The 71,690-nt window shown below is 43.6% G+C and overlaps 2 protein-coding genes and 1 non-coding gene across 3 annotated transcripts; all 3 read right to left on the reverse strand.

Moving 5' to 3' along the window:
• Positions 1-7,483: 7,483 nt before the first annotated feature.
• Positions 7,484-22,923, reverse strand: CFAP107 (cilia and flagella associated protein 107). The gene is made up of 4 exons (XM_005544756.4): positions 22,655-22,923; positions 13,180-13,293; positions 9,163-9,340; positions 7,484-7,886 (listed from the first exon to the last, which is right to left on the reverse strand). Exons 1-4 carry the CDS (start codon positions 22,763-22,765, stop codon positions 7,705-7,707), a joined length of 585 nt encoding a protein of 194 aa, XP_005544813.2. The 5' UTR covers positions 22,766-22,923; the 3' UTR covers positions 7,484-7,704.
• Positions 22,924-28,378: 5,455 nt separating this feature from the next.
• Positions 28,379-28,482, reverse strand: LOC123571186 (small nucleolar RNA U13). Its single transcript, XR_006695364.1, has one exon. It is a non-coding gene; the product is annotated as a small nucleolar RNA U13 (small nucleolar RNA).
• Positions 28,483-34,634: 6,152 nt separating this feature from the next.
• AADACL3 (arylacetamide deacetylase like 3) lies at positions 34,635-47,545 on the reverse strand. The gene is made up of 4 exons (XM_005544757.4): positions 47,316-47,545; positions 44,027-44,243; positions 42,778-42,841; positions 34,635-38,143 (listed from the first exon to the last, which is right to left on the reverse strand). The coding sequence occupies exons 1-4, from the start codon at positions 47,481-47,483 to the stop codon at positions 37,369-37,371; spliced, it is 1,224 nt and encodes a 407-aa protein (XP_005544814.3). The 5' UTR covers positions 47,484-47,545; the 3' UTR covers positions 34,635-37,368.
• Between the last annotated feature and the right edge of the window lie 24,145 nt (positions 47,546-71,690).

Genomic DNA, 71,690 nt, shown 5'->3' on the forward strand with positions numbered 1-71,690 from the left:
GCCTGGGGTTGGGGACCCAGCTGGAGGCAAACGCATGGAGCCTTGTCAAAGGCAGGGCTGTGGGAAGGAAAGGATGCAGGAGTCCCTGAAGCTCCAGGACCAGAGGAACGTGAGAGTAGGGGAGGCATCACAGGGAGAAAGGTCCAGGGCTCCTTCCATGCCCTGAGGTCCCAGCGGGTTTTCCTCTCTCCCACCTTCTCCCTGGGCTCTTGTATCTGGGAGGCAGGGCTGGCTCAGCAGGAGCCCTGTGGGGAGTAGGAAGGATGTAGGGCCTCAGGATCTTGAGTTCAACTTTTCACATCAACCTCAAATGAGGGATTTTATCAAGTGCCCTCCTGTCCACAGATCCCATGTCTTCTTGCTGAACTCCTGGGAGATGTGTCCTGCCAGGGATATGGGACGTTTTACTTTTCTCTGCTATGAGGACAGCTCATCCTGGAGAGCTGTGACTTTCCAGGTGGTCACACACAAATGCACACATACATACCATGAGGTCATTGCAGCAATGCCTACTGGGCCTGGGGTTCTCCCATAGCTCCCAGCTGATAAAAGCCTCTTTTCCACTCATCTGGGACCTGGGGCCATTGGCCCCCTTCTGTCTCATTTCACCCAGAATTTGTCCTAGTCCCTGCCAAAGTGCTGCTCATTTTAATGCTTTGTAATAAAGTTCCACAGTGAGAGGCTTGTGCAAGAGCTGGGGTCCAGAGCATCAGGTCTAATGTTTACTATGTTTATTTTCACTGCACAATCTGTTATTCCAAATAAATTTTACAAATAAAATAGAAATACATGAACTGCCAGCATTACTCTAATACCAAAACCAGACAAGGGCACAACCAAAAAAGAAAATTACAGGCCAATATCCCTGATCAACACACATGCGAATATCCTCTAAAAATACTAGCTATCCGAAATCAGTAACACATTAAAAAGATCATTTACACTCATCAAGTAAGACTCATCTCAGTGGTGCAAGGATGGTTCAACATACGAAAATAAATAAATGTGATTTATCATGTTAGCAGAACCAAGAACTGAATTTATATGATCATTTCAATAGATGCTGAAAAATCATTCAATAAAATCCAACAATTCTTTAAGATAAAAACTTTCCACAAAGTGGGTATAGAGGAACACAATTCAAAATCATGAATGGCGTTTTTCACAGACCCACAACCAACATCATACTGAATGAGGAGAAATTGAAAGCCTTTCTTCTGAAATCTGGAACAAGACCAGGATGTTCACTTTCACCACTGTTTTTCAACATAATACCGGAAGTCCTGGGCAGAGCAATAAGCCAAGAGAAAGAAATAAAGGGCATCCAAGTTAGAAAGGAAGAAGTCAAATTAACCTTGTACGCAGATGATATGATCTTATATTTATAAAAACCTAAAGACTTTAACAAAAAGTGTGTTTCAGTAAAATTGTAGGATACAAAGTCAACGTACAAAAATTAATAGCATTCATATATGCCAACAGCAAACAATCTTAAAGATTGTTAAAGAAATCAAGAAATCACTTCCATTATCAACAGCGACAAAGAATATAAAATACCTAGGAATTCATTTAACCACAGATGTGAAAGATTAATACAAGGAAAACTATAAAACACTGGTGAAAGAAATTTAAGAGGATATGAGAAAAAACGGAAGGATAGTTTATGCTCATAGATAGGAAGAATTCATGTCATTAAAAATGAAAATGCTACCCAAAGCAACTTACAGATTCAGTGCAATTCCTATCAAAATACTAATGGCATTCTTCACAGAAATAGCAAAAATAATTCTACAATTTTTATGTGGAACCTCAGCAGACCATGAATAGCCAAAGCCATCCTGACCAAAAAGAACAAAACTAGAGGCATCACACTACCTGACTTCCAAATATAATGCAAACCTATAGTAACCCAATCAGCATGGTACTGGCATAAAAATAGACATATAAACCAATGGAACAGAATAGCAGATTCAGATATAAATTCACACATTTGCAGCCAACTCATTTTTGACAAAGGCAGTAAGCCTGTATACAACTGGGAAATGACAGTCTCATCCATCAGTGGTGCTGGAAAATCTGGATAGCCATGTGCAGAATGGAAGTCGATCCCTATCTTTCACTGTATACAAAAATCAAGTCAAAGTGGTTTAAAGTCTTGAGCCAGCGCAGTGGCTCACTACCTGTAATGCCACCACTTCGGGAGGCTGAGGTGGACAGATCATGAGGTCAGAAGATCGAGACCATCCTGGCCAACATAGTGAAACCCTGTCTCTACTAAAAATACAAAAATTAGCTGGGCATGGTAGCACGTGCTCGTAGTCCTAGCTACTCGAGAGGCTGAGGCAGGAGAACTGCTTGAACCCGGGAGGTGGAGATTGCAGTGAGCCAAGATCGCGCCACTGCACTCCAGCCTGGTGACAGAGCGAGATTCCATCTAAAAAATAAAAAAAAAAAAGCAAAGTGGTTTAAAGTCTTAAATCTAAGACCTGAAATTATGAAGCCAGAAGAAAAACCTGAAAAATTACTCCAAAACATTGATGGGGCAAAGATATTCTGTGTAAGACTAAGACCTGAAATTATGAAACCAGGAGAAAAACTTGAAAAAATGCTCCAGAACATTGGTTTGGGGCAGATATTTTGTGTAAGGCCTCAAAAGCGTAGGCAATCAAAGCAAAAATAGACAAATGAGATTACATCAAGGCAAACAGCTTCTTCTGCACAGCAAGGGAAACAATCAAAGTGAAGAGATGACCCACAGAATGGGAGAACATTCTTACAAGCTACCCAACTGGCAAGAGACTAATCACTAGAATATGCAAGAAGCTCAAACAAGTCAATGGGAAAAAAATCAAATGATCCCATTTTTGAATGGGCAAAAGTTCTGAATAGACAGTTTTCAAAAGATAGCACACAAATGGCCAACAGATATATGAAAAAATGCTCAATATCACTAATCATCAGAGAAAGGCAAATCAAAACCACAATGACATATCACCTTATCCCAGTTAGAATGGCTTTTATCAAAATGACAAGAAATAACAGATGCCCGTGAGTATATGGAGAAAGGAGAACTCTTGTACAATGTTGATGGGAATGTAAATTAATTAGTATAGCCCCTACAGAAACTGCATGGAGGTTCTCCAAAAAACTAAAACTACCATATGATCCAGCAATCCCATCACTGAGCATATATCCAAGAGAAAGAAAATCAGTATATCAAACAGATGTCCTCACGACCACGTTTACTGCAGTACTATTTACAATATCCAAAACATGAAATCAACGTAAGTGTCCATGAATGGATGAATGGATACAGAAAATGTGGTACATATATCTATACAATGAAATATCATTCAACCATTAAAAGTGAAATTTTGTCATTTTCAGCAATATGGATGGAACTGGAGGTCATTATGTTCAAATAATCATTATGTAAAACAATGTCATTATGTAAAATAATCCAAGCACAGAAAGACAAATAACGCATGTTCTCACTTATACGTGGGAGCTTAAAAAGTGGATATCATGATGATAGAGAATAGAGTGGTGGTTACCAGAGGCGGGAAAGAGCTGGGTGCGAGGGGTGGGTGAATAGAGGTTGGTTAATGGGTACAAATATATACTTAGAAGTAAGAACTGGAGTTTGATAGATCAGTAGGGATAGTATAGTTAACATTAAGTGTGCATTTCAAAATAGCTAGAAGAGAATAATTGGAATATTCCCACCGTAAAGAAAAGAAATATTTAAGGTGGCAGATATCCAAATTATTTTGATTTGATTATATAAATGTATCAGATGGTCACATGTATCTCAAAAGTATGTACAACTATTATGTATCAACAAAAATAAATTAATTAAAAAACAAAAAAGAATTAGACTAGCTCAGCCTAGTGCCGTGGTTGCCAAAGTTCAGTCCCCAGGCCAGCAGCACTGGCTTCCCCTGGGAACTCATTAGAAACCCAGCTTCTCAGCCCCACCTGAAACTCAGGGGGTGGGCCTAGCATCTGTGTTTCAACAAGCCCCCAGGTGAAGCTGATGTGGCTCACGTTTGAGAACCCCTGGTTGGGTTGAAGCAGGGCTGTAGGAAATAGACTCCCACTGGCTTGATCTTCCTTTGGGAACAGCTGGGGAGAACCTCCGCCCTGGTCAACTGGAGCCTTGGTTGTTGGTTGTGCACCCCATCTTGTTGATCTGGTTGCACTGTTGACCTTGAACACAATACTCCGGCTCAATTGAGTTTCTGGTCACTCTCACATTCACAGTGACTTTTTAATGCGTGTGGGTGGAAAGTGAAGCAGTGCTGACCAGGTGAGGGCAGCCACAGTCGGTGGCCCTCATAGGATTCCACCTGCCCCTGTCCCTTGACCATCCCAGCTGCCTGGAAAGGACCAGACACATTGTGGGTAGGAGGGGAGTAAGTGACTGAGCAGGTGTCAAGTGCACAGAACTTTTCTCTCCTCATCCCTCCTAGAATGTCCATATCCTCATCCTGGAACCTGTGAATATGTTAGTTTACATTCAGAAGGAATTTTATAGGTGTGATTAAATTAAGGATCTTGAGATGGAGGTTATCTTGGGTTATCCAGGGAACCCAGTGTAGTCACAGGGATTCTTGTAAGGGGAGAGAGAGGAAGGAAGAGGCTGCACTGCGGGCTCTCGACAGGCTGATGGCGGCACCAGATGGGGAGCAGTGATGTGCCCTAGAAGCTGGAAAAGACAAGGAAACAATTTGCCCCAGACCCTCTAGAAGGAACGCAGCCCTGAGTACCCACTGTAGACTCTTACCCGTAAGAGAACTGCAAGAGGATAAATGTGTGTTGTTTTAAAGCACTGAGCTTACGATATTTTGAACAAATGTGCATTTATTCACATTTATTGTTTGTTGTTTTTTTTTTTTTTTTTTTTTTTTGAGACGGAGTCTCGCTGTGTCTCCCAGGCTGGAGTGCAGTGGCGTGATCTCGGCTCACTGCAAGCTCCGCCTCCCGGGTTCATGCCATTCTCCCGCCTCAGCCTCCCAAGTAGCTGAGACTACAGGCGCCCGCCACCACGCCCGGCTAGTTTTTTGTATTTTTAGTAGAGACGGGGTTTCACCATGTTAGCCAGGATAGTCTCGATCTCCTAACTCGTGATCCACCCGCCTCGGCCTCCCAAAGTGCTGGGATTACAGGCTTGAGCCACCGCGCCCGGCCTATTCACATTTATAATAAAAAACGGTCAAATAAACATGTGTTGCTTAAGGGCACTGAGTTTGTGGTATTTTGTTCCAGCAGCAACAGGAGACCAACGCACGGTCTTTCTGGACTTTTAAGGAACCTGCTTAGTTTCTTCCCAAGTCAGAGGCTTCACACGTGCTGCCCCCATGGCCCAAGCCACCCTCTCTTCCCTCCCCACCTGTCCCTTCAGCTGGGTAATCTCCCTCAGCTCTCTGGCCTTGACCTACCTGATTCTCCTTGGCCCTACCTAGACAGGCCAGGTCTTCATTCATCACCTGTCAACCCCTGCCCGTTGACATCCTTTACCTTCGCACAAGCTTGTCCAACCCTCCGCCTGCAGGCTGAATGTGGCCCAGCATAAATTTGTAAACTTACTTAAAACATTATGGTATTTTTTGCTATATATTTTTAGCTCATCAGCTATCGTTAGTGTAAGTTTATTGTTGTTGTTGTTGTTGTTGTTGGGATGGAGTCTCACTCTGGCGCCCAGGCTGGAGTGCAGTGGCACCATCCCAGCTCACTGCAACCTCCGCCTCCTGGGTTCAAGCGATTCTGCGGCCTCAGCCTCCCGAGTATCTGGAATTACAGGCATGAATCACTGTGCCCAGCTCATCTTTGTATTTTTAATAGAGGCAGTATTTCACTGCGTTGGACAGGCTAGTTGCAAACTCCTGACCTCAGGAGATCCACCCATATTGGCCTCCCAAAGTGCTGGAATTACAGGCATGAGCCACTGCGTCTGGCCAGTGTTCGTTTTTTCTATGTGTGTCCCAAGACAATTCTTCCAATGTAACCCGGGGAATCCAAAAGATTGGACACCCTTGCTTAGCATATCCTGGGTCTCCCTCACTCCCCGCAATCCCTCACTGTCCCCCAGGGCCTCCAGCTGCCGCAGCTCTCTGTCCTGCAGCCATTTACCTCATGCTCCTCCCTGACTGCTGGGCTGAGGCTCTGTGAGGTCAGGGCCAGGCCCAGATATGGCTCAACGGACGCTCAATAGAATGGCTGGATGTTGGAGGTGTGAGGACAGCCAGCTCCACTTTAACCCACAGCTGTCTCCTGAGGCAGCCTTTCTGTACCCCCTGGCTCCTCCTCCTGTCATTCATTCATTCAACTCATTCGTTCAACTCCTGTCATTCACTCATCCAACAAACATTTATAGAGCACCTAACCTGTGCAGGCTCTGACTTTCAGTCAGGATGGAAGACAGCGTCCTTATATGGACACTTGGATGACTAAGGAAGGAACTTAGTAGGTGCCAATGTGACCCTAAGGTAGGTGGCCTGAGGCCAGCAGGTGTCCTGTGAAAACAATGGCAAAGACTCAGGTTCCCAAACTGGGAGTCATATTACTGGTCTGCAGTACAAAATCACTGACAAAACACACCTGTGCCCATGAGCCAAGCATGCAGAGGGCCCAAGGTGTCTGCTGGCATTTCTTCAAAGAGGAAGTTTTGTGTGAGCACTGAGCATGCGCACTTGTGGACCCCTGTCCTAGGCGAGGACCATGCCTGAGTTCTTCTGCTAGGAGATCTACTCCCTCTCCCAAATCACTCACCAGAGGCTCTGCCCTCTGTCCAGGCTCATAAAGATTTGAGAGCTCAGCCAGGTACAGTGGCTCAGGCCTGTAATCCCAGAACTTTGGGAGGCTGAGGCAGGGGGATCACGAGGTCAGGAGTTCGAGACAAGCATGACCAATATGGTGAAACCTCGTCTCTACTAAAAATACAAAAATTAGCCGGGCACAGTAGTGCGCACCTGTAGTCCCAGCTACTCAGGAGGCTGAGGCAGAAGAATCACTTGAACCCGGGAGGTGAAGGTTGCAGTGAGCCGAGATCATGCCACAGCACTCCAGCCTGGGCAACAGAGCAAGACTCCATCTCAAAAAAAAGCAAACAAACAAACAAACAAAAAAAAGATTTGCGAGCTCAGAGACAGAGGAAATGCCATGTGTCTTCCCCTTCCAAGTCCCATGGGGCCAGAGCACGCCTTCCTCTGCCTTGGCAATGACAGACAAGCTGGGGTCCTTCCCCATCACCAGCTCTGCAGCACTGCCCTCCTGGGAACCACATTCGGTCATTCTGTGGAGTTTTCACGATGGGTTTCATCATCAGATTCGTTTCCTCCATGGGACTAGACTCTTCAGCAAGTATCATTACCTCTCCGGACCTCAGCTTCCCCTCCTGTGAAACAACAGGGTGGAACTTAAGGGCCCTTCCTGTTTTCTCTGACAGTCTGAATCTGTCTTGTGCACGTACATAGCCCAGCAATAGTGTCAAAGAGCTTTAATTGTGGGATGGAAAGAAAGGAACCTGTGGGATTTGAGGAGGGGACAGGTACCGCCAAATGCAAATGGTTATTCTGAGGGCATCCTTGACAGGCCGGATATTGTACTCTTGAGTTTATCTGCAGCCGCTTGTTGTCTGGCAAGTCCAGGGATGCTGTGGGTCTCCAGTTGGTTCTATCTGAGCTGCTACTGGGGTGGCAGCTCTCAGAAGTGTGGGACAGGATGCAGGCGATGGGGAGGGACCGGAATCGCATATTCCCTGCAGGACAGAGCGCACGACGGTGGTCTGGGGTAGGATGAAGTGTATGTGCTCTGCTTCAGGCCAGCCTTGGGTGCGAGCCATCTCTGCTTAAGTTGTTCATAGAGTCCATAGTTTGTAGGGGGAGCTGCAAGAGAAACCAGGGTCCTGTTGAATGGGGCTTAGAGAAGGAGTCTTGCTCTAAATGGCCACGAGACTGGGCAGCAGGGGCGCTGGAGATTTTCCCAGGCTGCTCTGTCAGGCACCAAGGCCAGCAGAGCCCCAGAGGGAAGAAGCCTTGCAGAGAGCATTGGTTCAGTCAGCCCCTGGCGGTCTCAAGGTGCACCTGCATCCCAAGTGCTCAGGGGAGACCAGGCTCTGCCACGGGGGCCTTGGAGAAGTCAGCCCCCATGGTGAGGTTGTGCGTGGCCTCGCTAGTCCTGAGTAATTGTCCCACCCCTGTCGGGAAGGAAGCTGTGTGCATGGAGAGTGATGTTGAGAAGAATCCCATGCAAAAGTAATGCAGAGTGACCAGCAGCTCATCCTCTGACCTATGTCCCTTTGCATCAAAAGGTAGGACCACAAAGAGATGGCACTGCTCTGTGTCCTCATTAGGGTGGACGTGGCTTGAAATGTAAATCAGATCAAGGCACTCTCCTACAAAAATGCATTCCAGGTCTTGGGATTGTGGGTAGGACAAATTTCATTCCCTTCACTGTGCCCTGTGAGCCCCTACATGGCCCTCCTCCATTCCTGCCATAGACCTTTTTCACTTTCTGTTCCTTCCTCTGGAATGCCCTCCCCATCGATCCCTGTATGGTTCCCTTCTTCCCAACTCAACTATCTCCTCAACAAAGACCATCCCTCACTTTTCCAAGGAGGAACGTGTGAACCAAAGGAGGCTCACAAATTCACCACCTCACTTTCTATCCATTACCTGTTTTCTCTCCATAGCACACATTCCGGTCTAAAATTATCTATGTTATCTTAAGTGTTCTTACTTTTTAGTGGTGTCTTACCTGTTTCCCCACTGGAATGTCAACTCCCCGAGGCCAGAAATTCCTCAGTGTTTGTTACCATTGCAGCAAGGAGCACTACCTGGGAAATATTGTCACTATTCATGTAGTAAATACGACTGGGAGGAAGGATGCGTGGATGCGCTCCCTGCCACCTGTGCTCTAAGCATGCCATCATGGGGCACAGGTGATGGCTTCATTACACAGCCAAGATTATCCTGTATCAAGGGGAGAGCACAGGAGGCAGCCCTGAGGGGACAACAGGACTCAGCCCCGACTGTGTCATCCACTGCTCTCCTGGAGCCAGGGCCACCTGTGTGGCTCCTTCTGCATAAGGCAGGTATAGCTGCATTGGTCTGTGCACCTTTACAGACCAATTCAGAGGAAAACCCTGAATTATAAAAATACCAAGAAGGGGGAAGTCAGACTTCTCTGGCAGCCACAGCAACTTCTGTCCATTCCAGGTGCGGAGCGGAGGCAGCCCCAGGTTGTAATCATGCCGGTTGTAATGGTCGTCATAGGTGCTGATCAGGTAGCGATGTGGGGGTTCCTGGTGGTGGGTGATCAGGTGTTTGTAGGGGAGCCCCTGGAAGGACAGACACAGTGGGCTCATTACTGATAGGAGCAAGGCATCCGCCTGGCCATGGTGGAGACAGGAGCTGCCACATGTAGGGGTCTTTGGCGCTAATGGAGAGAGTGGGCATCCATGGGCTGGCAAAAGGTCTTCAGAAACACACTTGTTTATCCCACTCTGAGGCATCCCACTTTCAAACACATCCCAGCTAGCTGCAGTCAGTTCTCTGTATGGCCGGTCCCATGCCAAGTCAATTCATTCCTAGAATGAGCTACGTTGGCACATTAAAATTAAAGCCAGGACATCCTGCTGAATGGGAAGAGTCAGTACCACCTCACTTGTGATCTGAAATTGCAGCCTATTTGTCTCAAGTCTCATGCATCCAAGCCTGTTCCTAAGGGCAAGGAAAAGATGGTGAAAGCCAGCCTGACGTGTGTGCCTTATATTTCAGTCTGTTACTGTGGGAAGAATCAGACAACACCCTATAAATTATCTTCTCCTGCACACGATTTACTGCTCGCTCAGTTGGAAACTAGGGGAGTGATTTCTTTGGTGAGGAGTAATTTACAGGGAGAAGAAAGCCATGTTCTCCTTTCTCTGGGATGTCTGCCTGATTCAGTGCTTTTCCTAAGAAAATCCTCTTGGGCCCAGAAGGGAATCCTGGGGAACTGCACTGATTTACAAGGGGGGATAATGTTGATTTCCATGCTTGTCCTCTTGTCTGGAGCAGACAGGGAGGCCTGTGTCTGCTATGGTCTGGAAATGCCAGCTGCACCCAATATTTCAAGTGGTGGTCCCATAAATAAGTCAGATCACAATGCCAGAGGAAGACAAGGGGGGTGGGCACAGACATTAAGCAGGATTCCCAAGATCCACATCGCCAGGTACCCCGTAGTGTATTTCCAGTGCCGAAGTGACTTGGAGGGTTTCCCATCAACAGCGGGAAGTGCAGAAGCAGCCTCGTGGCTTGGGAGGGAGAGACGCCAGGAGGAATTTTCTCGCAGTTTCTCTTGATTTGGGGTGTGGTCCTGCTGTCTTTATTGGGTGCCTAGGATTTTTCCTTATTTGGGAAAGTGACAGACACAGAGACAACTACCTTTGAAAGAAGAGCTTGTTACTTACAGTTCTCAAGAGGAAGAGTACGCCATGCCCTGCAGGGCCACATAAGGAAGCACCAGTGTTGGTCGGGAGGCGGAAGGAACGAGCGGGGAGCAGGGCCCAGAGCCTTTACTGTGGTTTCCATGGGAACCATTGGGTGAGGCAAGTTTAGGGTGGACAAGTTTAGGACTGGATGTGTGAATAGTTTGTGGGCTCTGGGCCCTAGAGGTGGTCTCTACTGTCCACTACTTAGCCCTGGGGTGATTTAAGGCAGAGGAAACATTGGCTTGGTGTGTGAGAATCAGATAAAGGAGGCAGTTGGGGATATGAGCTTTGGAATCGTTTTCGCCTAAGAAGGAAGAGCAAGTGGGAGTGGAGAGTGGGAGATGGAGAAGGAAGCTGTCCTAGGAGAAGAAGGGCATCATGAAGGAAACAGAAGAGCTGACAGAGTTGAAGCAGCCGTGTGGTAGCAGGGTTATGTTCAGAGCCCCATCCCACAAGCAGGCAATTTGAACAGAAACATTAGACATAAATATTCAGGACTGGGCACAGTGGCTCACGCCTGTAATCCCAGCACTTTGGGAGGCCAAAGTGGGCAGATCACTTGAGAACAGGAGTTCAGGACCAGCCTGACCAACATAGCAAAACCCTGTCTCTACTAAAAATACAAAAAAAAATTAGCTGGGTGTGATGGCACACACCTGTAATCCCAGCTACTCGGGAGGCTGAGGCAGGAGAATTGTTCCAACCCAGGAGGCCGAGGTTGCAGTGAGCCAAGATCGCACCACTGCACTCTAGCCTGGGTGACAGAGCGAGACTCTGTCTCAAAATAAAGAAAAGAAAAGGAGAGGAGAGGAGAGGAGAGGAGAGAAGAGAAGAGAAGAAAGGAAAAGAAAAGAAGAAATGAATATTCAATTGTCTGTTCTTTTGGAGAGGACAGTGCGGGGTGTGGGTGGGGTGGGGGCGGGGGTTCTTAATTTTAACTAGATTGTATGTTAAACTCTTGGTCAGAGCTTGTAATGGGTCCAAAGGTCTTTCAGAAGAGCTCTCTAAATGCTCTACAATGTACTGAGAACTGGGGTCAATACCCCACACACATGGATGGTTGGAGACCGAGAGCCCCCGATCCTGGCTTCTTTTTTTTTTTTTTTTTTTTTTTTGAGACGGAGTCTCGCTCTGCCGCCCAGGCTGGAGTACAGTGGCTGGATCTCAGCTCACTGCAAGCTCCGCCTCCGGGGTTCACGCCATTCTCCTGCCTCAGCCTCCCGAGTAGCTGGGACTACAGGCGCCCGCCACCTCGCCCGGCTAGTTTTTTGTATTTTTTAGTAGAGACGGGGTTTCACCGTGTTAGCCAGGATGGTCTCGATCTCCTGACCTCGTGATCCGCCCGTCTCGGCCTCCCAAAGTGCTGGGATTACAGGCTTGAGCCACCGTGCCCGGCCCGATCCTGGCTTCTAACTTTGACTTGTTTATGTTAAAATTCACTTGTGTCTTTGGTGCCCACTACCGGTGAAGCTCAGCAGCCCCAGAGCATCAACTTGCTTGGGGATGTCAGCGTGGTCTGAGGATGAGGGAGTGGTCTGGGGTTGCCAGCACAGAGCTGAAAATCTGTTGCTGCTTATCCTAACGTGGATCCCTAAATGCAGTATGCAAATAGGCGACTCTGGCAGATGACGAATGGAATCTGAGGACATTCTTTGCCTGAGTTACAGAGCAGCAATCTGCTTCATCCCTTACCAATAAGCCACACAGCTTTGAAAAAGACACTTGACACCTCCGGCCGCTGAGCTGAATGATCTCTTGGGTCCCTCCAAACACTAAAATGCCCCAATTCCAAAAGATGTCCACGACCTTATTCCGTGCCTCTCTGCTGCCACCCTGAGTTGAAGCAGGTGTAGTAGGGTCAGGTGCGGTGGGAGCGGGGAGACAGAAATCACTTATGAGAACAGCAGGCTGGCAAAAGAAACAAGTCAAGGGAACTCCCAGAGTGTGGTGGGGACAGAGCACAGCTGCGCACCCAGTGGGTGAGCACCTACAAGCTCGCTCTCCCCAGGCTGTGCCGGCTGGGAGCTGCCCACAGGGGTTACTGTAGGAGACCGCTTTCCCTGCTGTTCCTGGAAGCGCCAGGATCTCTGAGCCTCTGGCACACCAAGTTAATAATTGTCTCCTAGATACTCACCAGGGGGATTGCTAAAGGTAATAATAGTCTCAAATGCCCCTCCTTGGGTGTGGGGGGCATGTTCTGAGGTTGCAATGCCCTGCTTTCTGCTTCCAACCCCTGGAACACCATGATTCCCACAGACAAGTGCCCAGTCAATACAACGTGTGAATGGTGCTTGACTTTTCATACAAAAGAACAGGAAGCTGCAGCACGGATAATACACAACACTGTTTGTCCAAATACATCACTGCTAGCTGCTTTTGCAGTGCCTTATGTGATTCCCGACTATATGCATCATTTACCTTTTTGTTGCTGTTTCTCACATTCTTTGCCCATATTCTGTTGGAAGAGTGTGATCCAGGTGCTGGGATATAGGTTGGAGGGAATGCTACCAGTTTGAGATTAAACAGATCATCAGCCCACACAGGTAATTATGGGTTAGTGCTATCTGCAGCCCCTGGGCTGGGAGGGTATTAATGAGACTACTCCTGTTTTCCCCAAGAGGATAATACACCTATAAGAACCTGGCTGGTGTCCCCTGAGCTGTGGGTGGGGTCCAGGCCTGAGTGTCCCAGCCACCACTCCCTCTTACCTCAACTTTCCTTTTCCCGTACCACCTGGAGATCTGGTCCCGTCTGTGGTCTGGGAAAGCGATGTATTCTTTTCCGTAAATGGATTGGGGTGTCTTGTCAGTGTCTCTGGTGAACTGGAAAAGACCAAATATTCAGGAAAGCCTCTGAGATGCCACTTCTCAAACTTCTGCTGGGTCCCCTTACCTCCTGGGCCATCAGAAGATGGGTCGGGAAAAGGTAAATACAAACCCCAGGACATCCTGCCCAACACAGGAAAAGAGCTTGCTTGGGGACAGGGAGCCTGCCATGCGTCACCCCTGGGAAGAGCTGTCATTGTCTCCCCTGGCCACCTTCTAATCATCCGCACCTGTGTCCTTTCTCATCTTCTCTCTCCCTGCTCTTGTCTCCTTTTTGCCTCCTCCTTTTTTTTTTTTTCTTTTTGGACACGGAGTCTCGCTCTGTCACCAGGCTGGAGTGCACTGGAGCGATCTCGGCTCACTGCAACCTCCGCCTCCCGGGTTCAAGCGATTCTCCTCTCTCAGCCTTGGAGTAGCTGGGATTACAGGCACGCGCCGCTGTGTCCAGCTAATTTTTGTATTTTCAGCAGAGACAGGGTTTTGCCATGTTGGCCAGGACGGTCTTGATCTCTCAACCTTGTGATCCACCCGCCTCGGCCTCCCAAAGTGCTGGGATTACAGGTATGAGCCACTGTGCCCAGTCCTCCCTTTCTTTCTCTTCTTCGTTCCTCATTCTTTCCAACTCTCTCACTTTTTAAATTACATTTTGTTCTCTAATTAGTTTTCTTAACGTTTAATATGGTAAAATATATTCAACATAAAATTCATTTACCATTTTAGCCATTTTCAACTCTACAGTTCAGTGACATTCACACTGTTGTGCAATCATCACCACCATCCATCTCTAGAACTCTACTTACCTTGCAAAACTGAAACTCTGTGACCATTAAGCACCAACTCTCCATTCTCCTCTCCCTGCAGCCCTTGGCAACCATCATTCTACTTTCTCTGCATGACCTTGCCTGTTACAGGCACCCTATGTAAGTAGAATCATACAATATTTGTCCTTTTGTGTCTTAGCTCACTTAGTATAATGTCTTCAAAATTCATCCATTTGATAGCATGTGTCAGAATCTTCTTCCTTTTTAAGGTTTGATTATATTCCATAGTATACTTACACATTTTGTTTATCCTTTCATCCATCAATGGGCACTTGGGTTGCATCCACCTTTTGACTACTGTGAATGGTTACTATTATTGTGAATGTACAATATCTTGTTGAGTCCCTGCGTTTGATTCTTTTGGGCATACAACCAGAAGCATAATTGCTGGATCATATGGTAATTCTATGTCTAATTTTTTGGGGGAACTGCCATATTGTTTTCCACAGTGGCAGTATCATTTAGGGTCCAAGGGTTCCCATTTCTTCATATCCTCACCAACACTTGTTATTTTCTGTTTTTTGATACTAGCCGTACTAAAGGGTGAAGTGGTATCTCATTGTAGTTTTGATTTGGACTTCCCTAATAATCAGTGAGGCTGACTATGTTTATGTGTTTATTGGCCATTTGTACATCTTCTTTGGAGAAATATCTATTCAGCTCCTTTGTCATTTTTTAATCAGGTTGCTTGTCTTTGGTTATTGTTGAGTTATAGAAGTCCTTTACATATTCCGGATATTAGCCCCTTATCAGATTTGTGATTTGCAAATATTCTCTCCCACTCCACTGGTTATCATTTACTCTGTTGATAGTGTCCTTTGAGGCACAAAGTCTTTTGTTTTGATGACGTCCAACTTATTATTTTTTTCTTGTGTTGCTTGTGCTTTTGGTGTCATATCAAGAAATTCTTGCTAAAGCCAATGTCATGAGACTTTTCCCCTGTGTTTTCTTCTTTTTTATTTAATTTCAAAAAGAGAGAGATGGGCTCTTGCTACGTTGCCCAGGCTGGTCTTGAACTCCTTGCCTCAAGTAGTCCTCCCGCCTCAGCCTCTCAAAGTGCTGGGATTACAGGCATGAGTCATCACACCCAACCCCCTGTGTTTTCTTCTAAGAGTTTTGTAGTTTTAGGTCTTATCCAGGTCTTTGATCCACTTCGAGTTCAGTTTTGTATATGGAATGAGGGAAGGACCTAACTTTATATTTTTACACACAGATATCCACTTTACCGAACACCATTTGTTGAAGAAATTGTCCTTTCCCCCACTGAACAGTTTTAGCATCCTCGTCAAGAGTCGTTTGATCGTATATACAAATGTTTGTTTGTAGGCTCTTTTGTTCTATAGGTCTATGTATCTGTCTGTATGCCGGTATCACACTGTCTTCATTACTGTGGCTTTTAGTAAGTTTTGAAACCAAGAAATGTGAGTCTTCCAATTTTGTTCTTTTTTTCAAGACCGTTTTGGCTATTTGGAGTCTCTTGAGATTTTATATGAATTTTAGGATCGATTTTATGTCTGCAGAAACTTTACTGAGGTTTCGATAGCGATTGCATTGAATCTGTAGATAGCTTTGTGTAGTATTGGTATCTTAACAATATGAAGTCTTCCATCCATGAACACAGGGTGTCATTCCATTAATTTATGTCCTCTATCTTTTTCAGCAGTGTTTTATAGTGTTCAATGTATATAAGCCTTTCATCTCCTTGGTTAAGCCTACTCTTAAGTATTGTATTTTTTGATGTTACTGTAAATAGAATTGTTTTCTTAATTTCCTTTTCAGAGTTCACTGTTAGTGTTTACAAACACAATCAACTTTTGCATACTTTGCTTAACTCGTTTATTAGTTCTAACAGTTTGTGTGTGGGTGCATGTGTGTTTCCGACATATAAAATCATTAGGGGTTTCCTATATATAAAATCACGCCATCTGCAAAAAGAGAGATAATTTTACTTTTTCCTTTCCAATTTGGAAGCTGTTCTTTTACTTTCCTAATTTTTCTGGCTAGAACTTCCAGTACGATGTTGAATAAAAGTGGCAAAAGCTGGCATCTTTGTCTTATTCCTAATCTTAAAGGAAAAGCTTTCAATCTTTCACCATCGAGTATTATGTTAGCTGTGGGTTTTTGTTATTATGCTGAGGCAGTTTCCTTCTATGTGTAGTTTGTAGAATGCTTTTTTTTTTTTTAATAAAAAGAAGTTTAATTTTGCCCAATGCCTTTTCTACATTGTGATGATCAGGTAGTTTTTTTTCCTTCGTTCTAGTATACTGATTAATTTTTATATATTAAACCTTTTTTTTTTTTTTTTTTTTTTATTAAGACAGAATTGGCCAGGCTGAAGTGCAGTGGTGAGATCTTGGCTCACTGAGACCTCCACCTCCCAGGTTCAAGCCATTTTCAAGCTGGGACTACAGGCATGTGCCACCATACCCACATAATTTTTGTATTTTTTGTAGAGACGAGGTTTCATCATGTTGGCCTGGCTGGTCTCGAACTCATGACCTCAACTGATGTGCCTGCCTCGGCTTCCCAAAGTGCTGGGACTATAGGCATGAGCCACTATGCCCAGCCCTGAACCATTCTTGCATTCCAGGAATGAATCTCACTTGATCATGGTGTATATAACCCTTTTAATATAATATTGAATTGGGGTTTCTACTATTTACTTGAGGATTTTTGCATCAATATTCATAAAGAATACTGGTTTGTAGTTTTCTTTTCTTGTGATGTCTTCGTCTTTAGTATCAGGGTCATGCTGGCCTCATAAAGTTAGTTAGAATTTATTTCCTCCTCTTCAATATTTTGGAAGCATTTGAGAAGGACTGATGTTAATTCTTTTTAAAATATTTGTTATAATTCACCACTGAAGTCATTTGGTCTTAGGCTTTCCTTTGTTGGGAGATTTTTGATTACTAATTCAATCTCTTCACTAGTTATAGATCTATTCAGATTTTCTATTTCTTTATAATTCAGTCTTGATAGATTGTGTATTTCTTGGAATTTCTCCATTTCATGGAGAACTATGTAAGTTATCCAATTGTTAGCATAAATTGTTCACAGTACTCTCTTATTATCTTTTTACGTCAGAAAAAAGTTGGTAATTATTTCACACTTTCATTTCTAATTTTAGTTACTTGCATCTCCTCTTTTCTTCCCTTAGTCAATATAGATAAACATTTGTAAATTTTATTGAGCTTTTCAAAAAACCAAGTTGGTTTTCTGTTTGTTTGCTTGCTTGTTTGTTTAGAGATGGAGTCTCGGTCTGTCACCCAGGCTGGAGTGCAGTGGTACAATCTCAGCTCACTGAAACCTCTGCCTCCCAGGTTCAAGCAATTCTCCTGCCTCAGCCTCCCTAGTAGCTGGAATTACAGGCATGCACCACAGCACCCAGCTAATTTCTGTATTTTTGGTAGAGATGGGGTTTCACCATGTTGGCCAGGCTGGTCTCGAACTCCTGACCTCAGATGATCCACCCATCTCGGCCTCCCAAAGTGCTGGGATTACAGGCATGAGCCACTGCACCCGGTCCCAGCTTGGTTTTATTGATTTTTTTCTGTTGTTTTTCTATTTTCTATTTTACTTACCTCTTCTCTAAATCTTTAATTTCCTTCCTTCTGCTAGCTTTGCATTTAGTTTGTTCTTTGTTTTTCTGTTTTCTTAAAGTGTAAAGTTAGGTTAATTTGAGATATTTATTCTTTTTTAATGTGTCTACAGCTGTTAATTTCCCTCTTAACAGTACTTTCACTGAATCCCATAAGTTTTGGTATGTTGTATTTTCATTATTATTTTCTAATTTTTCTGTGATTTTTTTCTTTACTGATTTTTTTTAAAACAGTGTGTTGTTTAATTTCCACATATTTGTGGATTTTTCTGTATTTCTTCTGCTACTGATCTTTAAGTTCATTTCATTTGTGATCAGAAAAGGTACTTTTTATGATTTTAATCTTTATAATTTATTAAAACTTGTTTTGTAGTCTAACATATGGCTCATCCTGGAGAATATTCCATATGTACTTGAGAAAAAAAAAAAAACACCTATTCTGCCTTTGTTGGGTGGAGTGTCTGTCAGGTCCAATTGGTCTATAGGGTTGTTCAAGTCCTCAGTTTCCTTACTGATCTTCTGGGGTTTTTTTATTCAGTATTAAAAGTGGGATATTGAAGTACCTTTCTATTAGTGTGGAGCCATCTATTTCTCCCTTCAATTCTGTCCATTTTGCTTCATATATTTCAGAGCTCTAATATTTGGTGTATACATGTGTGTATTGTACCTTCTTCTTGGTGAATTGGCCCTTTCATCAATATATAATGTCCCTCTTTGTCTCATAATAGTTTTTAACCTAAAGCCTACTTTGCCTGATACTAGCCATACCTGCTCCCTTCTGGCAAAAAAAAAATATCTTTTTGCTTCATTTCACTTTCAATTTACATGTGTGCTTCAATCTATAGTCAGTCTCTTGTAGGCAGCATATAGTTGGATCCTGTTTTATAAATCTCTCTGCTAATGTATGCCTTTTATTTGGAAGTTTAATCCATTTACATTTAAAAGTGATTATTGATAGGGAAGGACTTACTTTTGCCACTTGAGTATTTGTTTTCTGTATGTCTTGTAGATTTTTGTCCCTTATTTGCTCTCTTACTGTCTTCTTTTGTGTTTAATTTTTGAGGGCCACATTTTGATTCCCTTATTATTTTCTTTTGTGAATACTCTATAGGCATCTTCTCTGTGGGTACCGTGGGGATTATACACAATATCCTACAGCTATAACAACATATTATAAATTGTGACCAACTGAAATTGCATACCAAAACTCTACTCTTTTATAGCTTTGCCTCTCTCTGCTTTATGTTATTAAAGTCACAAATTACATCTTTATATAATGCATACTCATTTACATAGATTTATAATTTTATGCCTTTGTCTTCTAAATTCTGTCAAAAATAAAGACTGGAATTACACCCCAAAATTATAATAACCCTAGCTTTTATGCTTTTATGCTTTTCTACATATTTACCTTTACTGGACAACTTTATATTTTTGTATGGCTTCAAGTTACTGTCTAATGTCCTTTTGTTTCAACTTGAAGGATTCTCTTTAGCTTTCCTGGCAAGGTAGGTCTACTGTCAATAAACACCCTCAGTTTTTGTTTATCTGGGAATGTTTTAACTTCTCCCTCATTTTTAAAAGACAGTTTTGTGGGATAAAAAATTATCAGATAACAGTATTTTTTTATCAGCACTTTAAATATATTATCCCACTGCCTTCCAGGCTCCAAGGGTTCTGCTGAGAAAATTCCCTAATAATCTGTTTTTTTGTTTGTTTGTTTGTTTGTTTGTTTTTTGAGACAGGGCCTCACGCTCACTCTGTCACCCAGGCTAGAGTGCAGTGGCATGATTTTGGCTCACTGCAACCTCCACCTCCCAGGCTCAAGTGATCCTCCCACCTCAGTCTCCTGAGTAGCTGGGACTACAGGCATATACCACCGTGCCCAACTAATTTGTATATATTTTGTAGAGATAGGGTTTTACCATGTTGCCCAGCTGGTCTTGAACTCCTGGGCTCAAGCAGTCTACCTGCCTTATCCTCCCAAAGTGCTGAGATTCAGACGTGAGCCACCTCATCTGGTCAATCCCCTAATAATCTCACTGAGGAGCCATTGTTCTTGATGAGTTACTTTTCTCCTGGTGCTCTCAAGATTCTGTCTTTGTTTTGGGTTTCAATATTTTAATTATAAAGTGTTTCAATGAGGGACTCTTTAGATTTTTCCTACTTGGAGTTCATTGAACTTCTTGGATTTGTAGATCTATGTATTTACTCAAATTTGGGAAGATTTTAGTCATTATTTTTTCAAATGCTCTCTTGGCCCCTTTCTCTCTCTCTTCTCCTTATGCAATTCTCTTAATGCATATATTAATCTGCTTGATAATGTCCCATAAGTCCCTTAGGCTCTGTTCACTGCCTTTAACTTTGCTGATTCTTTCTCCTGCCTATTCAAATCTGCCGTTGAATTCCTCCATTGAATTTTTCAATTCAGTTATTGCATTTTTCAGCTCTAAAACTGGTTTGACTCCTTTTTATAATTTCAATCTCCTTTTTGATGTTCTCATTTTGTTCATGTATTGTTTTCCTGATTTACTTTAGTTCTTTGTGTCCTTTACCTATTTGTCCATATTTAAGACGGTTGTTTTAAAGTATTTGACTAGTACCTTGATGCTTGTGTTTATTCAGGGAGAGTTTCTCTCACTTTATTTTCTTCCTTTGGATGGGCCTTTTCTTTTTTTCCTGTATCTTTGTATGTCTGGTGATTTTTCATTGAAAATTGGGCATTTGAAAAGCAGCCAACTCTTCCAGTCTTTGTAGACTGGCTCTGTGCAGGGAAGACCTTTTCTAACTAGCAAGTAATGTTCTGAGTCTTGGGGTCAGCCCAACATGAAGGCTTAAAATATTCTCAAGTCTTTTCTGGTGTACATCTTGCCTGGACCTGTGTGTGTGTGTGTGTGTATGTGTGCGTGTGTGTGTGTGTTTTCTTAATTCCCCTACATACACAGCTGCTTTTAAATGTTTTAATTTCCAAAAAAAAGTCTCACCCCTGCTTCTTCTTCGACTTCAGATGTTCTATCGTATTCCTCTATCCACAATCTCTTGCCCTAGATATTTATAGATCTGTAATCCCCTGGCAGCTTTCACTAGCTGTGCCTGTCATTGCTTTCCATGGCTTTTCCCAGCCTGAGATCTGAACTATGCCACCTTTTCCCGTCTGAGCTCCAAGTTAGAAGAAATAGAGAGCAATCCCTCAGGCAGCCCCAGACAGGTTCAAATGTTGCTCCACTCACTCTGGATTTGAAGAAGGGAACTTGGAGCCAAGCTGCCACTTACCCTAAAATGCAGACTATGCTGTGCTGTGCTGGGGAGGTAGTGGGAAAGGACAAGTAAAAACATCATGAAATTTCCTATTCATTTTGAATGTGTCTTTTTCTTGATTGTCCATTTGACTGGGCTATATATCTTTGACTGTTTTCCAGAGCTCCTATAGTGTTTTTATGTTTTTTTCTTTAATGTTTCTATAGGGAATGAGAACCTGGAGCTTCTTAGTCCACTACTTTGTTGACGTCACTCCAACTCCACTACTTTTATGCAATCTTCTCTAGGTGTGAGACCAGGCCATAATATCCCTGAGTACTGCATCACTCATGGGCACCTGAAGGTATTCAACCAGTCCTTCCTGCTTTTGGAACTTCTCTTGCACGCACCTGCTCACCAAACAAGGTCAAGTACATTTGTAGCTGATGGTGACTGAAGGTTGTATCTGGCCAGAGAGGTGGTAATTACTAACGTTCTCCATGAAAACAGCCTTTAACCTTCCCTTCTTTTCCCCATACCAAAGCTGACATTTCTATTTCACTTTCTTTCCCTTGCCCACTTCCCAAGAAGACATGGGGAAGTCTAGATGTCTCTGAAAAACTTTAAGTGGCTCAGTCTTGCCAAACACAAATGAAGATATTCTATTTCAAGTATGCCAACTTGAAACTTTGCCAACTCAGGCAAAGTATTTTCCAAAGACCTTTAAAACACAAAGGAAAACCAAGAGCCAAATTGTTCTATTTGAAAGTAAAACTTGAAGCTGGGTGCGGTGGCTCATGCCTATAATCCCAGCACTTTGGGAGGCCAAAGTGGGCAGATCACTTGAGGTCAGGAGTTCAAGACCAGCTTGGCCAACATGGTGAAACCCCATCTCTACTAACAATAACAAAAATTAGCTGGGCATGGTGGCATGCACTTGTAGTACCAGTTACTTGGGAGGCTGAGGCAGGAGAATCGCTTGAGCCCGGGAGGCAGAGGTTGCAGTGAACCGAGATCATGCCACTGCACTCTAGCCTGGGCAACAGAGCAAGACTGTGTCTCAAAAAAAAAGAAAAAAAGTAAAAATTGAAATGCATTAGTAGGGCAGGATTGTGGAAAGGTGCCAGAGAGCAGCAGCAAATCCCCAGACATCAATGCAGAGAGTGGCAAGCTGGCCTCAGGAGGTACCATATTCTGGGAAGGGCCAGAATAAGGAGAGCAAGTGTTCTTCAAATCAAGTATAAAGGAATTAATGACAGAAAATATCCATACGCCTAGAAACACTTCATTGAGAAGAGTGCTGAGAGGCACTACATTGACACCCTGTTACCGTATTTTCAATGTCCCTATTATATCTGTAACAGAGTGTCGATGGTCTTTTCGCTGACCGTCATGTATAAACTAGTCATAGAAACCATGCAAAATGCATGAATATTGCTTGAATGTAACTATCCTTTGTAGAGCACAGAGAGAACAAAGATGTATGTTACGTACATGTTTTTCCATTGTGTATGTACTCAGTTCCACTCATAAGTATAAATAGCTTCCCCCCAAACCTGCTGAATATTTAAGATGCAATCTTAATATTTTCAAGATGCAATCATCTGCTGCCCTCCATTTGAAAACAGAGATGAAATTCACTCCTGCCTCTCCCCATCGGTCCTCCTCTGAGCCCTCTGTCCAGCCTCTCTCGTTTCCTTACCTTTCTCCTCTCTTCCACCCAATTTCCAGTGAGCACTTTCGTTGAGTACTTGGTCTCAATCTGCCAGCCTGGAGTAGAGAGTGGCTGTGGATTTACTGCAGTCAAAAACATGATAAGGATTTGCCCCAGGTTTCTTTGACTTGACACAGTTTAAGGCTTCAGGGGGAGAGGAAGGTGCTATGAAGTTGCTGAGTTTGGGGTGCCTATTTTGTCTTCCCAACTGGCCTCCTGACTGAGTAGTAGACTACTCCCTGCTAATCTCAGAGAATAAAATGGCCCCTCTACTGTTGACTGTCTCCATGGTGACAGACTCTGGGTATAAATACTCTCTGTAAGAGAACAGCTGATTCTGCAGAAGCAGAATTGACCTCACAGATACAAATCAAACCAACCACCCCCACAAAAGCACTGGCCAGAAGAACCTGGTTTCTGTGTTGTCACCACAATACTAGTATCATCCTTGCTACACTTTTACAATTGGGGTGAGTTAAAGTCTGCAACTATTTAATGAATGTTGATGTGCTTGCTCCAAGCAAAGACATTTATATACATTTATTCACCTGCTTAATCCTCACAGCCGCCCTCTGAGGCAGATGCCATTATTATACCCATTTTACAGATGAGGACACTGAAGCAAAGAGATTAAGTAGCTGCCTAACGTCATGCAGTTGTGATGAGATTTAAATCCCATGAAGAGATTTAAATCCCCTCTGGTTCAGACCTAAACCACTGGGCTCCATTTCCTGTCTGCTACTTGGCAGGGGTTTGCACAAAGAATTCTGTCTTTGTGCTCGCACCGGTATAATATGGTTCATTCACTCAGTCTTCATTCATTCATTCCACAATCATTTCACATTCTATGGCAGGTGCTTAGCTACAGCTGCAATGCATTAGCAATTAGACCTGGGCACCATCCCCACAGAGCTCAGTCCAATGAGATAAGGGCCTTTGTCTTGCTCATTCATTAGGCAAAAAAAAAAAAATTAAAAAGCACCAAGATATCCATCAACAGAGGGCTGGTTCAATAAATTGTAGTTCATCCGTATGATGAAATCCTCTGCAAGGGTTTTAATGGTTGACTTAGGAAGATGGTCTATAACACATGGTTAAGTTAACTAAACAAAACTCTGTGCTACAGTATCGCTTGCTAAAAATGAAGAGGCTGGATTTCAGTAGGCAATTCAGAGAAAGTTTCCAACAGCCTTTAAACAAAAATAGAGGAAGTCCAGGAAACTACGTGTTCCATCCTGAAACTAAGCCTGTGGCAGGAAAAGACCATGAAAGATGTTCTGCAGATTAGAATAAACCTTTATTTAGCAGAGACCACAGTTGGGACAGGGCTGGCACGATCTCAGCTTACTGCAAGCTCCACCTCCCAGGTTCACTGGACAGAGGACTGGCCTTACAAACATTCTTTTCTCATAAGTTATTGCAGACCTAAAGCCAGTTTCAGCCAGCTTATAGAGGCTGTGCACAAACTCTCTTTGTGTCCTACATTCACCTTTTGACATAAAGAGCCAAATTCCACCTCATTTAATATTAAAATGCTGCCCGCAGTTTGCAAACTGGTATCACCAATAAAGCTGTCGTGCTATTCAGCCATCCTGGTGGTCTTTTGGATGACAATCATGTACAAAACAGTCATAGCAGCCATGGCTACATGCAACATGGGTGAATCTTAAAAACATTAACAATATTGGGGAAAAGAAACCAGACTTGAGTAAATACATACAGTAGGATTCCATTTATATGTAGTCCACAAACACACAAAGCTAAATATTATTGTTTAGGAAAGATGTATGTTACATACATGTTCTTCCATTGTGTATGTGCTCAGTTCCACGCATAAGTGTAAATAGCTTCCCCCAAACCTGCTGAATATGTATAAATACAGGCCTTGTGAAGCATGAAACCCAACCTGTCCTTCCTCTCTTGGAAGAGACAGTACTTCTGACCCATGCTGGAGACTATCTCCCTGTGCAGTCCACAAATAAGCAAAACTGAACATTATTGTTTAGGAGCATATTTTGGCATTAAGCATATAAAGAAAAGCAAGGGAGTGATGGCTATAAAAGTCAAGAGAGTGGTTTCCTTTAGAGGAGGAGTGGGTTGTGAGTGGGAGGGGCATGTGGAGTACTTTGGGCGTGCTGGCAATATTTTATTTCCTGATCAACTCAGTGTTTTTTGTGGGATTTGCTATTCCATAATTCATTTATCTGTGTACATTTATTTTTAATGTACTTTTTGATATTTGTGTTTTATGTGACAATAAAAGGTTTTAAAAACTGAATTATACCGGGCCAGGCACGGTGGCTTACGTCTGTAATCCCAGCACTTTGGGAGGCCAAGGCGTGTGGATCATGAGATCAGGAGATCGAGACCATCCTGGCTAACACAGTGAAAGCCCGTCTCTACTAAAAATACAAAAAATTAGCCGGGTGTGGTGGCGGGCGCCTGTAGTGGACTGTGTTAGTGGTGCTGGAGCCAGGTTGTACCTGCTCATGAGAGCCAGTTGTGGTCTCGTCCCAATAACATGCTCTATGAAGTCACATTGGTAGCTTGACGTCAGTCACAGTGGGAATATTTCCACCACAGAACTGGCAAAGGCTACATATCAGGCTGTTTGGTTTTTTTCTCCCAGAAAGCGAGTTTATCAACATGTTATTGGTTATATTCATCAATATTTACCATATTAGAAATTAAAACAGTCTGGGCACAGTGGCTTATGTGTACAATCCCAGTATTTCGGGAGGCCAAGGCAGGAGAATTACTTGAGCCCCAGGAGCTCAAGACCAGCCTGGGCAACATGGAGAAACTAATTTCTTAAAAATATATATACATGAAAAATAGCCAGGCATGGTGATGCACACCTATAGGCCCAGCTACTAGGGAGGCTGAGATGGCAGGATCCGTTGAGCCCAGGAGTTTGAGGCTACAGGGAGCTGTGATCGTGCCACTGCACTCCAGCCTGGGTGACAGAGAAAGACCCTGTCTCAAAAAAAGAAAGAAAGGAATTAAAACAGAAATTTAAAATATATTTATTAATTTCAAAATAACAAAAAAACTTATTTCATGTTAACATAATTAATTTTTTAATAAAGATTAACTCCATTTTCCAAAACAAAAAAATTTGAATAAATTTTTTGCCCATTGGTGATTTTGGTGGTCATCTGGAAAATATTGCTTTACTAAGCTGTGTAGATCTTCTTCCAAACTGTACAACATTTTTAAAAATCACACTTGCTGCTGGATACAGTGGCTCACACCTTGTAATATCAGCACTTTGGGACGCTGAGGCGAGCAGATCACTTGAGCCCAGGAGTTCAAGATCCACCTGGGCAACATGATGAAACCCCATCTCTACAAACAAATACAAAAATTAGCCAGGTGTGGTGATCCACAGCTGTAGTCCCAGCTATGTGGGAGAGTGAGGTAGGAGGATAGCCTGAGCCCAGGTGGTCGAGGCTACAGTAAGCAGCGATTGCACCACTACACTCTAGCCTGGGCAACAAAGTGAGACCCTGTCTCAAAAAAAAAAAAAAAAAATCGCATTTGCTAACATCATTACTGTTATCATCAGAAAAGCATTGAACTGTTAGAAAGTTGTCAAGTTCACAGTGGTGGCCATAAGTTTTCCAAAATTCCAGTTCTAGTTTGAAAGCTCAAAATTTTGTTATTGGCAACAATTAATCTCAGTCGTTTTCCTTGAAGTGACAGGCTTACCTCATTCATTTTCAAGGAAACATCAAGAAAACATTTCATCAGGAGGCTGAGACAGGAGAATCGCTTGAACCTGGCAGGCAAAGTTTGCAGTGAGCCAAGATTGCACCACAGCACTCCAGCCTGGGCGACAGAGCGATACTCCATCTCAAAACAAACAAACAAAAACAACAACAACAAAAAGAAAACATTTCAAACTTAAGTAATCATGGTTTGTCTGCAAGTAATCATGGTCTGTCAAGTAAAAACGGTGTTTCATTGAAAAAAAAAAAAAAGCCCAGCTAATTAATTCAGTTCACAACTCAGTCACCCACACAAATGCTCTTTCTCAAGACAGTGCTCACCCTTGGATGTGCAACATCAGTGCCTTATTTGTATCTCCTTCCCATTTCATCACACACAGCACTAAAAAGGCATTTGCTCAGGGTCGAGGTTTGATCAAAGTAATAACTGATACTTCTTCATCAAAGAACATTCTTAAGTGAACTTATTTTTTTTGTTTAAACTGTAAGTGTGTGGCAGTGAAGAATAAAGGATACTGATATAATTAATGGCACTGCCTTGATCCATGCACAGGTGCCAGCAATTTTACCCACAAATGCTTTTGCACCATCAAAGTCAGCACTGTGGGCCAGGCGCGGTGGCTCACACCTGTAATTCTAGCACTTTGGGAGGCCGAGGTAGGTGGATCACCTGAGGTCAGGAGTTCGAGAACAGCCTGGCCAACATGGTGAAACCCCATCTCTAGTCATAATACAAAAATTAGCCAGAGGGTGGTGGTGCACACCTCCTCAGCTACTCAGGAGGCTGAGGCAGGAGAATTGCTGGAACCGGGAGGTAGAGGTTGCAGTGAGCCAAGATCGTGCCATTGCACTCCAGCCTGGGTGACAAGAGCAAAATTCCATCTCAAAAAAAAAAAAAAGTCAGCACTCTAGTGGAAAAGGGCAAATAACATCTTAGTAGCATTATGAAAATTGTCAGCTGGGCACAGTGGCTCACACCTGTAATCCCAACACTTTGGGAGGCCAAGGTGAGCGGATCACGAGGTCAGGAGATAGAGACCATCCTGGCCAACATAGTGAAACCCCATCTCTACTAAAAATACAAAATATTAGCCGGGCATTGTGGCGGGTGCCTGTAATCCCAGCTACTCGGGAGGCTGAGGCAGGAGAATTGCTTGAACCCGGGAGGCAGAGGTTGCAGTGAGCCGAGATCGCGCCATTGCACTCCAGCCTGGGCAACAAGAGTGAGACACCATCTCAAAAAAAAAAAAAAAAAAAAAAGAAAGAAAAAAAAATTGTTTTCACCCTCCAGGCCCCTTGAAAGGGACTTGGGACCTCCAAGCATCTGTGGATCTCACTTTGAAACCCACTGCTCTAGGATAAATACTTAAAAGTGGAATTGCTACATCAGAGAGTGCATATGTGCCTCCAGCTGTACTAGATAATGCCAATTATTTTCCAGAGGGTTGTATCAGTTTACATTCCCACCATGAGTGTATGGGCGTTTCCATTGCTCCACACCTTCCGGAACTTTTCCAGCATCCCAAACAGAAACTTTGTACCCTTCAAGCTGTAACTCCCCATTCTCTCTTTCTCCTCAACCCCTGGTATTCTCTCTTCTCCTTTGTCTCTGTGAACTTGCCTAGTCTAGGTATCTCATATAAGTGGAATCATATAATACTGGTCCTCCTGTGTCAGTTTTCTTGCCCTGAGATAATGTTGTCAAGGTTCGTCCATGTTGTAGCACATATCAGAACTGCATTCCTCTTTATGGCTGAACGGTATTTCCGTTGTATGTATTTAACACATTGTTTATCCATTCATCTGGTGATGGACATTTGCTGTGTTTTCACATTTTGGCTTTTGTAAATAATGCTGGTATGAACACTGGTGTACAAGTAGCTGTTTGAATCCCTGCTTTCAGTTCTTTGGGTTCATACCTAGAAGTGATATTGGCACCACAAAACTGTTTTCTTCTCTCTTTTCTTTTTTTTTTTTTCCAGGTCAGATGGGTGACGTGCTGACGTCATAACAAGTTTCAAGGGTGGCACATCTCACACACGTACATGAACACCCAATCATCAGGCTCACGAACCACAAAAAGATCTGTTCTCCACAGCATCTGCATCATTTCTCATTCCTGCCAGCAGAGCACGAGGGTTCCCATTTCACTACCTCCTCACCAACCCTTGTTATTTTCCAGTTTTTAAATAACAACCAGCCTCGTGGGTGTGAAGTGGCATCTCATTGTGATTTAATTTCCCCTAATGACTAACAGTATCGAGCATCTTGTCACATGCTCATTGGCCATTTATATACCCACTTTAGAGAAATGTCTATTCAAGTCCTTTGCCCATATTTTTGTTTTTCATTTTTTATTTTAGGTTCAAGGGGTGTATGTGCAGGTTTTTACATGCATATATTGCAAGATCCTAGAACTTGGGCTTCTAATGATCCTGCCACCCAAGTAGTGAACATGGTACCCAATAGGGAGTTTTCAACACCTGCCCTCCTTCCCTCTCCCCACTTTTGGAATCCCTGGTGTCCACTGTTCTCATGTTTGTGCCCATGTGTCCCCAGTGTTGAGCTCTCACTTATAAGTGAGAACATGTGATTTTTGGTTTTCTGTTTCTGCATTAATTCACTTAGGATAATGGCCCCAGTTGCATCTATGTTGCCACACAGAACATGATTTCATTCCTCTTTATGGCTATGTAGTATTCCATGATGTATATGTACCACATTTTCTTTTCTTGTCTTTTCTTTTCAGAGACAGTGTCTTACTCTGTCACTTAGGCTGAAGTGCATTGACATGATCACAGCTCATTGCAGCCTCAACCTCCCAGGCTGAAGCAATCCTCCTGTTTCAGTCTCCTGAGTAGCTGGTTCTGCAGGTGCGTACCACCACATCTGGCTAATTTTTATCTTTTTGGTAGAGACGAGGTTTCACCTCGTTGCCCAGGTTGGTCTCAAACTCGTAAGCTCAAGTGATCCACCAGCCTCAGTCTCCCAAAGTGCTGGGATTACAGGTGTGTGCCCCTGCACCCAGCCTGTACCACATTTTCTTTATCCAATCCACACCATTGAGGGGCACCCGGGTTAATTCCATGTCTTTACTGTTGTAAATAGTGCTGCAATAAATATACAAATATAGGTATCTTTTTGGTAGAAGGGTTTATTTTCCTTTGGGTAAATACTTAGTAATGGGATTGTTGGGTCTAACTGTAATTCTCTTTTTAGGTCTTTGCCTTTGCTCCTTTTTAAATCAGGTTTTGTGTGTGTGTATGGCTGTTACTTCTTCCTTGAATATTACGTAAATCAATCCATCTGGGCCAGGAGGTTTCTGTTTGGTTTTGTTTTTGTTGGAAGGCTTTTCTATTTTAGATTCGCTATCTTTATTAGGTACAAAACTACATAGGTTTTCTGTTGCCTTTTCCAGTTTTGGTAAGTTGTATTTTTCTAGGAATTTTCACATTGCATCTAAATTTTCAAAAGTTTTGACATACATTGCTCATAATATCTTCTTCTTATCTTTTTATATCTCTAGGGCTTCTATTAAAGTTCCCTTTATGCCTAGTATTTATTATTTATGCCTTTTCTCTTTTACCTTTATTGTTCTCACCAGATAGTACCACTTTTATCAGTCTTTGCCAAGAGCCAAAACGTGATATGGTTGATCATCTCTATTGTGTTATTGTTTTATTTCAGAAATATTCCTTTAAAGATATAAAAAATAATTTTTTTAAAAAAAGGGTAAGTATAAAAATACTTTTAAAAACTTAATTTTTTTCATTATGTTCCTTGTATTTTCTTTGGATTTGTTTTGTTATCAGTTTCTTGGTTTTTTGAGATGGATGTTTAGTTCATTAATTTTCAGCCTTTATTCCTTTCTTCTATATGCTTTTAAGGCTATAAATTCCCTTAATTGTTGTTTTGAGAATATAAATTCCCTTAACTATTATTTTTCTACTTCCCATAATAGACTAAACTATTTTCTATTACTTTAGTGTTTACCAAATAAATTACCCTGCACTCATGACTTAGCAAAGTCTAATGTTGGTTGATATTTTTACCCTCCTCCCAGAAAACTCAAGGACCTTAGAACAATTTAACTCTATTTGGTCCCTTCCAGACCTATATGTTATTGTGTACTTTAATTCTCTTTCCTATATATTTTACATTACATGTGTTATTTATTATTATTTTATAGTTAGCATTTACTTAGATTTGCCCACATAATTTTCATTTGCATTATTTTTTATTCCATTCTTCATCTCTGACCTCCCATCTGTGATCATTTTCCTTTTTCCTGAAGAACCCTTTAGAATATTCTTTAAAGGAGTTCTGCTGGTGGCAAACTTCCTCAGTTTCTATTTATCTGAAAACATCTTTATTTTACTTTGATTCTGAAGGATATTTTCAGTGAGGGTAGAATTCCAGTTTGGCAGTTACTTTTCTTCACACATAGAATATATTTTTCCACTGTTTCCTGACTGTCATTGTTGCTTCTGAGAAAACAGGTGTCAGTCTACTAATTCTTTTAAGGTATTTGGGCAATTGTTTTGTTTTTAAGATTTTCTCTTTGTCCTTGGTTTCCTGCAGCATTATTCTGATGTATCTAGGAGTGGATTGCTTTATGCTGCTTGCAATATGCTTCTTGGATTTATGGATAAATGTCTTTCAATCATTTTAGGAAATTCTCAGCTATTTTCTGTTCAGATATGGCTCCTGCCTCCTTTCTTTCTACTCTCCTTCTAGGACACCAATTATATATTTGTTCTTTCTTATCACTGAATCCTCAATGCCTCTGGCCCCCTCTTCTGTATTTTCTATGCTTTTGTCTCTTCATGCTTGATTTCTTACAGTTTCTTCTGACCTAGATTCCAGTTTACATAACTTTTCTTCCGGTGTGTCTAAGGTGAAATCAAACCTGTTAAAGCAAACTAAATATGGCCTGAAGAGGACTCTGCACTTCTCTATTTGAGTCCTTGTGGACAAATCGTAACCTAGCTTAATAGGCAGACAAGATTGAACACCTAACTTAGAAGTATGCACTTGTAACAACAGCTGAGTCTTAGCCAATCCCAGAAGTCATACTTCAGCCATGCACAGGCTGCTGAGTGTTCAAATTATGTTCAAATAAGGCAAACCCCAACCTGTAACCAATCCAGCTGTTTCTGTACCTCACCTCCAATTTCTGTATGTAACTTCCCCCTTTTTTGGTCTATAAATTTGTTCTCACCACAAGGCACCTCTGGAGTCTCTCTGAATCTGCTATGATTCTGGGGGCTGCCCAATTTGTGAATCATTCATTGCTCAATTAAACTCTTTTAAATTTAACTTGGCTGAAGTTTTTCTTTTGACAGGTCTATCCATTGAATTTTTCTTTTGATTACTGCATTCTTCAGTTCTAGAATTTCTATTTGTTTCCTATATATATGTGTGTGTGTGCGTGTGCATTAATGCTATGTTACTTTTACCATTTTAATTTTTTAAATTTTGTTTTGCCTCCTGAACTTTTAATTACCACTTTCAACCTCCTCAAATTTCAGATTTATATTTTATCCCCTTGAGCATAGTTAGCAGACCTCTTTTACAGAATGTGGATTTTTTACTGTTGTTTCATTGGGTTCTTATTTCTAGCTCTTTTCTTCTCATGTAGCTGGTATTTTAAAAACTCTTTGCAAAAATAATGTAAAGCATAGAATATTTCCTTCATCCAGAGATGATTGTCATTTGCTTTTCCAAGCACCTGTGAACATTAGAAATTGGGCACCACTTTAATCCAGTGTATGGATTGGATTACGGAACACTTTAGTCCAATCCGATTCACATTTTCAGTCACTGTATAATCACAATGCAATGTGCTCAGAACTATGATTGAGGAACTACTGTCTGCTATGCAAGCCTGAAGGAGAAGAATCTAACCCTGACTGGAGTAGGAAGGCTTACTGGGAAGGCAAAGTCTAAGACAGGACCCAAGGAGTGAATAATGAATTGACTTCTTCACTCCTGATCCACTATGACCTAGAAATATTTCTTTTTTTTTTTTTTTTTTTGAGACGGAGTCTCGCTCTGCCGCCCAGGCTGGAGTGCAGTGGCCGGATCTCAGCTCACTGCAAGCTCCGCCTCCCGGGTTCACGCCATTCTCCTGCCCCAGCCTCCCGAGTAGCTGGGACTACAGGCGCCGCCACCTCGCCCGGCTAGTTTTTTGTATTTTTTAAAGTAGAGACGGGGTTTCACCGTGTCAGCCAGGATGGTCTCGATCTCCTGACCTCGTGATCCGCCCGTCTCGGCTTCCCAAAGTGCTGGGATTACAGGCTTGAGCCACCGCGCCTGGCCGAAAATATTACTGCTTATTTACAAGACACCTGATAACCCAAGAACTCTGATGGAGATGTACAAGGTTAATACTGTGTTCATGCCTGCTGACACAATATCCATTTTGCAGCCTATGGATCAAGGAGTATTCTGACTTACAAGTCTAATTATTTAAGAAATACAATTTGTAAGGCTATAGTTATCGTAGGCAGTGAGTCCTCTTATGGACCTCAGCAAAGTAAATTGGAAACCTTCTGAAAAGAATTCGCGATTCCAGAAGCCATGAGGAACATTCACGATTTATGGGAGGTGGTCAAAATATCATCATTAACAGTTTGGAATAAGTTGATTCCAACCCTCATGGATGACTCTGAGGGGTTCGTGACTTCAGTGGGAGACATTAACTGCAGATGTGGTGGAAACAGCAAGATAACTAGAATTAGGAGTGGAGCCTGAAAATATGACTGAATTGCTGCCATCTCAGGAACAGACTTGGGCAGATGAGGAGTTGCTTCCTACGGATAAGTAAAAATCGTGATTTCTTGAGATGGAATCTACTCTCGGTGAAAATGCTATAATGACAACAAAAGATTTAGAATATTACATAAACTTAGTTGATAAAGTAGCATAGGGGTTTGAGAGGACCGATTCCAGTTTTGAAAGAAATTTTACTGTGGGTAAAACTGCTATAGAACAGCATCACCTGCTACAGAGAAATCTTTCATGAAAGGAAGAGTCCACTGATGTGGCAAATCCACTGTTGTCTTATTTTAAGAAATTGCTGTTAGACCTAATACCATAAAAATCCTAGAGGAAAACCTAGGTAGTACCATTCAGGACATAGGCATGGGCAAAGACTTCACGTCTAAAACACCAAAAGCAACGGCAGCAAAAGCCAAAATTGACAAATGGGATCTCATTAAACTAAAGAGCTTCTGCACAGCAAAAGAAACTACCATCAGAGTGAACAGGCAACCTACAGAATGGGAGAAAATTTTTGCAATCTACTCGTCTGACAAAGGGCTAATATCCAGAACCTACAAAGAACTCAAACAAATTTACAAGAAAAAAACAAACAACCCCATCAAAAAGTGGGCAAAAGATATGAACAGACATTTCTCAAAAGAAGACATTCATACAGCCAACAGACACATGAAAAAATGCTCATCATCACTGGCCATCAGAGAAATGCAAATCAAAACCACAATGAGATACCATCTCACACCAGTTAGAATGGCGATCATTCAAAAGTCAAGAAACAACAGGTGCTGGAGAGGATGTGGAGAAATAGGAACACTTTTACACTGTTGGTGGGATTGTAAACTAGTTCAACCATTATGGAAAACAGTATGGCGATTCCTCAAGGATCTAGAACTAGATGTACCATATGACCCAGCCATCCCATTACTGGGTATATACCCAAAGGATTATAAATTATGCTGCTATAAAGACACATGCACACGTATGTTTATTGCAGCACTATTCACAATAGCAAAGACTTGGAATCAACCCAAATGTCCATCAGTGACAGACTGGATTAAGAAAATGTGGCACATATACACCATGGAATACTATGCAGCCATAAAAAAGGATGAGTTTGTGTCCTTTGTAGGGACATGGATGCAGCTGGAAACCATCATTCTTAGCAAACTATCACAAGAACAGAAAACCTAACACCGCATGTTCTCACTCATAGGTGGGAACTGAACAATGAGATCACTTGGACTCAGGGAGGAGAACATCACACACCGGGGCCTATCATGGGGAGGGGGGAGGGGGGAGGGATTGCATTGGGAGTTATACCTGATGTAAATGACGAGTTGATGGGTGCAGCACACCAACATGGCACAAGTATACATATGTAACAAACCTGCACGTTATGCACATGTACCCTACAACTTAAAGTATAATAATAATAAATAAATTAAAAAAAAAAAAAGAAATTGCCACAGCCACCCCCACCTTCAGCAACCACCACCTGCAGCACCAACATGAAGGCAAGACCATCAACCAGCAAAAAGATTATGACAATTTAGACATTCCCATGAATGTAATATACACATCTTTGGAATTTGGGAGAAATCTGGAGGACTCAGAGAAAACCCATGCAGACATGGGCAGAATGTGCAAACCATATAGACGGTGGTAGCCTAGGCTACTGCAATCACTGAAGGCTCAGACGATTGTTAGCATTTTTAAGCAACAAGGTATATTTAAATTAAAGTATGTACATGCTTTTTAAATACAGAACACTATTGCACACTTAATAAACTAATATAGTGGAAATGTAATTTTATATACACTAAGGAAAGAAAAAGTTCATGTGACTTGCTTTATTGCTGTGGTCTGGGACTGAATCTGCAATATCCATAGGTATGCCTGTACCTACTCTGTAAGATTAATGTGAGGAACCTAAGAGGTGGCAAATTTAAACGGTCCAGTACAGTGCCTAGCATGTAGCTGGCCCTGGGTGAACATTCATTCCTATCCCTTTTCCACTCAGTGAGTCTCGTGGGTGGATTGCAGGAAGGATAGTGGTGATGTGGTAAAGGAGAGGAGTGGAGAATTTCATCCCCAAATCAATCATCTAGCCATTAGGTGAAAGTGCTTGATTTCTCCCATGATCTGCAGAAGGAAGCTGCCATGGGCATGAGCCCAGCCAGGGGTGCTCTCAGCCTCTTAAAATGTTATACATTCCTCTCTACTGGGCACGGCCCGGCAGTGCCTCAGCAACTTCTCGCCAACCTAACTTCCCAGAAGGTCAGCTCATGTTCCTCCACCCATCTCCAGAGGCAGGGGTGAAACAAGAAAAGCAACACTCCAGGGAGGGAGCCTCTCCCAGACTCAACTCAGAGGCCTGTCTCAGAGGCGGCCTCACCCCTTGGACTCCAGTGCTCTTCAACAGTTGAGTGGCTACCACAGTGTGTGTTTTCAGGGGATGGTTACTGTTTCTCCAACAAACCACCTGCTGGTCAACTGTGAATAGAGCAAGGAGTCACCCAACAGGATTCCTCTCTGCCTCATAGTTCAACCCAAATATTCAACTGAAAGCAAGTTAAGGGCATGCACAGGGTTTTTTGTGCAATGGCCTTGACCTTGACCTGTAAAGACCACTAACTAACCAAGATCAGAGCCTCCAGAAGACCAGGTGGGGCCAGCACGGGAGCCTGACCATTCTTTTCAAATGAATTTTCATTCCTAAGGAACAGTTGGCCAACTTGCCCAGTGGTCCTTGACACCTCTTGCCACTTTCACATATCCTGCCTGAGGGTTCAATTTAGCTTCTGTAGTAGAATAAGTGTTGGTGTCCACCCAACAACCATTTACCCTTCAATTAGGGAAGTTGTCACTTACCACCCCACGTTTAGTCCAAGCACCAAGGTGAATTGACTCCACCCTCCACTCTCAAGATGGCATAGGACTTGGGAATGGTCATTTAGATCATTCCATTCCCTTGGCTGTGGCAACTGGACACATTGCTCAGAAAGCCAACAAAGCCATTAAGTTGCAATGAGGTTTTTTTCTGGGACTGCTGAGAATGAGGCAAGTCCATGATAATGAACTTGACCCTGGGAGAAGGTAAGCATCAAGCTGATCAGTGCCACCACATGGAGAGGTGAAGGTGGCATTAAGAGGAGAGAAGAACAGAGCAGAGAAGACAGGACAGCTGATGGCACTGTGTGAGTTCCTGGATCAAACCTTGCCTAATGTATGCCTAGCATGCATCGCTACCTAAGCCAATCTATTCTCTTTCTAATGGAGGCCAATTTGAGTTGGTTCCATGTCTTAAAAAAGAAATAGTTCTCACGAATACATCTTCTGTTCCTTTGGCTGTCTTGACTTTGCACTGTGGACAGGGTTATCTAGTTAGACTCAGCCTTCATGGTTCTCTAGCTCAGGACCCCACTTCCCTCCCAACTTCTCTCCTCAAACTCTTAGAATATTGCTTTGGGGCTTCTGGTTGGAAGCCAGGCTTTGATTCCAGGAGCTCCAGAGCTCCCCAAGTCGGGCAGCTGCAGGCTGTCTTCACCCACCACTCGATGCCAACAACTGTGGAAGCTCTATCCATTCTATCTTAACGTTTCCAGCCCAGGCAGTCAAGACTCTGATCCCAGAGGCTGAGAAACAGCAGGAAAAGTCACTACTGTTCACAGAAGAGAAGGTGGGTGAAGCCAGTTTCTCCACCACCACCACTACCTCACAGCAGCCGAGAGCATCAGAGCTCCTGCCTCTGAGCCTCATTGGGAAAGCCCCGTGAGGTTATGCGTGTTGTCCTTGTGCTATTTCAAAGTCCAGCCAAGTGGACACAAGTCACACACAGTCTGGATCAATCTGGAGAGCCTGAACTGCCCCATAGGGAGGCTGAGAACAGCTCTTACCTGCTGATTCACTCCCACAAATGGCCACTGAAGATTGTCAGCCTAGATTTTCCCAACAGAGAACAGAGACAGAGACCCCCACTCCCACCCCCAAACCTGTCTTTTCTACCACATCCTCTGGACATCAGGAGCATGCATCATGTGGTTCTAGAACCTGGACTAGAAAAGTGACAGCAACCTCCACCCCTTCCCTAGCCCCACTATGCACCACCTAAATCAGCAACAGAGAGCCCTGTGGGAGGCTGGAGGCCAGTGGAATCCACACCGCAGTACCAGCAGAGAAGAAAGATGGTCACAGCCCCTTTATGAAATGGACTAACGCATTCAGAATTCTCATGGAGCACGGAAAGTGAAAGAAGCTCATGTCAATGGTGGTGAGCACTCCATGGAAACCATCCTTCATATGGTGCCAGGTCACGGGCACTCCCAGGTCTTCCAGCCTCTTCTTGTACAACAGTGAATCGTCCCGGAGAGCATCATACTCACAGCTCACGATGCAAGTTTCCGGGAGCTGAGACACTACGTCATCTTCTGCAATCAGAGGCGAGCACATCACATCCAGGACAACACTTACTTCCAAGTAAGCAGCTTCATTCACGGGCTCAGGGGGTATCGGTCGGTAGCCCCTCTTCTTAAACCTCTCGGGGATGTTTTCCGGGCCCAACCACTTTCTGTACTTTTCCCAAACTTTGGCAGGCAAATGGGCGCCTTTCATGATGACCTCTTGCCAGGAGGAGCTGAAGTCCAGGTATTGAGGAAAACAGTAGCAGGCGAAACTCCAGTTGAGCAGGGGGATGTTTCTACTCTGTTGAAAGGAAGGGGTTTGTAAATCCAGGGCTTGGAGACTGGCGTAGATCAGGATCTGAGCTCGGATCCGGGGCAGATCTGGCCTGTCCACAAGTTTTTGACAAACCACCGTGGCTATTCCCCCTCCCAAACTGTCACCACAGACCACAACCCGGGCTGGATCCACTCCGTGTGCATCCAGGGACTTCAGGAAGTGGATGGTGGCCACCAAGCAGTCTCTTATTGGCACTGGAAACTTATGCTTAGGTAACTGGCGGTAACTGAAAAGGAATCAAGAAACACAGTTGATACCCAACGTCCCAGCAGATCCAAAAATATCAGCGTCTAGCATCTTTTAGCCCAAATTAGTCCATTCACTTCCCTTTCTGAAACTTGAGCAGGTAGTTAGGTGTGAGGTTTAAATGAGACGAGACACATACAGCCCACATACCTAGGCAGGTGCCATTCCTACTATCTCAATGCCCTAATGGGGGACCTATGTCACGAGACATCCACCAATTGGCCAACAGTGTAAATATCACCCACACTGGCCCCATCTTCCTGAACCTACCTCATGTTGCTTCCCTGACTCACCTGCTCCTGCTTCCTGTTTTATGATTCTTGTATGAGCAACTTCAAGGCCTGCTTGGGTTTTTAATTAATCATGCCATACCTACAGATTTTGTTAGGGGGGATCTTATAGACTTAAATACAGCAGGTCGGCCAGGCCAGTGGCTCATGCCTTTAATTTCAGCACTTTAGGAGGCCGAGGCGGGCCGATCCCTTGAGTCTAAGAGTTCAAGGCCAGCCTGGGCAACATGGTGAGACCCCATCTCTACAAAGAATACAAAAAATTAGCTGGGTGTGGTGGTGGATGCCTGTAGTCCCAGCTACTCAGGAGGCTAAGGCAAGTGGATCGCTTGGGCCTGGGAGGTTGAGGCTACAGTGAGCTATGATCACGCCACTGCACTCTAGCCTGAGCGACAGACAGAGTGAGACTCTGTCTCAAAGAAGAAAAAAAAAAAAGCAGCCCTCAAATAATGTCATTTCATTCAACATTGTTTCATTATATTGATGAAAGGAAGAAAAATGACTCCAGCCTAGGCTACTACTGTTTGTGTGGAGTCTGCACATTCTCCTCATGTCTGTGTGGGTTTTCTCCCGGTCTTCCAGTTTCCTCCCACATCCCAAAGATGTGTATGTTATATTCATGAGCATGTCTAAATTGTCCCGGTCCAAGTGAATGTGGGTGTAGGTGTGAGTATGCCCTGCGATAGGAGGGTGTCCTGTCCAGGGCGGGTTCCTGCCTTGTTCCCTAAGCTGCAGGGATAGGATCCAGCCCCCATGACCCTGAATTAGAATAAGTGAGTTGGAAACCGAATAGATGAAGGAATATACGTTATTGCAAAATGAAAAATGCATAAAGCCAGCCAGGTGCGGTGGCTCACGCCTGTAATCCCAACACTTTGGGAGGCCGAGGCAGGCGGATCACCTGAGGTCAGGAGTTCAAGACCAGCCTGACCAACATGGAGAAACCCTGTCTCTACTAAAAATACAAAATTAACCGGGCGCGGTGGCACATGCCTATAATCCCAGCTACTCAGGAAGGCTGAGGCAGAAGAATCCCTTGAACCCAGGAGGTAGAGGTTGTGGTGAGCTGAGATCGCGCCATTGTACTCCAACCCGGGCAACAAGAGTGAAACTCTGTCTCAGAAAAAAAAAAAAAAAAAAAAAAAAATTTATAAAGTCAGCCAAGCACAGTGGCTCACGCCTGTAATCACAGCAATTTGGGAGGCCAAGGCAGATGGATCGCCTGAGCTCAGGAGTTCAAAACTAGCCTGGGCAACATGGTGAAACCCTGCCTCTACCAAAAATACAAAAAACTAGCCAGGTGTGGTGGTGTGCATCTGTGGTCCCAGCTATTCAGGAGGCTGAGGCCCAAGAATCGCTTGAGCCCAGGAGGCGGAAGTTGCAGTGAGCCGAGATCGCACCATTGTACTCCAGCCTGGGTGACAGAGGGAGAGCCCATCTCAAAAACAAACAAACAAAAAAAAATGCGTAAAGTCTACAATAATCATACATCTGCACAAAAATAAATGATGCAGTACAGAAGCTCTCAGTGAGCCTGCCACATTTGTGAGTGCTTAGTTTTGAACTGGGAGATGGTCAGAGGTACTCCTGACAATTTTCACCTTGCAAACATTTATTCCTAGATTTAACCCACCACCAGAATGACCACCATCACTCACTGATTCACCAAGAATTGGGCAAACAATTATCTTTTTGTTTTTATCAATCTTTTAAAAATATATGTATAGCTCATGTTTATTTCAATTTTTAATATTAGCAGGTTTTGGTCTTTATTTAGAAGCTTACAGCAGGCATAGTGGCTCATGCCTGTAATCTCAGCACTTTGAGAAGCTGAGGAAGAAGGATTGCCTGACCTCAGAAGTTTGAGACCAGCCTGGGCAACATGGCAAGCCCTCACCTCTACTAAAGAAAATGATAGGCCGGGTGCGGTGGCTCATGCATGTAATCCTAGCACTTTGGGAGGCCGAGGCGGGCAGATCACAAAGTCATAAGATCGAGACCATCCTGGCTAACACGGTGAAACCCCGTCTCTACTAAAAATACAAAAAAATTAGCCGGGCACGGTGGCGGGTGCCTGTAGTCCCAGCTACTCAGGAGGCTGAGGCGGGACAATGGCGTGAACCCAGGAGGCGGAGCTTGCAGTGAGCCGAGATCGCGCCACTGCACTCCAGCCTGGGTGACAGAGCGAGACTCTGTCTCAAAAAAAAGAAAAAGAAAAAGAAAAAAAAATGATAAAATATAAAAGTAGTAAAATAAATTTTTAAAAAATTTAATAAATTTGCTGGTGTTTTGTGGCCAGGATTATACCATTAGAGCTTAATTCTGTTTATATCAATTAGCCTAGGTTTTGTAATAGGTAAAATTGGTTTTACTCCAAGTCATAGTTCCAAGAACCTGTCGACAGTGTTGAGGACTGACTGTACCACCAGAGGCCAGAGATATACAGCACTCTTCCAAACAAGCTATGTACACTCAACACCATTGCTGCCATGCCTACCTGGTATTGCTAAGAGATTCCAGAAATCCAGATTTTGTGAGAAAGTTCACTATTTTTCAATGCTGGCCACAAATAAAAAAAAAAAAAAAAGAAAGAAAGGAAAGAGAAAGAAACAGAAATACTCTATGGGACCAACAAATGGCTGATGCCGTTTCCATTCCATACCCCCATTTCAGGCCACCTGGGAATAGGAAGTCCTGGAAAGCAATGCCCTTAACTCCAAAATCCTGTCTACCTTGGATTTAGAAAATAACTTTCTAGCAGAGACTTGCTAGCATGTTCTACTGACAATCTCTTGGTTTGGCACAACCAGAAGGATAAGGTGTCCAGCAACATCCCATGGTAGAAACCCTTCTGGAGCTAAGAATTGTAAAGTCAGGGGTTTATCCAGTTCTCTCTCTCATCTCATCTCTTAATTTTGTTTTTCTTTTCTTTTCTTTTTTTTTTTTTTTTTTGAGACGGAGTCTTACTCTGTCACCCAGGCTAGAGTGCAGTGGCGCCATCTCAGCTCACTGTAACCTCTGCCTTCCCGGTTCAAGTAATTCTCCTGCCTCAGCCTCCTGAGTAGCTGGGGCTACAGGCACATGCCACCACGTCTGGCTAATTTTTGTATTTTTAGTAGAGACAAGGTTTCACCATGTTGGCCAGGCTGGTCTTGAACTCCTGGCCTCAAGTGATCCACCCACCTTGGCCTCCCAAAGTGCTGGGATTACAAGCATGAACCACTGTGCCCAGCTTCATCTCTTCATTTTCTACTCTCTTCAGGTAGTTGTGCCATAAGAAAGTTGGCATATGTATCCCCACTGAGACGCAGAGAACTGATATTTCTTTAGAGTGTGTACCTTTACATGAAACTACAGGAAACCTTAACCAGGAGGAACCATGTGTGTGATGCTGCGTCAGGCAGCAGAACAGGGGACCCAATGCCCACCACGCCCTCTTTGAGGCTCCAGGCTGGGTGGTGACTGTCAGAGATCCATTAGGAGAGACAATGGGTTTGGTTTTGTTTTTGTTTTTCTCGCTTTCTTCAGTGGGTCTCTGCCAGAGGGACCTCCCTTTTGGGAGCACTTGGAAGTGGATGTGGCAGCATTTCGGTTGTTTGAGTGATGGTACAGGGTACCACAGGCATTTAGCAGAGGGAGGTGCAGGGCTGTTTTACTCAAAGAAGAGCTATGTCACCCAGGTGTTCGTGTAGTGAAACTCTGCACCTCATCTGCTTAAAGAAGACCACCTCCTACCCAGCTTCCAAACGCACAAAACGCCTCTGTTTAAACAAACCCAAGGCCCACATGCACAGAGGAAGGGGTTCCCCATTCTCTGTCTCTCCATCTGTCTTCACCTCCCCTTATTTTTCTCTCACTCTCTTTTTCTTGTTTTGTTTTATTTAAGACAGGGTCTTGTTCTGTCACCCGGGCTGAGTGTAGTGGCGCAATCATGGCTCACTGCAACCTCGCAGGCTCAGGTTCTTCTTCCACTTCAGCCTCCCAAGTAGCTGGGACTACAGGCATATACCACCACACCTGGCTAATTTTTGTATTTTTTGTAAAAATGGGATCTCACTATGTTGCCCAGGCTGGTCTGAACTCCTGGGCTCAAGAATTCCGCCTGCTGTGGCCTCCCAAAGTGTTGGGATTACAGGCGTGAGCCACCGCACCCAGCTGCCTTCTCTTTCTCTACTCACTGGCTTCTCCCAGCCCATCCTCGCCTCTGGGCTTCCTCCAGCACCAATCTGCTCCCACCCCCCACCCCCATTTCTTCTTCCCACCCCATCTCTCCACATCAGAGCCTTGCTCCCTGCTGGCTCCCTGGAATCTCCCCTTTACTCACCCAACTGCCAGAACCACAGAGTCACTCTCCTTGCACAAACGAGAGCATATGCCATGGTGGGTTTCTAGAAAATAAATGGTTTTTAACATTCACTAGGAAGGCTTCCTTTGCCAGCCATTGTTGCTGTCTTCTTCTTATAGACACAGCCCTTGAGCCGACGCTGACTAGGTTTTCCTCTACTCCAGCAAAGCGCCGGTCAATCTTCTCACTGATTCTCCTTCGTGGTACTGCCTGAACAACTTTCTCTAAGATGCCCACCCTCCGATCCATCCTACAAGTCATTAAAAATATCTGCAAAGCTGTTTGACTGTAGAGTGCAGAGGTTTAGGGTGTGAGCTCTGGATTCAGACAGACTGGAGTTCAAATCTCATCTTTGCCTCCTTCTAGTTTGAGATGACATAGTGCCTAGCACGCCTCTTAACCTCCTGAGGCTTGATTTCCTCATCTGTGAACTGGGGTAATGATAATATCTAACTCATAGAGTGTTGGAGTTAGAATGAGATCATCCACCTGCAGGGTTCTCACAGTGCCTGTGTGTAATTAGTAATATTAATAAATATTGCTTAATAAATATTGGCTGTTACTATCATTCTCATATAGACAAAACCAACATCACCCTTGCATTAAATCCCTTATTCTCAAAGGCTGCCACACTGGGACCCTGGCATTCCACAGATTAGAAAGCATATAAAGATGTTTCCCCTCTCCCAATTCCCTGGGAGTAATAATTAAGATAGTAAACTTGTCTCAGTAGTGACTTTTTCCTCTCATTGATTTTTCTCAAATCTTCCTATTTGTCTGTACCAGAATTTGTCTTAGCAACACCTGATGTGACACAAAATGCTGTGTTTTAATTCTTTTCATTTAAAATATCCTTATTTCCAACTAAATAGAGGTGGTGATTATAAGTAGAGTAGTGATATATACATGTATATATTTATATGTATATACATATGTACACATATAAATGCAAGTAAGGGTATATTTCAGGATCTTTACCTTACAGTATCCTTCCTTATATTACAGTATTATTGCATTTAACTAAGGATTACATTTAGGTAAATAAGGAGATACATAAGAGGGCAATATATCCCATATTTTTGCCCCCTCAATGATCTGCAAACCATGAACTACCCTGGTGTTCCCTGGTAATAATAGCAGACTTTAAGCCCCAGGAAGATGCCCATTCTTTCAAGTCATGTTAAGGGGTGCCACCACCCTTTGGGAGGTCTGAGAAAAGGGTTCTTACTCAAGCTCCCCAGGGCGCCCCCGCCACCGTGGTAGTACACGATGCCAGGCTTCAGGGCGCAGGTGGATGCCTTGGGCTGATACAGCTTCACAGGGATTGTCCCAAAGCGGAAATCTGTGACCACAACATCGGGGTCGTACTTTAGCGGCGGCAGATCGTGCACGAAACGGATGAATTGGGGCATAGAACAGATTCTGAGCTTCTCAAAAATCATCCCCTGTTGGAGAGAGAAGAAGAAATCTGTCGAGATGGGTTTCTTCACAGGCCATCTGGAGTCTGGCCTTCACAACCTACCCTCCACAGGTGACAAAAGGAGTGATTGGAAACTGCAGTCAGATTGGACCACAGCCCTGCTCAAGCCCTCAGTGCCCTCAGGACACCTGCAGGAAAATCCACTCTCATGCAGGCCCAGGTGACCACAGCACCAGCCAGCTCCTCTCAACCCACTCTCCTGACACCTTCCACTCCAGCCACTACAAGCCAGACTTCTGGGCGCCCTCGATGGCCCCTGTACTTGCAACACCCACCTCCACCACGAGGCCCTGCTCCACCTCAGCCCGGGCGCGACCTCTGTTTCCAGGGAGGCCTTCCTGTGCCATCCCAGCCAATCTGGCCACCCCAAGCCTGTGTAGCTAACTATAGTGTGGGTACATTTTTTAAAAACAGGAAGGGGGAGTTCATATCTTTTGAAAATGCCTACTGAACAATTTTAGGATGAAATAATATGATGTCCAAGATTAGCTTCTTAAATAAATGAAAATGAGGGAAAAGTTAGGGACATTTAGGGACACAAGGAAGGGAGATGGGCCAGGAGTCAGTGATGGTGACACTGGAGAGTGGGCACCCTGTTCCCCCTTTGGTATATGTCAAGGTTTCATAAAGAGTTGAAAACACAGCCAGGCACAGTGGCTGATGCCTGTAATCCCAGCACTTTGGGAGGCCAAGGCTGGTGGATCACTTGAGGTCAGGAGTTCAAGGCCAGCCTGGCCAACATGGTGAAACCCCATCTCTACTAAAAATACAAAAATTAGCCGGGTGTGGTGGTGGGTTCCTGTATTCCCAGCTACTTGGGAGGCTGAAGTGGAAGAATCTCTTGAACCCGAGAGGAAGAGGTTGCAATAAGCTAAGATCATGCCATTGCACTCCAGCCTGGGCAATGAGAGTGAAACTCCAGCTCAAAAAAAAAGTTAAAAATATATAAATAAAGAGGGCTCTTCCTCTGGTTATCCTTTCCAGTGTTTCCTAATCCTTGTCTGTGCCACAGCAGATTTGGCCACGGGTAAAAGACTGCAGGCCTCATTTGAGAACTTTTGTTTTGTTTTGTTTTGTTTTGTTTTGTTTCTCTGGAAAGACAGAGGCCTCACTATGTCACCCAGGCTGGTCTCAAACTCCTGGACTCAAACGATCCTCCCACCTCAGCCTCTCAAAGTGCTGGGATTACAGGTGTGAGCCACTACACCCAGCCCAGAACATTTTTAAATACATAAAATAAATACATGGGATTATAAAGAAAAGCAGTTTTATTTAAATATACTTATCAAAATATTAAAATGTATGACATAGTAACATAGGTGTTTCCTTACTAGCACATAGAGTAGTAAGATCTAGCTGCTGCCTGACACTACCCTAGTTTCAAAGAAATGAGGAGAATACATGAGTTTCCACCATATCTAATAGGCTATGCAAATATGTCTGATTCCTCTTTGGTGACAAAGTCAAGGTCTGGCTTTCAGGGCTGTGGTTTGTTGCCCTCATTCCTCATAGAAAGAATTTCAATTGGAAGTTAGTTGTGAAAATAGGGTAATTTTGACCCCATCCAAATACATGACCCCCTTGTGTTCTGTGACCCCAGAGGCTCAAGGAGCCCAAAGAGAGAAGCCCTGCTTGACTCCCCTGATGGGTTTTGCTGTCCTCCTTGCATTCTCCACTTTGGGAAGCTGTTTATCTGTAGCTTGTTCACTTGTGGGTTAGGTCCTTTATGGACCACTTCCCCGCCCCCCACAGCCTGGACCCTACAAACTGCCTCAAGGCAGACCTGTGGGAACTTTATCTTTCTCACCTGTCATTGGCCCTAGGGCCCAGAACTGGCGCAGGACACACAGCAGTTGCATGACACATCTTTGCATAAAAAATAAATGAATCAAGAAAGAGTAACAATGGCTACTATTTAGAGAGGGCTCCCTCTGTGCCAGGCATTATAATAAGCCCTCTGGAGAGGGTTATTCATGCAGTCTCCACAAAATGCTGTGAAGCAGGGGCAATTTTCCCTACTTTGTAAAGGAGGAAATCGAGTCACTGTATTTGGGAGCCTGGACTACAGAATCTGAGAGTCAAGGGCAGGAAAACCTAGGACCCAATCACTGCATCTTATAAAAGCTGACTCTGGAGATCAGAAGACTTGAGTTCCCGGGATCTTCTCTTTTAGATAATAGCTACATTCTTTTGAATAGCATAGAAGTTATTTTGAATAACATAGAAGAAACACCTAGGGTGTCTCTTGAGAAGAGGCGCTGGCGATTGCTTTTCGTTATGTAAGAAACTTACAAAAAAATATTTTGTATATTCAATTTCTGTCAAAGTACAAGAAAAACTATAAGAAATCCATATTGGCAACACCTACACAGTTCCATTTACAGGTATTTGAACAAATTACACCAGATGTTACCTAGATAGCTTTCTAGCTCTCAAAAGCAACAACATATTTTTAAAGTCATATTCTGTAGTTTTGCTCACCGACACTAATTTACTCATCTGCTACCTGTTTACTTTGTGGCTTGCTGACTCTAGCTAGCAGGCAGACAGCAATGGGGGCCCAGAGACTCAGGAAAATTCATTCGTATCTTCACAACTTCAGAGAGTGGCGAGTGCTGTGAATAATATGGACGCATTTATGGACACATGAAATGTACACTTAAAAATGGGAAAGGTGGTAAATTTTATGTGCATGTTTTACCTCAATTTAAAAAATAAAACAAACCAACAACAAAAAAGAAAGTCAGATGGGAGACACACAGGTGGATAGAACCAGACTGGTTTTCTCCTTCTGTTAACTGAGAAAGCAGATCATTCTTCGAATTTTGTGGTTATTAGCCGGGGCCAGCTTCAGAAACACCCAAAGAGGCTGAGAACCACCGAATAGAGATTATGCAGGTTTCAGAAGGTGTGATTCCCCGTCACTGCGGGCCCCATAATACCAGTGTTCATTCAGCTAGAAGCTTCTGGTGTGTGATTGTTCCTGTTCCCTTCCTTAATGCTCAGCTGGAGGGGACACACAAAACACAAAACTCACCCATGTCACCAGCAGCTGGAAGATGCAATGAAGGACTCTCAGTTTCACGGGGTGGCCAACTGCTGCCGGGATGTGCACAATGAAAAACTGGCTGCAAATGACCCACAGAGTGACCCCTAGTGAGAACACACAGTCTGCTGCCAGGAAGATCAGGGCCAGGACCCACATGGTGCTTCCAGCTCAGAGCGGGCTGAGAGGAAGCTGTGCGCAGTGTAAACCATTTAGGACATGGTTCGGAGCCACAGATCTCTTCCATTTATAAGTCACACCTGCCCTTCCCCACCTCCCTCCGTCCCACAAACACTGACCCAGCCCAGATGAGTCACAGACTCAGGTGAGGATGTGGTTCTAGGACAGGGCCCATGCAGAGGAGAAGGTGGCCCATCCAGCCTGATCCAGCCAGAAAAGAAAGTTCTAGAGTCTCAGCTTACAATCTGGCACTGCTAACTAGAAACAGTCTTGGGTAAGCCACAAGTCACAATGGACATCACAAACACAAAACCTCCCACCGGTCCTTGGACCTCGTCCCCCGACTCCCTGATTCAACTCCAGCTTATCATCCATCCATCAGCCTGTGGAGGAGGTCCCAGAGCTGTTGTACAGCAAGCCATTCTCTGTATGCCATTCTTCCTCCAGACCTTGGCCGGGCTCCATGCCTCCCCTCTTGCTGGTCTCTGCTCAAATGTTGCCTTCTCAGTGAGGGCATCCCTGGCAATCTTATTTAAATTAACTCCCGCCAGCATGACTACATCCACCTTCCCCATCCCCCACCTTCCCCATCCCCCGCCCTTCCCCATCCCCCATCTTCCCCATCCCCCACCTTCCTCACCCCCGCACTGCTTGGTTTTTCCCTGTGACCTTTATCATCACCTGCCTCACTTGTCTGCTTATTGTCTGGGAAGACAGGGATTTTCTTTTTGTGCCATTTTATCACCAGAGGCTGGATCAGCGCTTGGTACTTGTAGGTGCTCAGCAAATGCCTATGGAGTGACGGAATGAATAGACAGGCTTTGTCCTCTTTCTTGCAAATCCAGGAAACTGTGATTGCTTGCCTTTCCAGGTCAGGTCAAAGGTTGATGTCACCGTTGGAAATCTTCCCCTAACAACCAAGTCCCACATCTGCAGTAACAATAGCAATATGTGCTGTGTCTCCTGCCTCCCTGCTTGAGTGAGAGAGCAGTGGTTCTCAGACAGGGGAGATTTTACCTCCCAGAAGATATGGGAATATCTGGAAACATTTTTGTTGTCCCCACTCAGGAAGGGGCAGAGGGCTGGTGCTGGAGTGCCATAGACAAGAGGCCAGGGATATTGCCAAACTTCCTGCAATGCACAAAGACTTATGCAGTCCACCAAGCTGACAGTAAGGTGGTTGAGAAACCCTGCATTTGCAACACTTGGATTTAAATCCTGGCTCTGCCGAATGCCAGCATGCTGATCATGAGCAAGTTATGTGCACTCAGCCTCAGTTTCCAAGTCTGTCAAATGGGGATAATAATAGTACTCCCCACTCCACAGGATTGTTGGCTGCCTCAAGAGCACCAGCCTGTGTCAAGCACTACTATGAGTCTGGCACATGGGAAGACTTAATTAGATGTCAGGAAGCCGGCCTGAAGCTTGTTTTCTTTCTCTCTCTTTTTCTTTCTTTCTTTCTTTCTTTCTTTCTTTCTTTCTTTCTTTCTTTCTTTCTTTCTCTCTCTTTCTTTCTCTTTCTTTCCTTTCTTCCTTCCTTTCTTCCTTCCCTCCCTCCCTCTCTGCCTGCCTTTCTTTCTTTCTTTCTTTCTTTCTTTCTTTCTTCCTTCCTTCCTTCCTTCCTTCCTTCCTTCCTTCCTTCCTTCCTTCCTTCCTTCCTTTCTTTCTTTCTTTCTTTCTTTCTTTCTTTCTTTCTTTCTTTCTTTCTTTCTTTCTTTCTTTCTTTCTTTCTTTCCTTCTCTCTCTCTCTCTTTCTTTCTCTTTCTTTCTTTCCTTCCTTCCTTCCTTCCTTCTTTTTTTTTTTTTCTTTTTTAGAGATGGGGTCTCGTGCTGTCACCCAGGCTGGAATGCAGTGGTGCAATCTTGGCTCACTGCGGCCTCCATCTCCCAGGCTCATGTAATCCTCCCACCTCAGCCTCTGGAATAGCTGGGACTACAGGCGTGCACCACCATGCACGCCCATCTAATTTTTATCTTTTCTTTTTTTATTTTGTGTGTGTGTGTGTGTGTGAGACTGAGTCTCGCTCTGTCACCAAGCCTGGAGTGCAGTGGCACAATCTTGGCTCACTGACACCTCCGTCTCCTGGGTTCAAGCAATTCTCCTGCCTCAGCCTCCCAAGTAGCTAGGACTACAGGCGTGTGACACCACGCCGGCTAATTTTTTGTATTTGTAGTAGAGACAGGTTTTCACCATGTTAGCCAGGCTGGTCATGAACTGCTGACCTCAGGTGATCCACCTGCTTTGGCCTCCCAAAGTGCTGGGTGTCACACTCATCCGTGTGAAGAGACCACCAAACAGGATTTGCGTGAGAAACAAGGCTGTTTATTTCACCTGGGGGCAGGTGGGCTGAGTCTGAAAAGAGAGTCAGTGAAGGGAGATAGGGGTGGGGCTGTTTTATAGAATTTGGGTGGGTAGTGGAAAATTACAGTCAAAGGGGGTTTTTCTCTTACGGGCAGGGGCGGGGGTCACAAGGTGCTCAGTGGGGGAGCTTCTGAGCCAGGAGAAGGAATTTCACAAGGTTAATTGCTCAGTTAAGGTTGGGCAGGAACAAATCACAATGGTGGAATGTCATCAGTTAAGGCAGGAGCAGGCCATTTTCACTTCTTTTGTGATTCTTCACTTGCTTCAGGCCATCTGGATGGATACGTGCAGGCTTGGGCTCAGAGGCCTGACACTGGGACTACAAGCATGAGCCACAGTGCCTGGCCTATATTTTTAATAGAGATGTGTTTTCATCATGTTGCCCAGGTAGTCTTGAACTCCTGGACCCAAGCGATCTGCCCACCTCAGCCTCTCAAAGTGCTAGGATGACAAGCATGAGCCACCGTGCCTGGCCAGGACTGAACATTTCTATGTGTTCTTCAAACTCTCTCATTTTTCTCATATGCCCATAGAAAGACAATGTTTTAGCCCCTAAGGCATCTGGGTGGGACCAAGTAATGCATTCTAGCCACTGGAATGTGAATGAGAACACTGTGGCCATTCCCTGGCTATATACCATGTCCATGTGATTCCCCCAATGGTTGGCCACAGAGTCTCCACAGAATCTTCTGTGCTCCCTTGCTCCAGAGTACATGACAAGGACTTCAGAAGGTTGAGCCTTACAATGGCAGAGGTCAGATCCTTGTATTAGATATGAATTCTAAATTTCTCTTCAAAGAATCATATGTCAGTATGTTCAGTTCTTTTTTTTTTTTTTTTTTTTTTTTGAGACGGAGTCTCGCTCTGTCACCCAGGCTGGAGTGCAGTGGCCGGATCTCAGCTCACTGCAAGCTCCGCCTCCCGGGTTCACGCCATTCTCCTGCCTCGGCCTCCCGAGTAGCTGGGACTACAGGCGCCTGCCACCTCGCCCGGCTAAGTTTTTGTATTTTTAGTAGAGACGGGGTTTCACTGTGTTACCCAGGATGGTCTCGATCTCCTGACCTTGTGATCCGCCCGTCTCGGCCTCCCAAAGTGCTGGGATTACAGGCTTGAGCCACCGCGCCCGGCCTAGTATGTTCAGTTCTTTACCTTCTACTTTTAAACTTAACTTCCTCATAAAGCAAACTTTTTCAATCACCTGCTCCACCCTGACCCATTGGAATTACCTTCTCTGCACTGACTCATTCTGATAACCTGCTCCGCCCTGACTAATTCTGATTACCTGCTCTGCCCTGACTGATTCCGATTACCTGCTCCCCCTTGAATCATTCTGATTACCTGCTCCGTGCTGACTCATTCATTTTTCCCGCTAAACCACTCACCCCCATCACTCTCTTTAAATTAGCCAATCAGAATTAGTTAGCCTGTGTGGTCTAACCCTAGCCAATAGGGCAATGACACAGCAGCAGGGGCCACATGAGTCAGGGATAAGAACCCCTTCTCCTCCCTTGTCCAAGTGTGCACTCACCATTGCTCCATCTGTAAGGGCGCATCCTTCTATAGAAGTAAATCACCTTGCTGAGAAGAAAACATTTGTATTTTAGTGCTATTTCTTTTGCAGCACCAAAACTTTACGTATAACAATTTTGGGACTCGTCCAGGATTACATTCCCCTCCAGGAGCGGTCTTTGGTTCTCTCTCAGGAGGAGGCGCGCCCTGCCCCCTTGTGGCGGCCTCAGGAGTGAGAAATCAGGACCCATCCAGTGTGAGAAATAACCCAAGCTCAGTAATGCAGAAAGAAACTGGCCAGCAACCTGGGGTAAAGGATCCTCCATAACGGCCATGCAAGTCTGTGCATGGACCGAGCAAAAGACACCGCAGGAGCTAGTAAAGTATTTCCTTGTTGGCTGGGACCAAGGTAAGAAAGTCGCAGGGGGGCGGTGAAATACTCCTTGGTTGGAGTGGCTTAGGGGTTAAAAAGAGGTGAGACATCCCCATTAGTGGGGATTGAACCTCACACAAACCTCCAGTAGTAGAAAAGGCAAGAAATTTCCAATAGGGGAAATTGAGCCTCACCCCAAAAGGCAAGAAATTTCCAGTAAGGGAAATTGAGCCTTACCCCAAAACCATCAAGATGGGAAATACCCTGAGCAAGACAGGGAGCAAGAGGGATAAAGATAGTAACAAAGATATCCCCCAGAGAGTCCCCTAGGTCTCATGTTAAAATACTGGAAGGATAATGAAAGGACTAAACATAGGAAAAAGCAAAAAATGATAAAATGTTGCTGTTTTATTTGGACTCAGGGACCCATCCTCAAACCCTCAATCTTCTGGCCAATGAAAGGACTAAACATAGGAAAAAGCAAAAAATGATAAAATGTTGCTGTTTTATTTGGACTCAGGGACCCATCCTCAAACCCTCAATCTTCTGGCCAAAATTTGGGTCGAATGAGGTTGTAATGTGTCAGCTTCTAATCCAAAATGTTAATTATAAAAGTTCAGTGTCTCAAGAAGAACTAGGCTATGCTCTTTGCTGGAGGCAAGGGCCTGCCCTCCTTTTTCCCTTAAAAACAAATAGGGAAGAACCCAATCTGGCACTCAAAGTAAAAAGTCAGAGGAGCCAGCTCTCACACCTAAAGATTCCAGTGTGTGGGGTCCCCTAAACTATCTTCCCCTGCTCAGTATCCCCAATCCTTCCCCTCAGGCAGCCACTGCCGCCTCATATCCCATTCCAAATCCTTCCTCTACTCACGTTATCCCTCCTCCTTATAACCCTGACCCTAGGGAATTACCATCCCACCAGCCTGTTCCCTCCCAACCTAAATACCCCTCTCTAAAAGGAATCCAGTGTGAGGTAAAACAATGTAAAAAAGATATTCAGAATTTCCCATTTCCCTCCATACCTAAGGGGTCAGCCCCAATTCTCTTTCCTTTGAAAGAGGTACCACAAGGAGGGGGGAGCCATTGACTTTGTAAATGCTCCCTTAACCAGTTCAGAAGTCTGGAATTTTAAAAAGGAGCTTAAACTGCTACTAGATGACCCTTACAGAGTGACAGACCAAATTGACCAATTCTTAGGACCTCAGTTATACACTTGGGTCCAGTTAGTGTCCATCTTGGGCACCCTCTTTTCAGGGGAAGAAAGGAGTATGATTCATAGGGCTGCTATGGTAGTTTGGGAATGTGAACACTCTCCTGGTGAAAACATTCCTACAGCAGACCAGAAGTTCCCTGCCCGAGACCCCCAGTGGGACAATAGCAATGCAGATCACCAGGAAAATATGCAGGACCTAAGGGAGATAATAATAAAAGGAATTCAGGAATCAGTACCCTGAACCCAAAATCTTTCTAAAGCATTTGATATACAACAAGAAAAGGATGAAGAGCCTATGAGATTCCTGGACAGACTGAGGGAGCAAATGAGGCAATATGCATGCCTCAATTTGGATGATCCCCTTGGGCAAGGAATGTTGAAACTCAAATTTGTCACTAAAAGTTGGCCAGACATTTCAAAAAAAGCTACAAAAGATAGACAATTGGGAAGACTGTCCCCTAAGTGAGCTTAGGGAAGCTCAGAAAGTATACGTGAGAAGGGACGAAGAAAAACAGAAACAAAAGACAAAACTTACATTATTCACCTTCCAACAAATGGCTCCAAACCCAGGTACTTCTAGACAGAATTTCCAGGGAGCCAGAAACTATAAAGGGTCCAAACCCTCCTTTAAAGGACCCCAGCCTCCATCTGGAGGACCAAGGCCCTCTCTACCAGGTCCTCTAAAGAGTATGGGGGAGCAGGGTTAAAGAATCCCAAAACTAAGAGCAAGGAAAGGAAAGATAGGTGCTATAGATGTGGAAGAACAGGCCTTCAAGAGAGGATGTCCTGAACTAAGAAAGGAAAAAGAAGTCCTTCCACTCATGACTTTCGAGGAAGAATAGGGGGGTCAGGGGCTCTGTCTCTTTTTTCTTGAGTCCCACCGGGAGCCCTTGATAAATTTAGAGGTGGGATGCAAACATGAGCTTATCACCTTTTTAGTCAATTCAGGGGCCCCTCGCTCCTCTGTTTCCCCCCATCTAATGTCTCCTCCTCAGAGGAACTTTTAGTCTCTGGAGTAAAAGGGGAAGGATTTAGAGCAAAAAATTTAGAAGTTAGGTACCAGGATCACTCAGCTCATGTTCAGTTCTTGTTAATCCTTGAAGCAGGAACTAATGTATTGGGAAGGGATTTAATGTTAAAGTTGGGCATAGGTCTACAAGTCAGCCCAAGAGGATTCCTCACCTCATTAAACCTACTCACCACGGCAGATGAAAAATATATTAATCCTAATACGTGGTCCAAAGAAGGGAACTGAGGGAAACTCTGAGTCCCTCCAATCCACATCAAGTTAAAAACCCCTGGAGAACTAGTAAGAAGGAAGCACTATCCTATTCACCTAGAAGGTAGGATAGGGTTGAAACCTATATTCGAAGGCCTTATTAAAGACGCGCTTCTCGAGTTGTGTATGTCCCCTTATAACACCCCAATACTGCCAGTCAAGAAATCAGATGGGTCATACCAACTAGTAAAAGACCTTAGAGCTATTAACAAAATAGTCCAGACTACCCACCCTGTTGTCCCCAATCCTTACACCATTCTCAGCAAGATTCCATGTAATCATCAATAGTTTACTGTAATAGATTTGAAGGATGCTTTGGGGGCATGTCCCCTGGCTGAAGATAACCAAGATATATTTGCTTTTGAGTGGGAGGATTCCCACTCGGGGCGGAAACAACAATATTGATGGACAGTCTTACCCAGAGGGTTCACGGATTCCCCTAATCTTTTTGGCCAAATTTTAGAACAAGTATTAGAAAAAGTTGTCATCCCAAAACAAATACACCTTCTCCAGTACGTGGATGACCTTCTTATATCTGGTGAAAATATAGAGAAAGTAACTTACTTCACTACACATATTCTTAACCATCTGCAGTTTGAGGGCCTACGAGTCTCAAAAAGAAAGCTTCAGTATGTAGAACCCAAAGTTAAATATTTAGGCCACTTAATAAGTGCAGGTAAGCAAAGAATAGGGCCTGAATGAATCAAGGGAATCGTGTCCCTACTCTTGCCTCAAACTAAACAAGAACTCAGGAAATTTTTAGGCTTAGTCTGATACTGCCGCTTACGGATTGACTCATATGCACTGCACAGTAAACCGTTATATCAAAAACTTGCCCAGGAGAAGCCTAACTATCTCCTGTGGACTTCTGAGGAAGTTGATCAAGTCAAGGAGCTGAAAGAAAAGCTCATAACTGCCCCTGTTTTAGCCTTACCCTCCCTAGAAAACCCATTCCACCTTTTTGTTAATGTGGACGGTGGGGTAGCTTTAGGAGTGCTGACTCAAGAATACGGAGGCCTCTGGCAGCCTGTGGCCTTCCTATCAAAGGTCTTAGATCCAGTCACTTGTGGATGGCCTCAATGCATCCAGTCCATCGTGGCTATAGCAATTTTAGTCAAGGAACGCAAAAAGTTAACCTTTGGAGGAAAATCGATAGTAAGCACACCTCACCAAGTTAGAACTATCTTAAACAAGAGAGCAGGGAGATGGCTTACTGACTCAAGAATCTTAAAGTATGAGGCCATTCTGTTAGAAAAGGATGGTTTAACATTAACCACTGATAATTCACTCAACCCAGCAGGTTTCCTAACAGGGAATCCAAATTTAAGGAGGGAACACACATGTCTAGATTTAATTGATTACCATATAAAGGTTCAACCGGACCTAGGAAAAACTCCCTTCTAGACTGGACAGTACTTATTAATAAATGGTTCCTCCCAGGTGGTTGAGGGAAGAAGACACAATGGGTATTCAGTGATTGATGGAAAAATTCTTGTAGAAATAGAGTCAGGAAAATTACCCAACAGTTGGTCTGCTCAAACGTGTGAGCTGTTTACACTCAGCCAACCCTTAAAGTACTTGCAGAACCAGGAAGGAACCATCTTATACAGATTCAAGGTATGCCTTTGGAGTGGCCCATACATTTGGGAAAATTTGGACTGAACGAAGTCTCATTAATAGTAAAGGTCAAGACCTTGTTCACAAGGAGCTGACACCCAAGTATTGAATAATTCTTCAGTTGTCGAAAGAAATAGCTATTATCCATGTTCCCAGACACCAGAAAAACCTTTCTTTCGAAAGTCAAGGAAATAACCTAGCAGATCAGGTAGCCAAGCAGGTTACTGTGTCTTCTGAAATGCATATTTTCCGCTTAAGTCTCTACCTGCCTCCTCCTACCGTAATCCCCATTTTCTCTTCCACTGAAAAAGAAAAACTATTAAAAGTAGGTGCTAAAGAGAATTTAGAAGGAAAATGGGTATTGCCAGACCAGAAAGAAATGTTGTCTAAACCCCTTATGAGGGAAATCTTATCCCAGCTACATCAAGGGACCCATTGGGGGCCCCAGGCCATGTGTGACACAGTTCTCAGAGTTTATGGTTGCATAGGAATTTATACCCTGGCCAAACAGGTTACAGATAGTTGCTTAGTATGTAAGAAAACTAATAAACAAACTATAAAAAGATTACCTCTCAGGGGAAGGAATCCAGGCCTAAGGCCGTACCAAAGTATCCAAGTTGATTACACAGAAATGCCTCCAATAGGGTCGTCTAAAATATTTACTAGCGGTAATAGACCACATCACTCACTGAGTCAAAGCTACCCCTTTTCAAATGTGATAGCCAATAATGTAGTTAAGGCCCTAATTGAAAATATAGTACCCAGGTTTGGACTAATAGAAAATATTGACTCAGACACTGGGACTCATTTCACCACACACATTATTAAAAGGCTATCCCAAACACTAGACATTAGATGGGAATACCATATTCCCTGGCACCCGCCCTCATCAGAGAGAGTATAAAGAATGAATCAGACTTTTTTTTTTTTTTTTTTTTGAGACAGAGTGTTGCTCTGTCGCCCAGGCTGGAGTGCAGTGGTGCATTCTCAGCTCACTGCAAGCTCCGCCTCCTGGGTTCACACCATTCTCCTGACTCAGCCTTCCAAGTAGCTGGGACTACAGGTACCCACCATGCCTGGCTAATTTTTTGTATTTTTAGTAGAGACAGGGTTTTACCATGTTAGCCAGATGGTCTCGATCTCCTGACCTTGTGATCCACCTGCCTCAACCTCCTAAAGTGCTGGGATTACAGACGTGAGCCACTGCAGCTGGCCAAGAATGAATCAGATTTTAAAGAACCGCTTGACCAAATTAGTCTTAGAGACACCATTGCCATGGACCAAGTGTCTTCTTATCACCCTGCTGAGAAGTCAAACTGCACTATGGAAAGATATTGGTCTTTCTCCTTATGAGATGCTCTACAGATTGCCTTATTTAAACTCTACTACTGATATTCCTACCTTTGAAACGAAAGATCAATTTCTTAAAAATTATATACTTGGTCTATCTTCTACTTTCTCTTCTCTTAAAACTAAAAGTCTATTAGCATAGGCGCCACCCTTGGAGTACCAGGTGCATCAACATCAGCCTGGGGATCACATCCTCATCAAAAGCTGGAAAGAGGAAAAGCTTGAGCCAGGCTGGGAAGATCCCTACTTAATGCTCCTAACTACTGAAACCACAGTTCACACGGCAGAGAGAGGACGGACTTATCACACCCGAGTCAAGAAAGTGTCGCCCCCTCCAGAGTGGTGGGCGACAGTCCCAGGGGAAAACCCTACCAAACTAAAGCTAAGAAGAATTCAACTCTCTTTCATCTATTCTATTACTCCTTCTTTACCCACTCTATTGCTGACCATGTAGTGATTAACATAACCAAGTCAATTTCGCCTCAAACTACTGCATTCGATGCTTGCCTTGTTATACCCTGTGGGGACTTGCCAAGTCAAAGACAGCTCTCCACTTCAGAAAAGTACCTCTGTCCCTCCTGGCTCTCCTCAGACTTGGCATTAGTGAATTGGAACCATTTAATCCAGGGAGAATTTGAAAAGACCCCAGTGTCAACCAGGAATCTTGCCCCCACCATGTAGAGCTTTTTTTTTTTTTTTGAGACGGAGTCTCGCTCTGTCACCCAGGCTGGAGTGCAGTGGCGCAATCTCGGCTCACTGCAAGCTCCGCCTCCCGGGTTCACGCCATTCTCCGGCCTCAGCCTCCCGAGTAGCTGGGACTACAGGCGCCCGCCACTGCGCCCGGCTAATTTTTTTCTATTTTTAGTAGAGACGGGGTTTCACCATGGTCTCGATCTCCTGACCTTGTGATCCGCCCGCCTCGGCCTTCCAAAGTGCTGGGATTACAGGCGTGAGCCACCGCGCCCGGCCCATGTAGAGCTTTTATGCCGTAGTTGGTCCAACGTTCTGTGGACCACTAAAGATCAAGGATGGACTGCCCCAACCGGTTTTTGTAACTTCCTAAAACCATACATTCATTTTACTAAAGGGACAGCCCCCCTGACTGTCAGCTAAACCAGTGCAATCCTATACAGGTTATTATCTCAAACCCTCAAAGGTTTTCCCCTTTTCTAAGCCAGTGCCCTTCTTTAAGCTGGTTTTATGGTATGGGGGCTGAGGTTTCAGGGACAGACCGTACTGGATTCTTTGAAATGCATTTTTTTGATCCCCTGCCACCTGCACCTTCCTCTAAGCCTTCTTCCAAAACCTCTCACAACGGAACAACTGCTCCTCCTCCATCTCACGACAAGACCAAGGTAGCTATCGTAGAAGTTAAAGACTTAAAACAAACTTTGGTAATTGAGACAGGACCAAGATGCAAATGCCTGGTTGGAATGGATCAAATATTCCGTCTGCATGTTAAACAAAAGCAACTGTTATGCTTGTGCGCGTGGCAAGCCAGAGGCCCAGATTGTCCCCTTTCCACTAGGGTGGTCCTCCAGTCGACCAGGCTTGGGCTGCATGGTAGCTCTTTTCCAGGATTCTACTGCCTGGGGTAATAAGTCGTGCCAAGCTCTCACTCTGCTGTATCCTGAAGTTCGACACCCTGCGGGTCTGCCCCTTAGGGCCATCTGGCTTCTGTCTTCCAACACTAGGTTCACTTCGTGTCTCTTACGACAGGGAGGAAACTGAGTGTTCCTTGGAGACCTGGAGGGATGCAGTGAGCTTAAGAATTTTCAAGAGCTTACCAATCAGTCAGCCCTTGTTCATCCCTGAGCAGATATGTGGTGGTATTGTGGTGGACCTTTACCAGACACTCTGCTGAATAACTGGAGTGGCACTTGTGCTTTAGTCCAATTGGCTATCCCTTTCACCCTGGCATTTCATCAGCCAGAGGAAGGAAAAATAAGATATCGTAAAGCAAGAGAAGCCACTTATGGGTCTTTCAACTCTCATGTCTATTTAGATGCAATTGGAGCCCCACAGGGAATACCAGGTCAATTTAAAGCCCGAAATCAAAAGCTGCAGGATTTGAGTCAATATTTTGGTGTGTGACAATTAATAAAAATGTAGATTGGATAAACTACATCTACTACAACCAACAGCGATTTAGTAACTACACTAGGGATGCTGTTAAAGGAATAGCTGAGCAATTAGGGGCCACTAGCCAGATGGCTTGGGAAAATAGGATAGCCTTAGACATGATATTAGCAGAAAGAGGAGGAGTTTGAATCATGATTAAAACTCAATGTTGTACCTTCATCTGAAACAACACGGCCCCTGATAGAAGTATAACAAAGGCATTCCAAGGTCTGACTGCTCAGTCCAGTGAGTTAGCCAACAACTCAGGGGTAAATGACTCCTTTACAGGATGGCTACAAAAGTGGTTCGGTAAATGGAAAGGAATAATAGTCTCAATTCTTACTTCCCTCACAGCCATAATGGGTGTACTTATTCTTGTCAACTGCTGTGTCATACCATGCATCCGTGGATTGGTGCAGAGGCTCATAGAAACAGCACTTACTAAAACTTCCCTTAACTATTCTCTGCCTTATCCAGAGAAGCTTCTTCTTTTGGAAAATCAAGCAGAACAACTAAGCCAAGACATGTTTAAAAAGTTTGAAGAGAAATAACTGTAAGGAAAATGCGAAAGGAGGGAATTATTAGATGTCAGTTCTAAATTTATCTTCAATTAATCAATATGTCAGTATGTTCAATTTTTTACCTTCCATTTTTAAACTTAACTTCCTCACAAAGCAACCTTTTTAGATCACCTGCTCCGCCCTGACTCATTCCAATTACCTGATCCACCCTGACTCATTCCAATTACCTGCTCCGCCCTGACTCATTCCGATTACCTGCTCCGTCCTCACTCATTCCGATTACCTCATTCATTCTGATTACCTGCTCCACCCTGACTCATTCATTTTTCCCACCAAACCACTCACCCCATCACTCTCTTTAAATTAGCCAATCGGAATTAGTTTAGCCTTTGTGGTCTAACCCTAGCCAATAGGGGGATGACACAGCAGCAGGAGCCACGTGCATCAGGGATAAGAACCCCTTCCCCTCCCTTGTCCAAGTGTGCACTCACCATTGCTCCATCTGTAAGGGTGCACCCTTCTATAGAAGTAAATCGCCTTGCTGAGAAGAAAAATTTGTATTCGAGTGCCATTTCTTTTGCGGCACCAAAACTTTACATGTAACCCCTGCACCATTCTTGGAGGCGAGTTGTCCAGGAGAGGACCCAGCCGGAAGCATCTGTGTGAGCTGTGGCAGGATGGAGTTCTGCAAGTTTGTTGTGTGAAGTTAACTGAGATGCAGAACTGTGTGTTAGGCAGAGGGCCTCTCCTGATTAATATCGCTACAATAACAGCAGGAGGGCTTTGAGGGACTTCTGCAACACACAAGTCTAAATTTAGTTTAATTCTGCATAACGATGGCTTATTCCTTTTTGCTTTTATCTTCTGAGCACATGGCAGACTATCTCCCAGTAAAGCTGCTGATTCAGATCCTTGAGCTGTGTGTTCCCACCGAGAGGAGAGACAATACAGTTAAAAGAACACAGATGCCTGTGCCGCCTTTCCAACTTCTGCCCCCAAAGAAGCACTATGATGCTGGCAATTCACTCGCCCTCTCTCTCCGATTTCAGTTTCTCCGTCTGTGCAAGGAAGCTGAGATCCCTGCTTTGTGTGAGGTGTTGTGCCAATCTTTTCACATGTGTTAACACGCTTTGTTCCACATCAACCCTTAGGGAGATCCTATTCTTGTGCCCATTTTATGGATAAGGAGACTGAGCTTCGCTGATGTTAAGTAGTTTTCCCAAGGTCAGAAAACTCTTAAGTGGAAGTCGTAGGGGACCTCATCTCCAAGAGAGGCCTTCTTGGGGCCTCTTATTTTGCACAGTGCCAACATTTCAATTGGCAAGAAAACTCTCAGCCTTCAAAGGGCACACTATTGACCTGCCTGCCATCCAGCCCCTACAGAAAGCTTGACTTAGCAGGGGTAAACCTGAGCAGGAGCTCCAGCTCATTGCACAGTGGACACCTGGGTCACAAATCTGAGTTAGGGCTAAGATTTTGCTTGATGACCAAAGAAAAGAGTCATTTATCAGCTCTTTACACTTTCTGATTTTTAAAATTATTTTTTCTTTAGTTGACCAAATAATATGCGTTCAGTTTCGTGTATCACTGTCCTTTTTTTTTCCTGTGTGAATAAAACTAAAGTTTTGGGGTCCCTCACCTGTAGTATAAAGCTGTGTCAGGCATTTAAATCCTACTTTTGGAATTTTCATAATGTTTGTAGTATGTTCAACCTTTAAAAATGTGTAATTGGCCATGATTTCCTTCCGTGTTCTAAGTATACATTCAGGCCGGACATGGTGGCTCACACCTAAGCTCTCACTCAGACATACCTACTACGCAAACCCTTTGGAAAGGCAAGGACAAAAGAGGCTGCCAATGGGGTCCATCCAGGTCAGCTTCCCAGGGCACACAGCAGGTGGAGGGAGGACAGAGGGACAAAGGGACCCCGGGGGGCAGAGGGACAATGTCCAGCACTGGGATAGATTGGTCTCTAGCTCCTTGTCTCCTATTCTGTTTCTGGATTAATGTTGAGAAGTACATAGAGGAAGGGAGGTGGGAGACTATATTTCTTTCTTTCTTTCTTTCTTTCTTTCTTTCTTTCTTTCTTTCTTTCTTTCTTTCTTTCTTTCTTTCTTTTTTTTTTTTTTTTTTGAGACAGAGTCTCACTCTATCACCCAGGCTGGAGTGCAGTGGTGCGATCTCTGCTCACTGCAACCTCTGCCTCCTGGATTCAAGTGATCCTCGTACCTCAGCCTCCCAAGTAGCTGGGACTACAGGCTACCACGCCTGGCTAATTTTTTTTTTTTTCTAGTAGAGATGGGGTTTTGCCACATTGGCCAGGCTGGTCTTGAGCTCCTGGCCTAAGTTATCCTCCTGCCTCAAGCTCCCAGTGTGCTGGGATTACAGGTATGAGCAACTGTGCCCAGTCTGTATCAGTTTCCTCTTGCTGCTGTAATACATTACCACAATCCTAGTGGCTTAAAATTTATTTTCTTCCCATTCTAGAGGTCAGAAGTCTACAGTCAAGGTGTCAGCCAGAGGCTGGGCGTGGTGGCTTACTCTGTAATCCCAGCAGTTTGAGGCGGGTGGATCACTTGAGGTCCGGAGTTTGAGACCAGTCTGGCCAACATGGTGAGACCTAGTCTCTACTAAAAATACAAAAGTTAACTGGGCTTGGTGGCACACACCTGAGGTCCCAGCTACTCGGGAGGCTGAGGCACGAGAATAGCTTTAACCCGGGAGGCATAGGTTGCCTTGAGCCAAGATAGCGCCATTGCACTCCATCCTGGGCCATGGAGTGAAACTCTGTCAAAAAAAAAAAAAAAATGGTGTCAGCAGGGCTGGCTTTTCTAGAGGCTCATCCCTGCTTCCTTCCCTTTTCCTGCCTCTAGAAGGCGCCCGCATTTCCTGACTCGTGATCCTTCCCTGAATCATTCTGCTCTCCTGCCTGCCTCTTAGAAGGACCTTTATGGTTACATCAAGCCCAGCCAGGTCATCAGGGTCATCTCCGCCTCCCAAAATCCTTCTTTCAATCACATTTGCAAAGTCCCTTTGGCCATGTAAGGTCACATATTAACAGGTTCGGGGGGAGTTGGACAGGAACATCCTTGCGGGGAGCATTATTCAGCCTACAGGGGTGGGGGGTGCCTAGCCCTTTCAAGCCCCTTTGGGTTTGAGATATATGCATGTGAGATTTGCTTTTGCAGTTGCAGTCAAGACGTCTGCAAGAACTTTTTACTACACCAGTTGCTGTCACCAATGTAACTCTCACCTGAAACTCTTTAGTTTTCAGGGCACCACCTCAAGACTCAGTAGCACTCTCTCCTCTCTAATGAGAATTCCACCCCTCTAGTGTGGCAGCTTAGTTGACCCTTCCAGGAGGCATGCATTCTCCTCTTCTTTCATTCTGTTTTCCAACTTTCCATCATGTGTCCACTTCGCTGCAATTTAATCCCACATGCTTTTTTTGCTTTCCAACTTTTAGATTCGACAGATACATGTGCAGGTAAATTACGTGTCATGGGGTTTGGTGTACAGATAGTTTTGTCACCCAAGGTAAACAGCATAATATCCTGTAGGTAGTTGTTCAATCCTTACCCTCTCCTCCCACCCTCCACCCTCAAGTAGGCCCCAGAGTCTATTGTTCCCTTCTTCGTGGCCATGTGTACTCAGTGTTTAGCTCCCATTTATAAGTGAGAACATGTGGTATTTGGTTTTCTGTTCCTGTGTTAATTGCTTAGTATAAGGCCTCCAGCTGCATCTATGTTTCTACAAAGGACATGATTTCATTCTTTTTATGGCTGCATGGTATTCCATGGTGTATTCGTACCACATTTTCTTTATCCGGTTCACTGCTAGTGGGCATCTAGATTGCTTCCATGTCTTTGCCCCAGGCGGAGGATATCTTGAGCTCAGGAGTTCGATACCAGCCTGGGAAATGTGGCAAAACCCCGTCTCTACAAAAAATACAAAAATTAGCTGGGTATGGTAGAGCACACCTGTAGTTCCAGCTACTTGGGAGGCTGAGGTAGGAGGATCACCTGAGCCCAGAAAATCCAAGTTGCAGTGAGCCAAGATGGTGCCACTGAACTCCAGCCTAGGTGACAGAGTGAGACCTATCAAAAAAAAAAAAAAAGAAAAGAAAAGAGAAGAAATAGAGTTGTTGAAATATTTTTTCCATTTCTGATACAGTAATATAAGTGCTTTTTTCAAAAAAGTGTTCAGTAACAAGATCGAGTGGTGGCTCAGTAACCGCCATATTTTGAAGTAGTGATGAGCATAAAAGGTGCTTTTTGATATCTGCCACAACTGAAATGTGACATGAAAATACCTGTGATTTCCACTGGTGATAAAGTCCACATACAGGCAATGTTACTGTGGCTCATGGCCCACATTTATACTAGAAAGAAACTAAATTTCAATTAGAGGTTGATGAAAATAGCATTGTGATTTCTTTTCCCACCCAAGTTTATGCACTCCTTAACTGTTATCCATTGAACCCAGGTTTGAAGACATAATAATGTTGTTGAAATTCTCTGAACTACAAAACAAATTCTTCATTTTTCTCAAAGATGAGAGATCATGTTAGTTTCATGTACTTGGCAAATGCAAGTTTTTACACTAGACACTACAGAAATGACACCCACCCTCGGCTTCCCAAATGAAATACAAGTCCACTTCCTCCTGTATCCACAAGCTGCTTAGTAGCTTGACACGTTCAGGCTCTAATAACCAATTCAGAATTTGAAAATCAATAAAATAAAACCATCTTGGAAAACACATTTATTGGGCTCTCTTTAGTTATTTCACATTGTAGAGTAGCTACATAAATCCAGAACAGATTAAATATCAAGTACAGGTCCAAAAAAATAAGACTGCCAATCCTCCAATTAACATAAATACAAATCAACTATTAAAAATAAGTCAAAATTAAAACACTGTTAACCAACAAGTAATAATGCCAAATGAGGCCATAAGACACAGAGACAAAGTATAGAGAAAGAAAAGCGGGGCCCAGGGGACCGGCGCTCAGCATACAGAGGACCCACGCCGGCCCCGGTCTCTGAGTTCCCTTAGTATTTATTGATAATTATCTTTACCATCTTAGAGACAGGGGAGTGGCAGGACAATAGGATCAAAGAAAAGAGGAAATCGGCAGTAAGACATATGAACAAAAACTTCTGTGACATGAATAAGTTTAAAGGAAAATGCTGTGCCTTGAGATGCATATGTAAACATCTCTATAAACCTTTTAGCAGCATAGTTTTAGTCTATTACATGGGGAGAAACTTTAGACAATACCTAGCTTTTCTAGGCAGAGGTCCTTTCGACCATGTACGTGTCTCTGGGTAGTTGAAATTAAGAGAATGGTGATAACTTTTAACCAGCAAGCTACTTTCAGGCATTTGTTTAACAAAGACACACCCTGCACAGCCTAAAATCTATTAAACCTTGAGTCACCGTAACACATGTCTCTTGCAAAGGACAAGGTTGGGGGTAGGGTCACAGATTAACAGCATCACAAATACAGAACAAAATGGAGTCTCTTATGGCTACTTCTTTCTATATAGATACAGTAACAGGCTGATCTCTCTTCCTTTTCCCTACAAATATCTTTAATGGCTTCCTCCCAATATTCTGAAATAGAACTGGATCAAGAAGAACTATAAATTCAGAGTCAACTGCACAAGGTAATCAGAGTGTGTAGAGAAGAAGGAAAAGAAGTTAATATTTAATGTGAATCTGCAAGATATAAGGCTTTTTGCATAGATTATTTTACTTTATCCTCAAAAATAATTTGAAATTCAACATTTCTTTATGATGAAAAATTTTAACTGAGAATAGAAGGAATCTTCCTTAATCTGATAGGGAGTGCCTACAGGAAGCATCATAATTAGTGTTAAAATATTGGAAGCTTTTTCCTGAAATCTGGAATAAGACAGGGATGCCCACTATCACCACATCTATTTTACATTATACTAGAAGTCCTAGCCAATACAATAGACAAGAAAAAGGAATAAAAAGCTTAAGAACTGGAAATAAAGGAATAAAACTATCATTATCCCGTGTGGACATGATTGCATATATAGAAAACCCAAAAGAATCCACAGAAAAACTAGTAGAGTTAGTAAATGAATATAGGAAGGTTACTGAATACAAGATCAATACACAAAAATCAGTTGTATTTTTATATTCCAACTTCAAACCAATAGATAATGAAAAATTGTAAAAGACTCCAGAGATCTGTGACTTACAAGTGCTAGGAAGGGAGGAAGTGGCTGACCTCAGAAGGGCAACATGAGGGAATTTTTTTACATGATGGAGTTATTCTGTACCTTGATTGTAGTGGTGATTATACAACAATATGCATTTTATCAAAACTTATACAGTTGCACAACAAAACTTATACAGTTGCACACCAAAATTTTACTATGTGTAAATGTAAAAGTGAATTAAAATAATTAAAAAGATATCTATAATATCATTTCAAAATCTCAAATACCTAGGAATTAATCTATTGAAAAATGTTTGAGATCTCTATATTGAAAACCATGAAACATTATTGAGGGAAATTAAAGAACACTAAAAGACATGCAGAATACTATTTTCATAGACTGGAAGACTTGATAATGAAAAATATAAATTCTCCCCAATTTGAGCTTTTAATTTAATTCATTCCCAATCAAAATTTTAGCTGCTTTTTTTTTTTTGCAGAAATTGACAAGTTTACTTTAAAATATATGTGGAAATGCAAAGAACCAAGATTTACACTATCAGACATTAAAATTATTAGAAGTACTGTCTACTATAATTAGACAGTACACTATCAGTGCAAGTGTAGCAAACCAGTGTAGCAGAAGAGGAATACAGAAACTAATTCACACATACATGGCCACCTGATTTATGGCAAAGATTGTACGCAGTGCAGGGCTATGAAGGAAGCATGACATTTTCAATACTACACTATACACAAGAATAAATTTCTGATGGGTTGCAGATGAAAGAATGATAAAGATTTCTTAAGGAAAACTAAAAGCACTAACCATAAATGCCAGGGAGCAGGGGAGAGAAGGATAAACTGGGCCATATTAAGATTGAGAACTTCTCTGTTCATCAAAAGGTACCATGAAGGGCGGGGAACCATGGCTTACATTTGAAATCTCAGTGCTTTGGGAGATTGAGGCGAGAAGATCACTGGGGCCCAGGAGTTCGAGACCACCCTGGGCAACAAAGTGAGACACCATCTCTACAAATAATAAAAATAAAAATTAGCTGGGCTGGTGGCACGGGCCTGTGGTCCCAGCTACACGGGAGGCTGAGGCAGTAGGATCACTTGAGCCTGGGTGGTGAAGGCTGCAGTGAGTCATGATCATCTCAGCCTGGGCAACAGAACGACACCCTGTCTCAAAAACAACAACAAAAAACAAGTTAATTTTTTAAAAAAAGGAGACTATGAAGAGAGGAAAAAGACAACCTGCAGAGTGGGAAGATATTTGCAATACAATACCCATTTCCAACAACTGAAACACATTCAAAACATATAAAGAGCTCCTACAGAACAAAAAGACTGAAAATGTAATAGAAAAATGAGCAAATATTTGAAGAGGTCTTTTACAAAAGAGAATATTCAACACATATCTGTCAAATGTGGCCAATACACACAGGACAATTTCAATTTCATTAGTCATTTGGGGAATGCAAAGTAAAACCAATGTGATGCAAAGGAAAAAATACTGTAAAATTAAGCATTTGAAGTGATGTGGAGCATGCCAAACTCTCACACACTGCTGGGAATGAGTACAACAACCGCTTTGAAAACTGTTTGGAAGTATCTACTAAATCTGAACACAGGCAAACCCTAGGATCCAACAAGGATGTATCCAAAAGAAATTCATGAATGCGTGCGCTAAAAGAGACAGAGCCAAATATTTACAGCAGCCCTCTTCATGATAGCCCACAACTGAACAGAATCCAGATGTCCATCAAGAGGAGAATGGATGAATAAATGCTCACTTATTCACACAGTGGAATACTAAACAGCCATGAGAATAAACAAACTACAATGACATCCAAACATAGATGAATCTCACCAATATAACCTTCGGCAAAAGGGACCAGATGTGAAAGAGCACATTCCATTGTATTAAGTTCAAATTCAGGCAAAACAGATCAAATCTATGGCATAATGGCCAGAAGAGAGAATGAGGGAGGCTTCTGGGATCCGGCTATGGTGTGAATATCTGTCCCTTCCCAAATTCATTTTCAAATTTAATTGCCCATTATATTAATAACGATATAGTGGCACCTTTAAGAGGTGGTTAGGCCATGAGGGCTCTGCCATCATGAATGGATTAAAGCCACTATTGTGGGAGTAGGTTTACTATCACGGAAGTGAGTTCCTTTAAAAGGATGAGTTCAGCCCCCTTTCATCTCTCTCTCTCCTACCATCTTGCCCTTCCACCTTCCACCACAGATGACTTCACAATTTCAGAAGTTTCGTTCTTACTGTAGATTTTAGCAACCTCAGCATGTGATTTCTTTCTCTCCTTATTAAGTCAAGAACTTTCACCTTTTCACTTAAAGGAAGCACCTTATGGCTTCTTTTTGCCATATCTGAATTGCCAGCATCACTGCTCTTGCACTTTGGGACCATCATGAAGTAAAATAAGGGTTCCTTAAACACAAGCACTGTGATACTGTGACAGTCAATGCGACACTGTGACAGTCGATGCGACACTGTGGCAGTCGACGTGACACTGTGATAGTTGATGCGACACTGTGACAGTCGATGTGACACTGACAGTCGATGCGACACTGTGAGAGTCAGTGTGACACTGTGACAGTCGATGCAACACTGTGACAGTCAGTGTGACAGTCGATGCGACACTGTGACAGTCGATGCGATAACTCTCAACCCCCTGGAAACATTTTTATCTCGCATTGAAAGGGGAAAAACACACCTACTAATCTCTATTTATGGGCCAGACACAGAACCAGGCACTTAAGTGATTTGTTTCCATCATCACAGCATCATCTATTGTGGACACTGCTTGCTAAGAAACATAGAGAAGGCCAGGTGTGGTGGCTCACGCCTGTAATCCCAGCACTTTGGGAGGCTGAGGTGGGCAGATCACTTGCACTCAGGAGTTTGAGATTAGCCTGGGCAACATGGTGAAATCCCATCTCTACCAAAAATACAAAAAATTAGCCAGGCATGGTGGCGCATGCCTGTGTCCCAGCTACTCCGGAGGCTGACATGGGAAGATGGCTTGAGCTGGGAGGCAGAGGTTGCAGTGAGCCAAGACTGTGATACTGCACTCCAGCCTAGATGGCAGAGTGAGACCCCACCTAAAAACCAAAACAAACAAACAAAAGCATAAAGAGGACTTATCGACCACCTAAAATTGAAATGCTTCATGCTGGTCACTGAGTTTAAACATGGGAGATTGGGAGCATTTCTGAGTCCATTTTCTTCTCCCACTCAGCTGTGTTAGAACTCAGGGCTACCTTTCTCCAGTCAAAATTAAAGGAAATTGAGCTTTCTCTTTGTTCCAAACAATTTGTTTGTAATTAACCTTTGTTCTTATCTTGTGTTTCATGGCTTTCTTGAAAGAAACTCAAGTTATTTTCACATGATGAATAAAATCCATAAAATATTAATTTTTCTATATGCCCTGGGGCAAGAATATTCTAGCCAAGACCTATGTGTTGATCTTGTAAACCACAGACTGTCCAAAGACTGACTATTTCTCCTCCACCTCCTCCTCCATCTTCCTTCCAAATATCGGGCTTTGGGATCAGAACTCCCTTCCTTCTCTTCCTCAACACGCTTCACTCCCATAGCTGTAAGTGCTACCCACAAAGCTTTCTATCTTCAGCTCTGTGCTCTCTCCAGAGTTTCAGGTGCAAAAATGCATCTGCCAAGTACTCTTCAGCCATAAAACAGAATGATATCCTGTCTTTGCAACAACATAGATGGAACTGGAGATCACTGTGCTAAGTGAAATAAGCCGGGCACAGAAAGACAAGCATTGCATGTTCTCGCCTATTTGTGGAATCTAAAAATCCAAACAACTGAACTCATCAACATAGAGGGATGGTTACCAGAGGCTTGGAAGGGCAGTGGTGAGGGTGAGGGGGAAGTGGAGATGGTTAGTGAGTACAAAAAAATAGTTAGAAAGAATGAATAAGGCCTACTATTTAAAAGCACAACAGAGTGATTATAGTCAATAATAATTTAATTATACATTTAAAAATAACTAAAAGAGTATAATTGAATTGTTTATAACACAGAGGATAAATACTTGAGGGACTGGATACTACCCCATTCTCCATGATGTAATTATTATGCATTACATGCCAGTATCAAAACAACTCACGTGTCCGATAAATATATATAGCTACTATGTACTCACACAAATTTAAAAATTTTTTTAAAGCAACCGCCTTCTTGATATGATATGACCTTTTCTGCCTATTTCTCTCCCAGGCTTCCACACCTAAGCAAATCACACTACCATCGCTTCTGCCAGAACTGCTGGAGTTATCCATTACTCTTCCTGTTCCCACAACCTTGCACCCAAGCCATCCCTGGGCCCTTAGATCCTGTATTCCAAACACATCTATATTGATCCCTGTTCATTATTCTTTTTCTTTTTTTCTTTTTATACAGAGTTTTCCTCTTGTCACCCAGGCTAGAGTGCAATGGTGCGATCTTGGCTCACTTCAACCTCTGCCTCCCAGGTTCAAGCAATTCTCCTGCCTCAGCCTCCCGAGTAGCTGGGATTACAGGCACCTGCCACCATGGCCAGCTAATTTTTGTATTTTTAGTAGAGACGGGGTTGCACGATGTTGGCCAGGCTGATCTCGAACTCCTGACCTCAGGTGATCTGCCCACCTAGGCCTCCCAAAGTGCTGGGATTACAGGCGTGAACCACAGCGCCCAGCCATCTCTTCCTTATTCTTGATGATGGCTCCCTGCTCTTCATCTTCTGCTCACTGTAGAATTTGGATAATATGTATTTGTGATTCTGCTGATTTTCTGTCTCCCCAGTGAAATTACAATTCCAGCAAGGGCAGGAATAGCTCTTTCACTCCCTGTGGTATCCCAGTGTCTAGCACATACTGTAGGTGCCCAATTAATCACCTCTGAACAAATGATAAATGATGCCATGTGGACTGGGGGCAAGGGTAGCATGAAACCTCATTCTCTTGCTCTTCTGATTATGTTTATTGAAGGATACAGGCAGTGGTGGAAATGAGAGGTAGTAGAAGGTCAGATACTCTGGAGACAGCACACATAATGTTTGTGTGAAACTTATTTCTTTGAAACCAGTTTAAACTCATGTCTCATCAGATTTTGCAGCCTCTGCCTCCTCTATGTTACGCCAGAACCCAAAAGGCCCGTGTATTTATCTTCTCTTGCGCTGCTATAAAGAAATACCTGAGACCGGGTAATTTATAAAGAAAAGAGGTTTAATTGGCTCACAGTTCTGCAGGCTGTACAGGAAGCATAACAGTTTCTGCCTCTGGGAGGCCTCACAAAGCTTCCAGTCATGGAAAAGGCAAAGGGTGAGCCAGCAATTCACATGGCCGGAGCAGGAGGAAGAGAGAGGCAGGGAGATGCCACACACTTGAAACCACCCTACTAATACAATCTCCTCCCATCAGGTTCTACCTCCGGCATCAGAGATTTCATTCAAATGAGATTTGGTGGGGACACAGATCCAAACCATATCAGCCATGACTGCTGGGGAGGGAGGGTTCTGAGACCACTATTAGATCCCCTTTTATGGATGAGGCAACAGAAGCATATAATGAAACAGTCTGTCCACATTCAGCCAGCTGGTAAGAAGCCAAC

This window comes from Macaca fascicularis, chromosome 1, assembly GCF_037993035.2.
Source record: "Macaca fascicularis isolate 582-1 chromosome 1, T2T-MFA8v1.1".
Taxonomy (NCBI): Eukaryota; Metazoa; Chordata; class Mammalia; order Primates; family Cercopithecidae; genus Macaca; species Macaca fascicularis.

Excerpts from the sequence above, each read along its gene's own strand:
- AADACL3 (XM_005544757.4), bottom strand. The coding sequence starts at position 47,483 with ATGTGGGTCCTGGCCCTGATCTTCCTGGCAGCAGACTGTGTGTTCTCA. Across the intron at positions 42,842-44,026 it reads GGGCGCCCTGGGGAGCTTGA|AAACCCACCATGGCATATGC; the intron begins GTAAGAACCCTT and ends TTTATTTTCTAG. Across the intron at positions 38,144-42,777 it reads TCTGTGGTTCTGGCAGTTGG|TTACCGCCAGTTACCTAAGC; the intron begins GTGAGTAAAGGG and ends ATTCCTTTTCAG.
- CFAP107 (XM_005544756.4), bottom strand. The coding sequence starts at position 22,765 with ATGTTTTTGACTGCAGTAAATCCACAGCCACTCTCTACTCCAGGCTGG. Across the intron at positions 9,341-13,179 it reads ACGGGAAAAGGAAAGTTGAG|GGGCTCCCCTACAAACACCT; the intron begins GTAAGAGGGAGT and ends CTGTCCTTCCAG. Across the intron at positions 7,887-9,162 it reads GTCTGACTTCCCCCTTCTTG|CTCCCCCTACAAACTATGGA; the intron begins GTATTTTTATAA and ends TTTCTCTTGCAG.